This window comes from Chenopodium album, chromosome 15 (genome assembly GCF_948465745.1).
Source record: "Chenopodium album chromosome 15, dcCheAlbu1.1, whole genome shotgun sequence".
In the NCBI taxonomy this organism is placed as follows: Eukaryota; Viridiplantae; Streptophyta; class Magnoliopsida; order Caryophyllales; family Amaranthaceae; genus Chenopodium; species Chenopodium album.
In genome coordinates this window covers 37,707,560-37,779,648 of record NC_137848.1, presented here as the reverse complement: position 1 = coordinate 37,779,648, position 72,089 = coordinate 37,707,560, and the positions used below count along the sequence as shown (strand labels likewise).

General features: G+C 38.9%; 1 pseudogene across 3 annotated transcripts; it reads right to left on the bottom strand.

Annotated features, from left to right (window-relative positions):
• Positions 1 to 38,426: 38,426 nt before the first annotated feature.
• On the bottom strand, positions 38,427 to 48,060 carry LOC145583126 (histone-lysine N-methyltransferase family member SUVH2 pseudogene; annotated as a pseudogene). 3 transcript variants are annotated; one of them, XR_014100061.1, is made up of 3 exons: positions 45,713 to 48,060; positions 40,080 to 40,381; positions 38,427 to 38,838 (listed from the first exon to the last, which is right to left on the bottom strand). The product of XR_014100061.1 is annotated as a histone-lysine N-methyltransferase family member SUVH2 pseudogene, transcript variant X2 (transcript). The 3 variants fall into 3 exon arrangements; XR_014100060.1 differs by lacking the exon at positions 38,427 to 38,838 and having other exon boundaries at positions 39,595 to 40,381; XR_014100062.1 differs by lacking the exons at positions 38,427 to 38,838; positions 40,080 to 40,381 and adding an exon at positions 44,958 to 45,492.
• Between the last annotated feature and the right edge of the window lie 24,029 nt (positions 48,061 to 72,089).

Below are 72,089 nucleotides of genomic sequence, written 5' to 3'. Positions count from 1 at the left end.
GTCAAAAACATAGGATTTTTACACGTAGGAAACTTGAGAAATATCTTTCACAACTAGAATTGAAATAATACTGCGAAATCTGGAAAATTCTAAGAACGTAGATACCTGCTAAGTCATGTAGGAACTAGCGTCTAGAAAACAGGGCTTGTCGCCTGTAAAGTGCTTTTGTCGCCTGGCGACAGGGGTACTTTTGCGGCGACAGTCCCTGTAGTTTGGCGCCGAGTTCTTCCAATACCGAGCCAGAACTCTGCCTTCTTGTTTTGACCATTTCTAGCACTGTTGGCTCGATTCTACTTCCTGATTGAGTTTTTCTCTCTTTTCTGAAACCCATATGTGTTCTACATATGGACATAACCCTCTAGGGGTTCACGCTCCATCTACCCAATCAAACGCTCCTGGCAACGACGGGTACATCCGAGTTGGTGAATCCACCAAACCGTGGAAGCAAGTTTTTAACTTGCGGGGTCCCATCCATACGCGCCAACCCTTCCAAAGATAAGGCTTCCACGCGGTGCATCCAGACTCATAACCATGGACCCTCTTTGACTAACCCATATCCTTGAACTTTAGACAACTAGAGCCATGGTTAGGTTGCAAACTCATTGCATCATATAGTGACTATTTGAACTATTTGTGCATTCTTTGCTTGTGCATACCCTATATGTGCTAACCGTTTGTTTGACTTGTGTTTAAGTCTAAATAAACTAATTAATGACTAAAAAGGACTTTGTCTAACTAATTAATTAATTAATTTGACTAATTAAAGACTAATAAAGTAATCAATCTAACTTAGTAGGACTTTAGGCATGTCCCCTTAGAGTAAACTTACTGGAAACAGTCCAAGATTAATGTTCCTGCAATGGCGCAGAAGTTTGGGCTGTGGCGACTCAGTTTACTGTTTGTCGCCTGGCGACAAATTTGTCGTTTGGCGACAAGCTTCAAACTGTGGCGACAGTTCTGTTGTTCCGGCGACAGATCAGATTCTTACTCGAGTCATCACGACGAGTCTAATTAAACAGTTTGCTAATCAGTTCGATTATTTTATTAATAAACAGTACCTTTGTTAAGTCCTTAATTAAGTCTAGTCACATAGTCTAGCCGCATGGTCTTACACAAGAGCCTTAACATGTCACATACACTCACTAGTGTTAGCACACAATTTATATAGTCACCATGACCATGTCTTAGGTTCATGCATGAGTCGGTTTTTTTTCCGTCATTTGAGTTGGGGGTACATTATATTCCTAATTTTTTCATATCTCTCCATCTACATCATATTTCCATTCTCTACATGTTTTCCCCATGTCCCAATATTCATTCTTCCTACCTTCTTCCATCTATTGCATGTTGAATAGAGTTGAGTCAAATAATTAACAATGAATATCCCTTAATTTCCCTTTCCACAATACTTGGTCAAGGAGAGAAGGACGATTAATCAAGGACAACACTCTCGTTCAAGTCTCACTTTTTGATAAGCCATTCGGTCAAAAAAGGAAAGCTAAGAAGATAATGGCAAGTCAGGAAGAAGTCAACAAACTCAAGGGACAAGTGGCTAACATGGCTGAAATGTTGAAGAATCCGACTCTTCAAATCAATAACCCTGTGAGACAACAGCAAATGGAGCTCATCCAGGAAAGTTTGAGCAGATTATCCAATGACTATAGATTCAGGGGCATTATCTCACAAGGGGTCTCGGTGGACAAGGATCTTCATCCGCAGAAGTTCAATGCCAACGACATCCTGAAATTCAAGGCAATGGATAACCCTTATTTTCATTTAAGAGCCTTTGAAACTGTAATGAATATTAAGGGAATAGATAAGAAAGCTTTTCATTCTGTGTTTCCTCTATCTTTAGAAACTGTTTGTCAGCAATGGTACTTTTCTCTTAATAAAGAGAAAATCTCTAGTTGGGAGTCAATAACAAACGCTTTCATAGATAGATATAAGTGCAACGTTCAAGACGAAACAGACCACAGACAACTTGAAATGTTAAAACGAAAAGAAAACGAAGGGTTCACTTCTTTCTTCAACAAATGGAGGGAAACGTCTGCTAATATGGTCAAGGTTCCTACCGAGAAAGAATCTGTGAGGATGTTCATCAAGAATCTTCAAGAAAAATATGCAAAGCACTTAAAATATCAACACAACTTGAATACTTTCAAGGCTGTGTATAATATAGGCATTGACATTGAAGATGACCTTCTGAAAGATAATAGTGCGAGAGGAAAGAAGAACGACCATCCTTCTTCTTCCTCACCCATTAATTAAGTACATGCTACGATCACCTCCAAACCACGAATCCAAAGGTCGAAAAGAGTGTTCACTCCACTTGGTATGAGTTATGAAACAGCTTTCGAAAAACTACACCACAAAGGACTAGTCATGCCCATAGGGCCTATCAAAGATCTAGTTCCAGAAGCCAGGTTACCCAAGTGGGATCCTAATAAGCACTACAAATATCACCAAGGAAAGGGTTATGACACTGAGGAGTGTTGGAGACTCAAAGAAGCTATTCAAGATCTGATCGATGACAATAAAACCCAGTGATGAATACCTTTCATGTCGAATGATTATCGAACAAAGAGAAAGTGTGAAAGGTCAGGTGTTGCGGTTAGTTTTTATTAAAAATTCTTTCTTTCTGTTTTCGAAAAACAACTCTATTTTATGAAAATAGCCAATCTAGTTTAGTTTGGTTCACGACAAGGGTCTAATAATAGTGTAGTTGGATGGGGCTTGCAAAGAGCTTTCCAACGATATATTATAAGCCCAATTCCGATGAATAATGAGGAAGTTATGGCCAAAATACTAAACTGGGTCCGGTTTGATCTTTACATGCGGCCCGATGATATAGGGGAGGGCCCAACGTTAATTATTATTCCTAAAGTTATTGGAATTAATTATAGTCTTCTAGAATTTTCTAGAAGGTTCTTTTGAGTCCTAATAAAATTAGAATTAATAATTATATTTTGATAAGCTTTACTTGGAATAAAATATTATTTTATGAAAAAAACGATTTCAGTTTTCATACGGACTTACGAGTCAATTTTAATTGATAAGTGGACTCCGTGTTTGAAAGTGCGTAGGAATCCAGGCTGTCGACAATGAAAGGTCTGTCGCTACGCGACAGAGCTTGTTGCCAAGGGACAAAGTCGGTTTTGCGGCGACAGCGTGGAGTTTTATTCCTTATCAAATTCTACCTATTTCCGGATTGTTTTCTTATAAATAGGGTCCTGAATCCCCGTTTTTATTCATCAACAATCAATTCTCACAATATACAATCACCAACTCTCATTAAGAATTTCTTAATACTCTATCTCTCTTTCTAAACCTACCTTTTTCATAAACATTCCGCATACACGAGATCTAGAAACACCTAGCCAAGTTCGAAGTTGCCTTCGCCCTAGACGTGAAAGGTTATAATTTCCGAGGGTTTGGTCCCTAATCTCTATTTCAATTATTTAATTTGATTATTTGATTTATTACTTTTCCTTGAAATTACTAACGCTTGTATTTTGTTATTAGAAAGAGGTATGAGGCATCAAAGTATGTAGTCTTATTGCTCTATTCTTGTAGAAAGCATGTTTATTAATTATTAATTCCTAGCATCATGTTAGGATGTTATTATTTCTTTCTAGTATCATGTTTAGGGTGCTTCCTATGCTTTCTAATCTCATATCAATATCATGTTAGTACCATGTTAGGGCTAAAGTTTTGATTTTCATTGTTTAGTGACATGCTAGGGTTTGTTATTAATCTTGTTACTATCATGCCCAGGATCTTGCTATTATTATGCTTTAACATGATTATTTTAATTATGATTATTATTTTTATTATAAATATGTTGCTTGATATATTTTATTATTGTTATTGCTTGAGCACGCCATTTATGCATGGTTAAAGGGAATTTGTACTTGTAATCATGCTTAATAAGATAATTAATAATTTTGTTTAGGGTTAATTTGATTATAATTCAAGTCATCACCAATAATAGATTTGCTTGTGCATTAAATTCAACCAACATAGATAAACAGGTTTAGGGTTAACCTATTGATTGCATGTTAGTCAGAAAGCGCACATGAATACGAGAAGAATGAAGTAGAGGCCTATTTAGGGCAGGTTCAATCTCTTTTAGGTTGGATTTGTACCTTCATCCCTGAACCCTATTTTGTTCAAGACCTTTTGGAGTTGACGATTTCATGGATCGTTAAGGGGTGTAATCTTCACCTTGTGAACAGTTTACAAGTTCCTAAAACTTGTTGGCGACTCTTTTGCTCTGGCTTCCTTCCCTTTGGACACCACCATGCTTAAGTGTATGATCACAGTGGGGTTCAAGTTTTGGGTAATGCTTGAAATATTCCCTACAATTTTTGGCGACTCCGCTGGGGAGGATTTCTATTTTAATTCCTAAAATTTATTTTGGCAATGATTTAGAATGAGCGGATGAGACTCGAAAAGTTCTAAGTATTTCATGTGCGTAATTTTTATTAGCATTATTGTCATATGCATAAAAAATTTCCTCATTGGATAAACCATCCGAAATGAGTCAAAAACATAGGATTTTTACACGTAGGAAACTTGAGAAATATCTTTCACAACTAGAATTGAAATAATACTGCGAAATCTGGAAAATTCTAAGAACGTAGATACCTGCTAAGTCATGTAGGAACTAGCGTCTAGAAAACAGGGCTTGTCGCCTGTAAAGTGCTTTTGTCGCCTGGCGACAGGGGTACTTTTGCGGCGACAGTCCCTGTAGTTTGGCGCCGAGTTCTTCCAATACCGAGCCAGAACTCTGCCTTCTTGTTTTGACCATTTCTAGCACTGTTGGCTCGATTCTACTTCCTGATTGAGTTTTTCTCTCTTTTCTGAAACCCATATGTGTTCTACATATGGACATAACCCTCTAGGGGTTCACGCTCCATCTACCCAATCAAACGCTCCTGGCAACGACGGGTACATCCGAGTTGGTGAATCCACCAAACCGTGGAAGCAAGTTTTTAACTTGCGGGGTCCCATCCATACGCGCCAACCCTTCCAAAGATAAGGCTTCCACGCGGTGCATCCAGACTCATAACCATGGACCCTCTTTGACTAACCCATATCCTTGAACTTTAGACAACTAGAGCCATGGTTAGGTTGCAAACTCATTGCATCATATAGTGACTATTTGAACTATTTGTGCATTCTTTGCTTGTGCATACCCTATATGTGCTAACCGTTTGTTTGACTTGTGTTTAAGTCTAAATAAACTAATTAATGACTAAAAAGGACTTTGTCTAACTAATTAATTAATTAATTTGACTAATTAAAGACTAATAAAGTAATCAATCTAACTTAGTAGGACTTTAGGCATGTCCCCTTAGAGTAAACTTACTGGAAACAGTCCAAGATTAATGTTCCTGCAATGGCGCAGAAGTTTGGGCTGTGGCGACTCAGTTTACTGTTTGTCGCCTGGCGACAAATTTGTCGTTTGGCGACAAGCTTCAAACTGTGGCGACAGTTCTGTTGTTCCGGCGACAGATCAGATTCTTACTCGAGTCATCACGACGAGTCTAATTAAACAGTTTGCTAATCAGTTCGATTATTTTATTAATAAACAGTACCTTTGTTAAGTCCTTAATTAAGTCTAGTCACATAGTCTAGCCGCATGGTCTTACACAAGAGCCTTAACATGTCACATACACTCACTAGTGTTAGCACACAATTTATATAGTCACCATGACCATGTCTTAGGTTCATGCATGAGTCGGTTTTTTTTCCGTCATTTGAGTTGGGGGTACATTATATTCCTAATTTTTTCATATCTCTCCATCTACATCATATTTCCATTCTCTACATGTTTTCCCCATGTCCCAATATTCATTCTTCCTACCTTCTTCCATCTATTGCATGTTGAATAGAGTTGAGTCAAATAATTAACAATGAATATCCCTTAATTTCCCTTTCCACAATACTTGGTCAAGGAGAGAAGGACGATTAATCAAGGACAACACTCTCGTTCAAGTCTCACTTTTTGATAAGCCATTCGGTCAAAAAAGGAAAGCTAAGAAGATAATGGCAAGTCAGGAAGAAGTCAACAAACTCAAGGGACAAGTGGCTAACATGGCTGAAATGTTGAAGAATCCGACTCTTCAAATCAATAACCCTGTGAGACAACAGCAAATGGAGCTCATCCAGGAAAGTTTGAGCAGATTATCCAATGACTATAGATTCAGGGGCATTATCTCACAAGGGGTCTCGGTGGACAAGGATCTTCATCCGCAGAAGTTCAATGCCAACGACATCCTGAAATTCAAGGCAATGGATAACCCTTATTTTCATTTAAGAGCCTTTGAAACTGTAATGAATATTAAGGGAATAGATAAGAAAGCTTTTCATTCTGTGTTTCCTCTATCTTTAGAAACTGTTTGTCAGCAATGGTACTTTTCTCTTAATAAAGAGAAAATCTCTAGTTGGGAGTCAATAACAAACGCTTTCATAGATAGATATAAGTGCAACGTTCAAGACGAAACAGACCACAGACAACTTGAAATGTTAAAACGAAAAGAAAACGAAGGGTTCACTTCTTTCTTCAACAAATGGAGGGAAACGTCTGCTAATATGGTCAAGGTTCCTACCGAGAAAGAATCTGTGAGGATGTTCATCAAGAATCTTCAAGAAAAATATGCAAAGCACTTAAAATATCAACACAACTTGAATACTTTCAAGGCTGTGTATAATATAGGCATTGACATTGAAGATGACCTTCTGAAAGATAATAGTGCGAGAGGAAAGAAGAACGACCATCCTTCTTCTTCCTCACCCATTAATTAAGTACATGCTACGATCACCTCCAAACCACGAATCCAAAGGTCGAAAAGAGTGTTCACTCCACTTGGTATGAGTTATGAAACAGCTTTCGAAAAACTACACCACAAAGGACTAGTCATGCCCATAGGGCCTATCAAAGATCTAGTTCCAGAAGCCAGGTTACCCAAGTGGGATCCTAATAAGCACTACAAATATCACCAAGGAAAGGGTTATGACACTGAGGAGTGTTGGAGACTCAAAGAAGCTATTCAAGATCTGATCGATGACAATAAAACTTCCGAGATTCTAACCATCGCAGAAGATCAAACATCCTTTGATCCTTCACTCCTTATCACACCTGTAGGTAAGCCCATGATCGAGACAGCTTATATAACCTCTCTTGATGAAGTGGCCATGATTGAGGAGGATGAAAGTATTTTCTTAGATAACATCAGGGAAGACTCGTCAAGTCTAAAAGAAGACGTTCGAAAACTGCAAGATGTCATTGCCATGCTCTTGAATGTGGTAGAAGGATTAGCAAATCGGATGATGGTTGTTGAACAAAATTTTCACCAAGGATCTAATGAAGAACTCAATGCTCTTAAGCCACGGGCAAAACGAACCATTGAAGAATACACACCAATAGAAATGACTTACAATGAAGCTTTTGACTGTCTCCACGATCAAGGTCTCATTCGCCCCATTGGTCCCAGTCAAGACCCTCCGCCTGAAAAACGGTATTCCAATTGGGACCCAAAATCTTATTGTCGATACCATAGAGGTCGTGGTCACACCACCGAAGTTTGTCTCGCTCTCAAAGATCGCGTTCAAGACCTCATTGATTCAAGTCTCCTTCATGTTCCTCCGCGCGACAAGAAGGCCCGGATTAGTAACAATAACAACAGTGGCTGTAAAGAAAAGAAGAACGACTATCCTTCTTCTTCAGAAAATTGCTACTCTAGCAACAGTGTTGGTACTTTCGACCTTAATGAAATCTTAGCCATGGATAATCGAGGATTTAGAAAGCAACTAAGAAAGGATTTCACCCCGATTGGAATTAGCTACGATGATGCTTTCGATCGACTCCATGCAAAGAAACTCATTACTCCTATTGGACCCATTCAAGATCCCCCACTTGAGAAGAGATTGCCTAGTTGGAACCCAAATGTACGCTGCAAGTACCATCAAGGTAGGGGTCATACTATCGAGAGCTGTTGGAAGCTAAAGGAAGCAATCCAATATTTGATCAACAATAACAAGCTTCCTATACCTTCAGTCGGCAAGAAGACCGGGTGATGATAAGGCACAAGATAAGAGGCGAGCTTCAACGACAATATTTCATGACCTCTTTTTCTATTTCTTTTTTATTCCTTTCCCCAATAAGTCTAGCATACGCACCGTTTTATTCTCCTTAGATTTATTTTGTAGGATCATTATTTCTTCCCCTTTTAATAAAATGAGCATTTATTTCCTTACATATGATCATCGCATTGCATTGCATTTAAAAAAAAAAAATCCATGTCAAACTAAGCACAAGATATACCAATGATTTAAGGCACCCCTTGTAGCCACATCATATCACCTTTCACCCTTCAAATATGCAATCCTTTCTTGATAAACCACTTTGAGCCTCATCTAACGATTGACCTTTCTTTCTTCAACCCACATCTACCTAACCTTGGGATGGGATGGTGTGTAACTTATGCAAATTCAAAAGCTTGAGTGAATCAAAAAATTAAAAATACAAGTGGCGAAAGGGCAAGTGTTCCAATGTCTTTGATATGAAAATGTCTTTGATATGAACACATCTCAGATTGCGTCTCTTATCGAGTGCTCGGTACCGTGCCTGAGAAACATGAATGCCAACTGAGTGATAGACCGCATGATCGGGATTGCCCACACTTATCAAAAAAGGTTCAAAATAAAAAAAATGCAAAAGCTAAAAAGAGAGCAAAATAAAAAAAAGAAAGAGCTCAAAAATGAAAAACCTCAAGCATACAAATACAAAGATTCAAAAGCAAGGTTGCACACCTTGGGGGCTTATGTAGGGTCTTGAGCCTTTATCCCTTTCTTCTTCAACCTTTAGCCTAACCACGTTACAACCCTTAAAAGACCTCTTTGAGGTATACCCATACTTGTACGAGGTTCGGCTAGAGCTACGTTTGGCCTGATTCCTAACGGATACGTAGGCAACCTCACATCGAGGTGCGGCCATAATAAACATGCATTCATATTCACATTCACATACTCACACCATAATTGATCATATTAAGGGATCTCCTATGCTCATCCCTATTCATTTAGAGCTAGACTTGGGGGCTTTTTCCCCACATTATTAGCTTACCTAGCCTAAGAGTCATCATCATTTGACCCTTCTCAAAATACTTTTTCCAAACACTTAGCCTTTGCAACCTAACTTTAGTGTTACTTTCACACACATCACAGATACATGACCAAATATACTTCCCTTAGGAACCATTTGTCATGAAATCTTAACACAACGCTGAAGCATACCTTGTCATGTCAAAATCAAGATCAATCATCATTGCATCACAAAGTATGAAGTACTTAGCTTCCGCGCCTAAGCTACCTAAATACTTTCATTATCAAGTCAACTAGGATAGTCTAAGATGTTACAATCCTTGTACTCTGAGAGACAACATTAACGGATTAAGCTCATTAACCATGCACCCTAAAAAACTTCACTTCGATTCTTTTTCGCGTCGTTCTTTTTGGGAGAAAGTCAGTACCCTCCACAAAAAAATGACGGAAAAGTTTGTCTTTTCACAATACAATGCACACATGGGTCATGAGTCACACGTGTCATTTCACTTCGAGTCGAGTCAACCTCGAGTCAATCACAGTGAGTCAAGTTTATACCTTGAGTCATGTCAAGTCAATGAGTCAAGCGACATTAAACCTTAGGTCAACCCTAAAATAATTAAAGAAATTAGCAAAGTCCTATAGTCACAGATAAATACAGGTGCGTCCCAGCGGCAGCAAGAGCAGAATAAGAAAGACCCTAATCTAGCCCCAGACGACAACATCTAGCGTCTGGCAACAGATTTCAGCGTCTGGCGCTAGATCACAGTGTCTGGCGACAGAGCCAAATCGCGGCGCCAGAGGCATTGGAGCGGCGACAGAACGCTCAACCACTCAGAGCAATTATTTCAACTTCTTTCGGCAATTTCGGGTTCCTTGGTACGCTAGTTAGCCCCTATAAGCAATTTGACATGATTAAGTAGTCGGCTTGATTACAATCGCAATGAGTGATCGACCTAACGAAAGATCGTCTCACTTAGCTTAAAGCGCCTAAACATTGGCTCATAAATAATAGAGGCACCGACATAATGGTTCACAAGCAGCAAAAGCGCCGACGTACTGGCATAGCGGAAGCAAAGTTCAAGCGAACTTTAAAAGATCGACAAGCGTTGGTCTTCGGTAATTTTCTTTGAAATATTATCACAACAAACATTCAAGTATCATCAAAGCTCTTTTGCTCAGAGACGCGTGGACATTTCTTTTCAAGCTCTTTTGCTCAGAGACGCGTGGACATTTCTTTTCAAAGCTCTTTTGTTCAGAGACGCGTGGATATTTCTTTCAAGCTCTTTTGTTCAGAGACGCGTGGACATTTCCTTTCAAGATTTTTTGTTCAGAGACGCGTGGACATTTCTTTTCAAGCACTTTTGCTCAGAGACGCGTGGACATTTCTTTTCAAAGCTCTTTTGTTTAGAGATGCGTGGACATTTCTTTCGAGCTCTTTTGTTCAGAGACGCGTGGACATTTCTTTTCAAGCTCTTTTGTTCAGAGACGCGTGGACATTTCTTTTCAAGCTCTTTTGATTAGAGACACGTGGGCATCCTATTCAAAGCTCTTTTGCCCAAAGGCGCATGGACATACCAAAAAAGCTTTTTGTTCAGAGACGAGTGAACATCAACAACAGCAAGATGGCGTTCCCTAGCTTGTAGAAGGTCATCACAACAACAATGCAACAAACCGGTTACTCTAGAGACGTGTGCTCGACGGTGCAAGATACGCGTTTCTTAACTCTTTTATCTGTTTTAACTAACGCTAGTTTGCAGGTATCGGCGTTACAAGAATGATTTGGGATCGCAAAACGTTCTGAATCATTCTCCTTCCCTATCGATACTTTGACTTTCGTTTTCGAAACTTGCATTTCTCCAAACTCAGTCAAAGTGGGGGCTTCTGTAGATACCCATTTGTGTCTCCCCAAAACCAAACCCAGTGATGAATACCTTTCATGTCGAATGATTATCGAAAAAAGCGAAAGTGTGAAAGGTCAGGTGTTCCGGTTAGTTTTTATTAAAAATTCTTTCTTTCTGTTTTCGAAAAACAACTCTATTTTATGAAAATATTCAATCTAGTTTATTTTGGTTCACTAAAAAGGTCCAATAATAGTGTAGTTGGATGGGGTTTGCAAAGAGCTTTCCAACAATATATTATAAGCCCAATTCCGATGAATAATGAGGAAGTTATGGCCAAAATACTAAACTGGGCCCGGTTTGATCTTTACATGCGGCCCGATGATCTAGGGGAGGGCCCAACATTAATTATTATTCCTAAATTTATTAGAATTAATTATAGTCTTTTAGAATTTTCTAGAAGGTTCTTTTGAGTCCTAATAAAATTAGAATTAATAATTATATTTTGATAAGTTTTACTTGGAATAAAATATTATTTTATGAAAAATACGATTTCAGTTTTCATACGGACTTTACGAGTCAATTTTAATTGATAAGTGGACTCCGTGTTTGAAAGCGCGTAGGAATCCAGGCTTAGTAAGCATTCCAGCAAAGCACTAGCAAACTAAGGATCAACAAGCAGTGATCTTCGATAACTTTCCTAGGAAGGTTATCACGCAAAAATAGAAGATTGCTACAAGTAGAGTTATCTTCGACAGTTTTTCATAGGATGAGAGAAATTGTCAAAAAAATAAGGAGATGGCTACAAGCAGAGTTATCTTCGATCGTGTTCCCTAAGATGTGGAAGATGGTCACAAAATGGCAGAGGGTTGTTACAAGCGGAGTAATCTTCGATGGTGTTCCCTAAGATGTGGACAACTGTCACAGCGGAAATTGAAGGCAGCTACAAGCGGAGCAGTCTTCAAGCGATGCCCCCTAGCTTGTTGAGGTCATCAAACAAAAATGGTTACCCCAGAGACGTGTGCTCGACGGTGCAAGATACGCGTTTCTTAACTCTCTTATCTGTTTTAAACTAACGCTTGTTAGCAGGTATCGACGTTACAAGAATGATTTAGGATTGTAGAACGTTCTGAATCATTCTCCGTCCCTATTGCTACTTTGACTTTTGTTTTCGAAACATACGTTTCTCCAAACTCAATCAATTGATTGTGTCTCATCAAAAACCAAACCCAATGATGAATACCTTTTGCGTCATTAATTATCGAACGAAGTGAAAGTGTGAAAAGTCTTGTGATGCGGTTGTTTTAATTAAAATATCTTTCTTTCTATTTTCGAAATGTACTCTATTTATGAAAATTTCCAGTCAAATTTAGTTTGGTCCATGATAAGGGTTCAATAATAGTGTAGTTAGATTGGGCTCGAAAAGAGATTTCCAACGATATATTATAAGCCCAATTCTGATGAATAATGAGAAAGTTATGGCTAAAATACTAAATTGGGCCTGAAATGGTTTTATATGGCCCAATGAATCTAGTGGAGGATCTATTAATTAGTATTCCTAAAATTAATCCTAATACCATTAGAACTCAAACTAATTATGTTTTTATGAAAATAAAGAATTTTATTTGGATTAAAACAAGTGTTTTAAAGAGTTTAAATCAGATTTATTAAAGATAAGTACGGACGTTAATAAATCGAATTTAATTAGATTAAGGATTCCGTACAGATTTTAGAAAATGCGTGAACCATCGCGAAGCGTTAGAACTAGCGCGCCGCGACAAAGCTGTCGCACCGCGTTGGACCTTGTCACGCCGCGACAGAGGTAGTTTTATTCCAGATGGGATTCGGTCTCTTTTCTATCGTTTTTGGACTATTTTCTCTATAAATAGGGTCGTATTTCCCCGTTTTTATTCATTCACAATCATCAACAATCATCTAATTTTCTCTTTTCTCTTCAAGCTAATAGCTTATTCATTCTCCCTCTTTCTAAGCCTTCACTTTTAAAATAAAAATAATGCATTCACAAGTTCTGGACACACCTAGCCAAGCTCGAAGTTGCCTTCGCCCTAGACGTGAAAGGCTGATAATTTCTGAGGGTTTGGTTCCAAATCCCTATTTCAATTATTTAAATTAATTGTTTGATTTAATATTTTTCCTTGAAGTTACTAACGTGTGTATTTTTTTGATAGAAATAGATACGAGGGCAACAAAGTAAGTTGTTTTAATTACTCTATTTCTTTAGAAAGCATGTTTATATTATATTAATTTCTAGTATCATGTTATGATGCTTTTATTGCTTTCTAATATCATGTTTTGGTTGTTTTCTATTTCTTCTATCATGTTAGTATCATGTTAAGGATAAATCTTTGATCTTTAATGTTTAGTAACATGCTAGGATTTGTTATTATCTTGTTAGTATCATGCCTATGATCTTGCTAATATTATTGCTTTGATGAGATTGAATATTATCTTTATGATGATGATTATTGCTCAACATTATTATATTCCTTGATATATTATTGTTATTGCTTGATCACGCCCTCTCTTGCAGGATTAAAGGGAATTTGTACTTGTAATCACGCTTAATAAGATAATTAATAATCTTGTTTAGGCTAATGTGGTTATAATTCAAGTGATCGCCAATAATAGTTTTGTTTGTGCATAAATATTCAACCAACATAGATTAAACAGGTTTAGGATTAATATATTGATTGTACGTTAGTCAGAAAGCGCACATGAAGATGAGAAGAATAAAGTAGAGGCCTATTTTTAGGGCAGGTTCAATCTCTTTTAGGATGGATTTGTACCTTCATCCTCGAATATCCAGTCATGGTTCCAAACCACTATGGAGTTAGCGATCTCATGAATCGTGAAGGGGTGTAACCTTCACCCTGTAAACGGTTTACATGTTCCTAAAACTTGTTGGCGACTCTTTTACTCTAGCTTCCTTCCCTTTGGACACCAACATACATATGTGTATGATCACAGTGGGGCTCAATTTTTGGTTGCTTGAAATATTCCCTACATTAGGGTTCCTATATTGGTTGATTTAAGTGAACTTAATTAATCATCGCAACATCTTGAAATCCTAAACATGCACCTAACATATCATTTATGTATATGAGCATAAATATATCGAAAAGGTAAGTAAATGATGCATTTGGCAACTAGCATGACCCCTTGAGTCTTCAAGTCTTCAAGGGTCTTCTCTTGCAACTTTATGGCTTCGTCTTCCAAGAAACTCCATCTTCAAGACATAACCAAAATTATGCAACTACTAGTATCTACGATTAGGACTAATCTAAATATTAAGATACAAAAAATATGCAACGGTTCGCAAACCGTATTTAGATTTACAAAAATACATGACAGAACACAGTCTGTATTTTCTATCCTAATCGGGCCCCACTAGATGCCATTTCATAAAACTTGTGAGAGAATATACATTCCATTCATCCATTCACTATGTGTGAATGGCCCATGCATTTTACAACAAAAACAAGTAACAATGCATCAACACGCGTAAACTAGTAACTAACTTAGGTGGTTAATCCGATTAATGCCCCTAATTAAAACCATTCAAAGTTGTTAACCGATTATGTGATTAAGCGCAATTAAAATATCTCAAATAAATAATGAAGCTCCCACTAAATTCCGCATCCAACTTAATTAATCCGATTAATTAAGCCGATAAACCAAATATTTTGCCAAATTAAAATTTGCAAGTGCCTCTCAAAACTGAGGCCTAGCTTCCAAAAATTAATTAAATTAAATAAACATAAATAAAATATTTAAATCGGCAATAAACGCAAAATTACATCGCCCATTCATGATCGTGTGCCTAGCACCAACCACCAAGGCTTGGTTTGCTAGGCACCAAGTCTCGGCATGGTGCAAGGCTGCTACTCGCACTGGCCTTGCTGCTATGCTGGGCTCGTGCTGGCTAGCAGCCTCAACCCGCACAGCCCTCGCACGTGTCTTCCTGTGTGCATCAAGCACCGCACAGCTCGCTGGCACACAGCGCACACATGCACGCACGAGGCAGCACCTAGCAGCCTCGGTAGCCACATGCAGGCCGAGCAAGCAGCCTAGCTGGCCGAGAGCATGCTGGGCTATTGTGCCTCGATTTACTTCCTCATGCTTTCGTGTTTATCTCCCGATTTTTTGTGTGGCATAAAATTAATTCTAAATTTATTTTAGAACCAACATTTGAGCAAAAATAAAATAAAATAAGTCCAACTAAATAAAATTTATTTTAGTGCACAAACCAAATTAATCCAAGAACTATTCTTTAAATAAAATTTGGTTCAACTTGATGCTACAAAAATGAAGGGCTATTCTCACTATTAATTTAATCAACATAAATTAGTCATGAGATTTGACAAATTATAAAGGGAGTTGGAATAATGAATATAAATATTCAATGAAAAATTCCAACTTTAACTTGTAAATCCATGAAAAAATTACATCTTTCAATATGAAGATTAATTAAATTTTAACCACAAGTTTGAAACTTTATGACTTTAATCAACTTAATAAATGATTAAATCGAGAAAGTTTAATAAACAATCAAGGAATTTAGTAACATAAAGTTCCAACCAACTAAAATAATTAAACGTTAGATCTTTAATACTTAAGAGCCTCAAAAACACAAACTTTTCACACTAAAAGCAATTGATTTGCAATTTTGTGAAAAATTGAGCCAACCATTAAGCACCAATTACTAAATAGTAATCATGCTCAAAAGTGGTCTAAAATTGCAGAATCTTAAAGGGAAGAACCAAACACATAATCACAATTAATATGCCATTAAGATTCAAGGTTTAAAAGATTTAAAATTTTTCGTCAAAACAAAAAATCCCTCGAAACAAGCATTTCTGGGCAGAATTTGGCTTTTTCACAATTCTGAAAGGGTTGAATATTTTCCAGAACGTCGTTTCCACCCAAAATTCACCAGTTATGGGTGAAAATCTGGGTTTGGGAGCCAAAATTCTAATTAAAACAAGATTAAAACTAATAAAATCGAGCTACTAATTTAATTAACAACCACAACCAGAAATTAAATCCATTTCAACATCTTGAAGATATTAGTTACAAAAATAAATGAGCAAGGATCCGATGTCGCTGTTGGGTTTCGGAAAGTCCGACTTTCCGCGGAAACAAAACCCAACCCCAAGTCCCGCTCACAATTAGTATAACTAATAAGCATAATTAACAAGACAAGGAGAAAGACAATATTACCCTTGGTGTGTGCTTCGCTCCCTTTAATGAGCTCTTACTTCGAAAGCTACGAGTCCCGTAATCACGTGAACCTCCCTTGGAAATCCACCCGCAACAACGACCCGTCCGGCAATTACTCGGAGTTTAGCCAAGCTAGACCAAAAATAAGACTACTCGAGTTTTTATGAACTTAAAGGTTTTCTCACTTTTGGAAATGCATTATTGAGTTCAACTCAAGTGGGTTTCTCAAAACCCAATATTTTGGTATTTATAGAGAAATCCCATGAACATTCCTCTCTCCCATCAATGTGGGAGAGTTGGTAAAAATTCCTTTTTCCATTTTATTTTTAAATCAAAAATCAAAAGAAAAAGCAATGCAATTATTAATCAACAAGTGTCGAGCAAAGAGGAAGAGAGTAGGTGAGGATCACAAGGGGGGAACCAATCCCTTGCTCCCCAAGTATCCCACAAGCCGCCTCACTCTCATGCTTCCAGGCGGCACCCAGCCTTGGGCACCAAGGCACACCATGCTAGCAGCCTGGTGCTTGGCTGGGCCTGCTAGTGTGTGCGTGTGCGGGAACAGCAGCCGCGCGCCAACACTCACAGTACGCGGCCCTCACGCATTGCGTGCTTGCGGTGCTGTTGTTGTGCTCGTGCTTGGCTTGGCCCAGCACATGCATCTACGCGCACAAGGCCCAGCACGCAATGCGGCTGGCCTTGTTGCGATGATGTGGGTTGGATGCTAGCTACACCTAGCCTGTGCGCTTGGCTGCGGTAGCCTAGCCTTGCATGCAAGGCTAGCTTGGCCATGCTAGGCATGCTGAGCTTGCGGCCGAGCCTTACCTTACGGCAATGGCTTCGGCTATCCATGTTAGTCACCCTAGGCATCGATTGGCTAGGCCAATACGATGTTAGGATTTTCCCGAGCAGTGACTTGTTCATTAATTAATTTTTACCGTCTCGTCGTTTTATTAATTCGACTCGACTTGTGACACTCGGTCTCGACGCTCCTAGCTCGATTTTCGACGTCTTTGTTCATAGTACTCGAGTGACTCATTAATTCCTTTCGGATTAATTCGTCGCGACGGATCATTAGTTTGCTTGGGTGTGACCTGAAGGGTCAGTCAAGATTAAGCTTGTTTTAGGTGTTTTTGTCCCTCGGGAGAGTTACGTCACAAAGATTGGTCCGCCTGGAGTTGTACTCGCAAAAACACGGAGACTCCAGGTGGTGGAGCTCCGCCTCCGAAGATCAAGTTAGTAACTTGAAAGAGAATAAAGAGTACAGAAATTTAGGTGGGGATCTGCTTGGATTCCAAGCTCAGGTGTTTCTCTGATGAGAGAGAAAGTAGGTGTAATAAATGATTGAATGTGTCCCTAAAATGGGGAAATATCTCCCTATTTATAGGGTCATTGGTAGGTGTGCCCCTATCTAGGTCACTTGACCTAGATTTTAGTGGGCTGCGCCGAATTACGGCGGTTTCTTGGGATTTGGGCCCTTGAAGGCCGCCATTTCAGAATCTATCTGAAGGAGCTACGTGTCAGATGGCTAGGGGACCACTTGGGTCAGCCTGGTCTTGACACGTGGCCTTCTATTATTGGGACACCTGTCTAGGGTAATTTTTACCCTAAACATTTGCCCCTCACAGGGGTCATGTGGATGTCACGTGGGACCTGTGACACATGTCCACCTATCATAGGTGAATAGTAACAACGGCTAGTAAAATTTAAAACTCAAACGGGATGCCCCCGTTTTCACCTTCTATAAATAGAAGTTTACCCCCCCCCCCCCTCTCACTTCATTTTCATTTGACTTTCTAGAGAGAGAAAGAGAGATTTCTTAGAGAGATTCTCTGACTCCGTCTGCATCAAATTCTTAAGATTTCCGTGTGCTAACCTTGCAACACCCGGTCACCTCTGTAGAAATTTTCAGAGTTTCCAGAGTTAAACGCAAGGTAACCGCCTGTACCATTTTTAGCTTTTCTTTTCCAACTTGTATACATTCTTTTTTCCGTCTGTATACATAGTTTTTTTTTAAAAAAAAAAAAATGAGCTCTCAATCCACACACTCGGCACTGCCTAGGACACTCAGCCGGTCTCCCGGAACGGCTGAGTCTAGAATAGGGGGTGCCTTTTCTGGACTGTCGGAACTGATGTGCTCATCCCTGAATTCCTCCCTCTTTGTGTCTGTGCAGGACGCAATGGCCAGGGTCAAACAGACGGCCAGAAGGTCTAGGAGCCGGCGCACTATGGAAGTGCCTGCCGACGAGGTTGTTCCGGATGGGGAACATGAGGGTTTGGAGGAGAGTAGCAATTCTGATGAGGAGGCTCCCTCTTCTTCTGGGAGCTCAAGCGTACGAGAGGTCGACGGTGAAGAGGCCGCCTCCTCTAATGGATCCGGGGAAGGATCAGGCGGTACTGAGGCCGCTGAAAGATCGGGAGCCGAGGCTTCTGGCTCCGATCAAGATAATTTCGCGGCTGACTATCCACAGCCGGCGAAAGTTGCTGACAACCCTGACCCGAAGAAAATTAGGATGCTTCCGGGTGACATAGCCCTGCTGAAGAGTGGCTTCAGGGCTTTCAAAGAAAAGCACCCCTTTGGAAAGGGGTGGGATATTATTGTACCGCCTGGGGACGCAGTGATGGCTTGGGACGACAAAATAGAAAACGCAGACAACTATTTTGTCTGCTATGAGGCGGTAATAGAAGCCGGCCTCCGGTTCCCCCTCCATACTAGGATTAGGAAAATCCTAAAGGGGTATGATCTGGGAGTCTGGCAACTCACCCTAAACTCGTGGGTGAACATTTTAAGCTATATTGCCGCTTGCGAGCTCCAGAACCTTGCTCCCATTTTCTCTGCCTTTGCTCATATGCACTACTTGAGCAAGGCCCCAAGCGGTCATGGGGCATGGTATACTCTTACCACCTTGCCACAGTATTTGATGACCTTGGACAATGTGTCCAAGTGGTCCAGGTTGAAGGACAAATTTTATTTAATCTCCTCACTAACCCTGAGACACAACCGGACACTACGCCGGTATAATCAGGAACCGGTTCTCCTTGGCAGGAAATGCCCTCTCCCAACACTCTCTACTAGGGCCTGGGAGCAAATAATGGAGCCGGGTTTCTTCGAAACCACTACTGAGCCCTTGGGGGATGGGACTCACATTATCGTTCCAAAAAACTGGATCCCCCACCCGGACTATTTCAAAGATGAATGCTTTATGTCCGCTTGTGGGTTAAAACCCATGTTTCCCAAGGGTAGATCCACTTGCATCCAGTTTTTCTGTAGTTTTTATTTTGTACTTCCAACTTTTTATGATTTTCTCTAACTTTTTGTTTTTTCTTGCAGCCGACGCCTTGAGAATGGTTTACCCAGCTAAGACTCCGGCTAAGTCAGCAGCGCAGCTGCGCAAGGAAAGTGCGCTCTCCAAGAGAGCGGCTGTTAAGGCCAAGGAGGCCAAGAAAGGCGAGGTAAGACCCCCTGACTTCAGTTTTTCTTTAAATTTCTTGCAAAAGTTTTTTGCCGGCTGATAACATTTGGCTCTTGATTTGCAAGATGCCGCTCAACGTGTTCCACGCTCCGTCTCCAAGCTTTTCAAAAGGCAAGGGGAGAAGCTGGACAAAACTCCGGCTGTCAAGGTCGCCAAAAAGAATCCTTCCCAGACATCTCCTGCTGCCAATCCGGATCGTCCTACGACCGGTGGCAAGTCCCCTTCTGCCCTGAAAATTCAGAGCGAAATCTTAGAACGCTCGCAGAAGAAAGCGTCGGATGCCTCTACGGCATCGAAGGGTGGCCAGCCACCCAATGTTGCAACCGGTGCTGCAACCACTGGGGAGGAGGATACCTTTAAGCCCCATCCTGAGACCCAAGGTAAGAACAAGACTGAAATACCTTGGCCACTTGACTTTATGAGAGTCAAGACTAAGGTTGACCCTTCAGGGGGTTCAGTCAGCAGCCGGCAACGAATGAATGCCAACTACGCTGCATCCCTCTCACCAAGTACTTCTTTTGGTGCAGATCTGACATCCGACGAGCCGGATCTTCTTGGGTTTGCCAAGCGGATGGTGAGGACCCTTACCCGGTCGGAGAAGAATTCCATACCTGATCTGCAGGTGGTGGACTTTGACCGGATAATGGGCCAACTGGATGAGGTAAAAGATTCTTCAACTCAATTCTGATATTTTTTCTTCATTTTTTCACCAAGTGTTTCATAATCTGGCTGCCTTTTTCTCAGGTAATGCTGAGGGTGGATGGGCTCCGAGGCCCCTTTAGGCGGAAACCAGAAGAGGTAAATGACGCAAAAAGGAGGGCCCTTGAAAACCTAAACTCTGCTGAATATGCTCATTATATGTGTGATTTAAAGATTAAAGCAATAGAGTTGGAATAGGAGGAGCTGATCCGGAGTTTGACGGCTGCAAACGATGAAGCTACTAGCCGGGCTAATGACCTTAATCAAAAACTGAAGGCTGGTAAGGCTGAACTCAAGGCATTAGAAGACGCTGACAAAGAGAACACGAGGCTCCGGGCAGACGTCACACGGCTGGGGCTGGAAATTGTCAACATGCGGAGTCAGCATGCAGATGAAATTTCCAAGGAGCAGATGCGGCTGATGGAAGAGAATGAGCGGGACAATGCAGCCCGCCTGAAGATCACTTGGGATGTCCTCTATCTAGATATAGACTTTGAAGTCTATAAACTTAGGTATGATTACGCACTGCGGTGTATGATGCCCAAGTGTTGGGAGAGGCAGCTCCGCCTCGCTTCAAGGAATGGGCTATAGAGCTGGGATATGATGTCTCAGATAATGAGGAGGAGCCGGCGGAGGATGAGCAGAATGACGGCGGCCAGCCTGATAACCAATCGGAAACCCTCCCAACCGGTCAGAACCAGCCGGATCAGCAGCCTCCACCTCAGCCTTAGGCCAGCCTCCCCAAATTCAGCAGCAGTATGCCAAGTTTCTTTCTTTTCCGGCTTGTAAGCCGAGTATATTGTATTTTTACTAACTGTGGAGTTGGGTTAACAATCATTTCCTTTCTTCCTCATCGGATGTGATTCCGGTTAACAGTTATTATGGCCTTAGTGCCATTTTTATTATTTATATGAAGTATTCCGACTCAGTCGGTTGTTTATACATGTTTGTGTTTGAATTTTTGCTTTTTTGAATTTTGCGTATATACTGCAATTCTTTGATATTTTGCCTAACTTAAGAAAGCATGCGGCAATTTGTATTCCGGCTGTTCTTACCCCTGGACGGCTGTGTGGTTGGTTTCATTTCAATATTGATTGATTGGCTTGAAAACACTTGATACTTGGAAAAGTATGAGGTGTTTTAAGGCCAATCAATCACAATGGTGATTGCCCCAAACCAAGTGCACAGCCGGCCATTAAAACGAGTGCTTCGAGCCTCTTTCCCAGGCGGTAATATTTCGTCTGGAATTATTTCATAGCCATTACACAAAACTCTTTTGCCCCGACTGGGAGAGAGTGTGCAATTTTGGAATAAATAATCTAAGTAAGAACTTCAGCCGGTAACCGACTGATGCCTCAGGGCATCCGGTATTCGGAAACATAATCGTTCTTGTAGACTATTCTGGTCAGATGGTTATGACTTGACCAATTTGGTCGTTCAATCTTTGTCGTCTGCATAAGTACGTAGAGCTGACAAAGAGTCTGCTCTCTGCGACGATTGCACCCGGAGGGGTGTCGCCGGACACCATTGTCCATGTCGGGACAGGCGATTTTGTAAATTAAGCAACCATCCGGTCATTTGCCTTTGGTCTTGTTTGAGACCGGTTGTATAGCTACTAAGCATTTTTGTGCTTAGTTTTTTCAATCTGGCCATTGGCCGCGTGTTATTTGATCATTGAATTTAACACTAAGTATCAAACTTAGTTGGTTAAGAAAATAAGCCGTCTGGGTATTACCCAGACGGATAAGTAATTATAAAGATAAAAAAAACAATTTTGAAAACAAAGCCTGATTTCTCATTAATAGACTCTTTGTTTACAAAAATTTACAATTCTCAGAAGTAGTACTTTTTTAAGTTATCTACATTCCAAGTTCTAGGTAGGCGTCTGCCGTCTGGGGTTTCCAGACGGTAGGTGCCATCCCTGACTTCTTCATAGATCTGGTAGGAGCCTTCTCAATTGGGGGTTAGCTTTCCAAGCTCATTGGCCCTACCGATTGCCTCTATTTTCCATAACACAAAGTCGCCAGCTTTCAAAAGGTGCTTGCATACCTTCTTGTTGTAGGCTCTTGTCATTCTCAGACGGTATATCTCATGACGCAGGGCAGCATTGCCCCTGCGTTCCGGGAGGGAGTCCAATGATATCCGCATGGCCTCCCAATTTTCCTCTTCATCATAAAGCATGTAACTAAGAGTCGGCTCGTAATGCTCAATGGGCAAGACAGCTTCAGCACCGTACACCATGAGAAATGGGGTTTCACCGGTTGCCCCTTTGGCAGTTGTCCGGATGGCCCATAGGACGTGAATCAGCTCTTCTGCCCATAAGCCACTGGCTCTTTCAATTTTCTTTTTTATGTCGTCTAAGATAAGCTTGTTGAAGGCTTCAACTTGGCCGTTTGCTTGGGGTCGGCCGATTGATGCAAAACAATGTGAGATTCCCTGATCTCCCAACCAAGTCTTGAGGTGAGGCGTTTCAAACTAAGGGCCATTGTCGAACACCATTGACATAGGTACCCCAAACCGGGTGATGATGTTCTTCCAAATGAAAGAGATGACATCCTTTGTCTTGATGTTCTTGACGGGCTCAGCCTCTACCCATTTGGTGAAGTAATCCACAGCCACCAAAATATAACGCTTTCCGCCTGGTGTAGGCGTATAAGGACCCAAGATATCCATGCCCCACTTAGCAAACGGGACTGGGTTGTGGATTGCCGTTAGATCAATAGCCAGACGGTGTATAAGCTTGACAAACCTCTGGCATTTGTCACACCTCTTCACCAACTCCTTAGCATCTGCTTCAAGAGTAGGCAAAAAATAGTGCCGTCTGGCTCTGACGGCTAGGGACCTGCCGCCTATATGAGAGGCGCAGTATCACGCATGCAATTCTTCGAGAACTTCTTTACCCTTTTCTGGGGTAACACACTTCAATAGAGGTTTAAGGAAACCCGCCTTGAAGAGCTCTCCATTTCTCATCTCGAAATTTGCTGCTCGTTTTTTCATGACAGCTGCCTCCTGTGGTGAACCAGGAAGCGTTCCGTCTGTTAAGTATGCCCGGATGCCATCCATCCAGGTAGAGCTTCGGTCCAGAATTCCAATGGGCTCTTCATATATACTTCTTTTTTCCAGAACTTCCCAAAAGACTGACCGAGGCTTACCACAGCAGGCGGAGGATGTCAGTTTGGACAATGCATCCGCCTGGTTGTTATCTGACCTGGGCACTTGACTCAGACAGAATTCTTCAAGTGCTCCAGCCTCTTCTTTGACTGGCTGAAGATACTTGATCATAGCCGGATGAGTTTCTTCATATTATCCCTCATACTGGCTTACGACCAACTGTGAATCAGAGTAGGCGTCAATTTTTGTTGCCCCTGCTGCCTTACACATGCGGATTCCGGCTAGCAGGGCTTCGTATTCCCCCTCTTTATTCGAGGCCTGGAACTTAAACCGTAGTGCATATTCAAATTTGTCCCCCTCAGGGGACTCATATATAATTTCTGCACCGCGGCCGTTCTTCGTCGAGCTCTCGTCTACATACACTTTTCAAACCTGATCAATGTTATCCGGTGGTACCGGTCGTGTCATTTCAACAATGAAGTCGGCAAACGCTTGACCCTTCACTGCCTTTTTGGGTTCAAAAGTGATTTCAAGACTCTGCATTTCAATAGCACATTTCAACATTCTGCCGGATGACTCCAAGGTAGAAATTGGCCGCTTGAGGGGCTGATCGATGTAAATTACAACCGGATGTGCCAGAAATTACGGCTTCAATTTCTTGAATGCCATATATAGAGCAAGGCCAAAATTTTCAACCATGGGGTCCCGGAGTTCAGCATTTTTTAGCACATGGCTAATGAAATAGACCGGGAGCTGGATGCCGTCTCTCTCAGCAAGGAGAATAGCACTGAGGGCATGGTCTGAGACGGCTAGGTACATGTATAACGTCTCTTTGGGAAGGGGGCTAACAAGCCTTGGCAAAGAGTGTAGGTGTTCTTTCAGCTTTTGAAAGGCCGCCTCAACATCATCCCCCCATTCAAATCTGGTCTTCTTCCTGATTGCTCGGAAGAAGTAAAGGCATTTGTCACCTGACCGGCTGAGGAACCTCCCTAGTGCCGCCAGGCAACCGTTTAGTCTCTGTACTTCCTTAACAGTGCGGGGTGACTTCATGTCAATTACCGCCTATATCTTCTCACGGTTAGCCTCTATCCCCGTTTGATCAATCAGGAATCCGAGAAACTTCCCAGACTCAACACCAAAGACGCATTTCTTAGGATTTAACATGACCTTATGCCGCCTGAGTGTGATGAAGGTTTCTCGGAGATCAGCAAGGTGATCCGCCTGCTGCTTGGATTTGACTATCATGTCATCTATGTACGCCTCCACATTCCTCCCAATTTGATTAATAAAGACCGTATTAATCATCCGTTGGAATATAGCCGGCGCATTTTTCAAGCCAAACAGCATCACAGTGTAACAGAATAACCCCTGATCAGTGACGAAGGCCGTCTTCTCTTAATCTTTTTTCCACAGGGGTATCTGATGGAAGCCGGAATATGCATCCATAAAGCTCATCAAGGCATGCCCGGCTATAGAATCGACCAGATTGTCGATCTTTGGAAGCGGATAACTGTCCTTTAGACATGCCTTGTTGAGGTCTGTGTAATCAACACACATACGCCAGGTACCATTCGTCTTCTTTACAAGCACAACATTCGCCACCCAGTCAGGGAAATTACATGACCGAATGAACCCAGCATCCAGCAGCTTTTTTACTTCGGCAGCTGCCGCCTGACTTCTTTCCTCGCCGTGATTTCTTTTCTTTTGCCGGATGGGCTTCTTTTTTGGATCCACGGCGAGTATGTGGACAGCAAGATCTGGGCTGACGCCTGGCATCTCTTCCACTTCAAAGGCAAAAATGTCTTTGAATTATTTCAACAATAGGTGCAGGTCTACACCCAGCTTAGCATAAGCAGCCGTCCCAACCTTAACAGTACGCTCTAGACGGCTGTCGTTCAGAGGTATATAATATGTTCTCCAGCCGGTTGGGGACGGAGCTCATCTGACCGTTCCCCGGTCAGTGATTGCTATTTTTTCTCTTTCTTCACCTCCACCAGCTGAGGAGCCGGTGCTTTTCTTTTCTTCCCGGCTGCTGGTGGGGTTGGGCTGGCGTCCTTGACATTGTCAAGGTTTATTGGTTCTTGCCCTTGGCCGTCTAGGGCCACAGTATCCTTGACGGCTGAGAGGTAGCACTCCCGGGCTGTCTTTTGGTCCCCATTCAAGGAACCAACAGAGCCATCATCCCTCTCATACTTAATGTGTAACACCCCGACCCCAAACAAATTAGGGAGGGGCCTATTGTCACGAAATGCGCATCGAAGGCCAACAACTATCCCCACAGACCAACACGAATCCTTCCGGCGCATTTTGTCCTCACTCATGCGCACCCTAGGAAAACATCCCAGGAGGTCACCCATCCCAAGACTACTCCCAGCCAAGCACGCTTAACTATGGAGTATTCTTAGCATATGAGCTCCCTAAAAGGAAGATGCATCTTGTTGATAAGAGTAGTATATCAAACTCCTTTAAAGCAATCATGAGGGGTATTACAAAATGAGAATGAGAGAAGGGATGATTACAGCCTTGGCTTCGTTGAGGGTTGGACGGCCTAGAATGATGTTATAGGCGGTCAGTTCCTCAACGACCAAGAATTTGACGACCAGGTGTCGTCCTTTTCCTTTTTCGCCCAGCCGGATAGGTAAGTCGATCCTACCGACTGGGTAAACCATCCCACCTGCAAAACCAACCAAGGGGTGGGTAACCGGATGCATGCTGCTGAGGTTGTATTTCAACTTTTGCAGGCATCGGAGACTGATAATGTCCGACGAGCTGCCGGTGTCTATAAGGATTCGACCAACCAGCTGGTTGGCGACCTTACATTCAATGACGACCGGATCGTCATGCGGACGGCGTACAGTGCCCCTGTCCTTCTCAGTGATCAGTACGTCTGGGAAGGAGGAACTACCTGCCGTCTGATCGTGCTCTACTTAATTGAACAAACTCTTCATCTTCCTCATCGTCGGATGAAATATCAATTATAATTGGAGTTGAAGGTGGATTTGGATTTAGAATCTCCATAATGGAACTATCAATAGTATGGTTACTCTCATCCATCATCTCTCCTTCTTTCTGCCCTTCATCTGTCCTTGCTTGATCACCCTAAGTGGGAAAAGAACTTCCTGATTGATGACTAGTGGAAGGGGTATTATTCCCTGCTAGATTATCATAGTAGTAGTTTGGATATGGAATATGTAAGCGCTCACAGTGATATTTCTCAACTCTAATGAGGTAAGAAATTAAGTATCTATCACCTAGATACCACTAGCCATAATAATCTCTGTATTTAGAGTAATTTGGGATGTCCCCTGGTAAGTAGAAATCAGAAAACTTTGTTTTAACATTAAGATATGGGGGTTCATCCAGAAGACAGTGAATAGTCATGGCAGAAACACGATCAGGAAGATCATAGTGCTTGTCTCCTAAGACATCGCTCATACGGGAATAGTAGAATTGGATTTTCTTGACATAGTCAAATGAATGTTCATTGTTTTTCTTAATTAGATTACCAATTTGGGAACATTTGCTAGGAAAAATTGGCATCCTGTAAAGGAAAAGACTTAGAAAAGAATTCTCTTCCCAAAGAAAAATAAAATAACACAGTTTTTGCATGAATTAGGTTCAATGTTCAATCAAACAATTTCACTTATTTCTAATCACATAATCACATGCTTCCAATTAATCAATCCACATGATCAAACATCACAACCTAAATATTAATGCATACTATTAATTATTTCTAACTTATATGCCCACATTCTCCCTTACCCAAGCTCACCAACATGCTTTTAAAAGCTTTTAAGACATAATTCTTACCATAATTCTTACCTCAATCCTCGCTTTCCTGCAAAATGAACAAATTAAACTAAAAATATCTTTGACTCCTCTTTTAAAAATGATTTTCGAAAATTAGCTCCGAAAAAGGCCAAAATATTCGGCCAACATAAAAAATAAGAAAAGAAAAAAAATATATCGAATGTCCTTAAAAAAATTCGGAATTCCCAAAATTTAAAAAATAAATAAATAAATAAATAATAAATAAATAAATAAAATAAAATTCGGTCCCCTTAAAAAAAATCCAGTCCTCTTAAATAAAATTAATTAAAATAACTCACTTTCAAAATACTTGATTAAATAAGCACTTGGCCAAGTTTAAAACAAAACACTTTAAAACACGTTTTTGGCTTTAGTAATAATATAAAATCTCAACCAAAGCACCTAGATACCACTTTGTAACACCCTAGAAATTCCTTTCCTTTAAAATACCTGTTTTTCCCTTTTTAAAATACGAAATAGGTAAATATAAGATATTACTGCCACCGTGAAAACGGCTAAGACAATTATCAAAGACACACAGCGGAAGACTATCTTTAAAACCATTCAAAACAAGTCAACTTAAAAGTCAAACCAAACAAAAGTAAAGTCAAACGAAGTCAACCTACAAATTGGTACCATTGTAGGACCTTATCAAAACCGGCATAAAACTTAAAACCTTTGCGTTAGTCTCAAAAATAAAATAAATAATATTCAAAGCATTAAACCACATCATATTCCCATGAAAACTAAGCATGATTCGCTATTCACTCATGGTCATCATTAATATGCTTCATCACCTGAAAATCTCCTCTTTACTTGTCCCCATTACTCGCCATTAGAAATGGGTCATTGTAGGGAAAAGATAAAGACAAGGCCAAACAAACATACAAACACACAATCAGCAAAGCTGAGTACATAAGCTTAAACAAAACACACTGTCATGCTTTCATCCTATTATAACACAACTTACCTTGTTACACCATACACAATGACCAACTATTATACCACTAGAATATTTACTCAGCATGATTATGCATCAAACGGGTTTCCCCCCCCCCCAACCTGCCTCAATAAAGGGGTATTAACACGGGAGCTAATCGTGCCAGTATAAAGAACCACTCGTAAGTGTCGGAATTCCTATGCATAATAAAAAGGAATGTACAGCGTCTTGTACTCCAATAGAAGTTATGGTTAAATATAAAACCCCATAACTCCCCCATATGTTCATACTCAAGGTATATAGGTTCAAAGAGTTTTGGTGTGTAATCTTTTTCACTTTACGTTGTTTACTTATTTTTAGACTTAATGATAACACTCAAACCATAGCACAATGAATCATTATAAGCATTCAAGCAATCAAACCTACCAAATTAATTCTTGAATAATTAGTGACCACATAATCTTTAATGTTGAACCCTTTTTAATCTACCTCGGTGTCAAAGACACCTTAAACGCATAACGCGCTACAAATCCTATCCCTCGGTGTTGCAAACACCTTAAGTGCACTAAGGCACCAAAAATATAATTTAATCCTCGTGTAAATAGACACTTAAATAGCTCCTTACTCATGCTTATAGAATCAATAAAATTTATATGAACCATAATAAAATTCCCTTTAAATATTCCAAACTCCATTAAACATTTTATTTAATTAAACATGCCTTCAATCATTCCAATAATAAAAGTGTGGTTCATATCCAACATGCCAATATAATTAATTCCAATCATCAATTCACCACAAATAATCCATACTTCACAAATCAATCACCAACATCAATCCAATCAACAATTCCTATCAATAAATATCATGATACTACCTTGGAGTTAGTTAAAGGAAAAATGGAAACTAATAATCTCACCTTTGCCTTTTCTGTTCAAAACAATCCCACCTTTTCGAAATCTGGAAACAATCCCACCTTATACCCCCCCCCCATCTTCTTATAACAAGCCCTTTTATAAGTTACCTATACAACAGGTTAACCATTTCATTTCCCTCCATCTTTCTCACTTACCCTTTCTTCTTTAACAAACATTATTCAATTTCCATGGCTTCTTGTTGAACTCAAAAGAAAAAAATTTGAAAAATCTTAGTGAAATCAACCATTACGTCCTAAATTCAGTGGAGAGGTGGAAGCTTTTTCAAAGGAATTGCGTTTTAGAGAGGGAATTGAAGGCGTCTATTTTCTAAGGTAAATTCGTGAACCCTAACTTGCTTAAATTCGTGTAATTAAGCTAATTGTTGTTTGTTGTTGAATAATTGAGTGTGTATGAGTAAATGAAGTAAATTAAGTGATGAATTTTACATATTGATTGTGCTAATTATTTCATGAACCCTAATTTGCGAAAAAAAACCCCCCTTTTTTTATTTCAGATTGAAATGGATTGTGTTAGTTTGAAAATTTATCATGGTGGTGCATTTAAGAAAGACAATAATGGATTTTGGGTATATTTGGGAGGACTGTATAGGACATTTTTTGTTGACCCTGATGAACTGTGTTGGTTTTACTTGAAAGAGTTCATTGATAAATGTGGTGCGTACAGTGTTGATTATAAGCTGTATTATATAATTCCTAACCTTGAATTTCAATCTTGATTGAGGAGTGTTTATAATGATAATGAGGTGACAATAATGGGGGAGTTACTTTTGGAATGTAGATTCCTTGACCTTTATGTTCTGCATGGGGAGAAAGAGCTTGACTTTTTGACCTCACAATCTAGATCCACAACCCAGGCCATGAACAGCCTAGTTGATGCCTCTAGGCCAAAAAAACTAACTCCAAGAAGGTCAGCAAGGTTAACCAAGGAATCTATTGAGGTGTCAGGCAGCATGCTTCAACTATCCCAAAGCAACAAAAAATTAAACCCTATGTGGTCCCCATAGAGAAGAAAAAAGATAAAACCAACCTCAAAAGCAACCAACACTTGCTCTAAGGCTTTAAATCTTGGCCCTTCCATCCCTTTTATCCCAGAGAACCCTACTGCAACTAAAACACCATAAATTACTGGAGCAACCACTTCATACCCTCAAGATAATTTTGTCAGATACAATCCCTGAAGATTATGATTGGGAAGATCCTAGACCTGAGAGCCCTATTCCTTTGGATCAGTTACTGTATGATGCCGTGGGGATAAGTGGGATAGTGAGGATTATGAGATGCACAATTTGAGTGGTGAACAAAGTGACCCTGATTATGTGGCTGCTCATGATATAGACTACAATGAATATGAAATAGAAGAGGATGATTGGCTAGCTGATAATCAGATTTATGCATCTAGTTTTGGGCCTGATGGTGAACCTCTTGAGGAAGAAGATCTAGATGAATTGAGAGAGCCTGAGGTGTTAGATGGTGACACAACTGATGATGAACAGAGAGTAGCTGGAGATTTAACTCAAGAATTATAGAACTAGCACATAAACTACAAGTAGAGGCTGTTGAGGGTAAGATTAGTGCACAGATGGATAAGGGGTCAGTTGTGAGGCCAAAAGTTAGGAAGGATGGGAATGTTGTTTCAGGATATGAAGATTCAGAGGAAGATATACACTTACCCACTCCAAGTGACCAAGATGACACTTTGGAACAGCAGAGACAAAAAAGGGTTACTAGTTTGGAGGGACACAGACTATTTTAAGTTTCAGTGGACAATGGGACAGAGATTTACCTCTAGGAATGATTTTAAACAAGTTGTGGCAATGTTTGCAATATTCTAAAGTAGGAACTTATGTTTTGTGGCTGCAAATAAAATAAGACAGCAGAGAATTGGTGTGAAGTGTAGTAAGGGCTGTCTTTTTTGGTTGTATGCATCTTGAGATTCAAGAAGAGGGTCATTTATAGTGAAAAAAGTGGTAGGAGAGCACACTTGCCTTAGGAATATGGAGAAGAACATCTAACGTAAATCCACTTGGTTAGCTAATCAGCTGTTAGATGTTTTCAAGGCCAGACCTCATTGGCTTGCTAAGGAAATAATATAAACTGCCAGGAGAGCATATAGGGTAATAGTCAAGAAAGATTTTGCATATAAGGTGAAGTTTTATACTCACAGGAAGCTCCATGGTTTTATGAGAGATCATTATGGGAAGTTAGGGAGATGCCTTCAAGCATTAAAGAAGGCTTCTCCTAATACTGATGTTGATTTAGTGACTTACAAGCATAATAACAAAGGCCCCTTAGTTTTTCAAAGGCTCTATGTCTGCTTTCATGGCATAAAAAGGGATGGAAGGAAGGTTGTAGGAAGATTATATGTGTTGATGCCTGCTTTTTAAAGACTTTTCTTGGGGGCCAATTGATGTCAGCAGTGGGGAGATATGGCAATGACCAGATGTACCCCATTGCTTGGGCTGTGGTGGAAGGTGAAATTAATGCTTCCTGGGAGTGGTTTTTGAAAAATTTGCAAATAAGCTTGAATTTAGCTGATGGTGTTGGATGTGTTATTGTATCAGATGAGCATCAGGTATGAATCACTTATTAACTTGCATTATCTGTTCCTTTAAATGTTGTATGCCTGCTTTGTTCCACTTTGTAATATTTTTTGCTATCTTTTGTTGCATACAGTCCATTATTAAGGGAGTTGAAGGTGTACTCCCTAAAGCTGAACATAGGCATTGGGCTAGGCACATATTTGCACTATGGCATAAGAATTTAAAGGAAAATGACTATAAATTGATGTTCTGGATTTGTGCAAAGGCATATAATGAGGCAGACTACAATGAAAACTTAGAGAAGTTAAAAAAAGCTAACCCCCTTGCAGCTGAAGCTTTCAAATCATACAACCCTTCACTATTCTATAGAGCATTTCTGAAGACAGAAGTGAAGGCTAATGTGATTACTAGCAATATGGCAGAGACATTCAATGGGTATATAATCAATGCTAGGGCAAAGCATTTGATTTACATGTTGGAAGACATTAGGTCATCCGTAATGAAGAGATTGATTACAAAGAGAAATGAAATGATGAAATGGACAACTGATGTATTCTCTAGGGTAGTGTAGACACCCAAATGTGTCTCCCCAAAACCAAACCCAATGATGAATATCTTTCACGTCGCTTGATTATCGAACGAGGTGAAAGTGTGAAAAGTCTAGTGATGAGGATGTTTTTATTAAAATATTTCTCTTTCTGTTTTCAAAAATATTTCTTCTCTTACTCTATTTATGAAAAATAGCCAATCCAATTTGGTTTGGTCCATGATAAGGGTCCAATAATAGTGTAGTTGTATTGGGCTCGAAAAGAGCTTTCCAATGATATATTATAAGCCCAATTCCGATGAATAATGAGGAAGTTATGGATTATATTAATTTGGGCTCGAAATGATTTTTATATGCGGCCCAATGATCTAGAGGAGGGCCTATTAATTATTATTCCTAAGGTTATTAGGATTGATTTTAATCTTCTAGATTATTTAGAAGGTTCCTTTTAATTCTAATGAGATTAGGATTGATAGTTATATTTTAAAGAGTTTTATTTGGAATAAAATAAGTGTTTTATGACAAACCTGATTTTAATTTGATAAACACGGAATTTTCTGCTTAATCATATTAAAAAGAGGATTCCGTACAAAAGCGCGTTTTATCTTTTAATTAGCGCCAAACGACAAGTCTGTCGCCTAGAGTTTACATCTGTCGCCTGACGCCGATGTCTGTCGCCTGGCGACAGATGCTAGTTTTATTCCGAAATAGGACTTGATTTGATTCCGTGCTATTTTTCTATAAATAGGGGTCGTATCTCCTCCGTTTTCATTTATCAACAATCAATCATCAACAATCAATAATCATCAATTCAACAATCATCTCTCTATTCTTTTTCTAAACCTTCACTCTCACAAAATTCCACATTCACAAGTTCTAGACACACCTAGCCAAGTTCGAAGTTGCCTTCACCCTAGACGTGAAAGGTTTAATATTTCTGAGGGTTTGGTTCCAAATCCCTATTTCAATTATTTAATTGCTTGGTTTTAATATTTTTCCTTGAAGTTACTAACGCGTGTATTTTGTTATTAGAAAGAGGGTTGAGGCGTCGAAGTAAGTAATTTAATTACTTTATTGATCTTTTGATATAGAAATCATGCTTAGATTATTTTGTTAATTCCTAGGATGTTTTATTGCTTCCTAGTATCATGTTTAGGGTTAACTAATATTTCTGATATTATGTATGTTTATGATGCTTCCTATTTCTTTTTAATATCATGTTAGTATCATGTTAGGGCTAACTGATCTTTAATGTTTAGTGACATGCTAGGGTTTGTTATTAATCTTGTTAGTATCATGCCTAGGATCTTGCTAATATTATTATGCTTTGAGATTGAGAATATTATTATTATGATGATTGTTATTATGTTGCTTGATATTATATTTATTATTATTTTTATTGCTTGATCACACCTTTTATGCATGTTTAAAGGGAATTTGTACTTGTAATCACGCTTAATAAGATGATTAATAATCTTGTTTAGGCTAATATGATTATAATTCAAGTGATCACCAATAATAGTTTTGTTTGTGCATTAAATTCAACCAACATAGATTAAACACGTTTAGGATTAATCTATTGATTGTATGTTAGTCAGAAAGCGCACGAGTACGAGAAGAATAAAGTAAGTTCGATCTCTTTTAGGTTGGATTTGTACCTTCATCCTCGAACTTCCAGTCATGGTTCCAAAACTATTGGAGTTAACGATCTCCTGGATCGTTAAGGGGTGTAACCTTCACCCTATGAATGGTTTACAAGTTCCTAAAACTTGTTGGCGACTCTTTTGCTCTAACTTCCTTCCCTTTGGACGCCACCATGCTTAAGTGTATGATCACAGTGGGGCTCAAGTGTGGGATGCTTGAAATATTCCCTACAGTTTTTTAGCGACTCCGTTGGGGAGGATTTCTATTTTAATTCCTAAAATTTATTTTGGCAATGATTTAGAATGAGTGGATGAGACTCGAAAAGTTCTAAGTATTTCATGTGCGTAATTTTGATTAACATTGTGGCATATGCAAAAAAAGGTCCGCATTGGAAAGACCATCTGTAATGCGTCAAAAACATAGGATTTTTACACGTAGGAAATCAGGGAAATATCTTTCACAACTAAAATTGAAAAAACGCTACGAAAAAGCTAGAAAATTCAAGAATAGAAAGCTGCCGAGGTATGTAGGAATTAGCGCTGAGAAAACAGCGTCAGCGCCAAACGATGGCGTTGTCGACTGGCTACAGTGCCAGCGTCTGGTGACAGACGCTATTTTCTTGCGCCGAATTCTTCCAATACCGAGCCAGAAATCTACCTTCTTATTTCGACTAGTTTTCTAGTATTGTTTGCTCGGTTTTACTTCCTAATTGAGTTTTTTCCCTTTTTTCTGAAACCCATATGTGTTCTACATATGGCCATAACCCTCTGGGGATTCACGCTCCATCTACCCAATCGAACGCTCCTGGCAACGAAGGGTACATCCGAGTTTGTTGAATTCATCAAACCGTAGAAGCGAGTTTAACTCGCGGAGTCCCATCCACTCGCGCCAACCCTTCTAAAGGTAAGGCTTCCACGAGGTGCATCCGGACTCATAACCATGGACCCTTTTTTACTAACCCATATCCTGAACTTTAGAGAACTAGAGCCATGGTTAGGTTGCAAACTCATTACATCCTATCGTGACTATATGACTACTTGTGCATTATTTGTTGTGCATATCTTATATGTGTTTTCCCCTAACCGTTTGTTTAACTTGTGAATGAGTTAAATAAATTAATTAATGACTAAAGGACTTTGCTAATTTAATTAATTAATTAACAAATGATTAAAGTCTAATTAAATTGATCAAACTCGACTTAGTACGGCTTTTAGGCTTGTCCCTTTAGAGTAAAATACTGGAAACAGTCTTAGATCGATGTTCCAGTAATGGCGCAGAGATCTGGAATGTGGCGCCATGCACTAGCGATTAGCGCCAGGCGACAATATTGTCGTCTGGTGCTGACCCTTAGCGTCTAGCGACAGTTCTGTCATATGACGACGTCCCGTATTTTTGCTCGAGTCTTCGCGACGAGTCTGACTAATCAATTTGCTTAATCGATTTAATCAATTTATTAATGACAGTAATCATGTTTAGTCCTTAATTAAGTCTAGTCACATAGTCTAGTCACATGGTCATGAAACGAGTCAAACATGTCACCTACACTCACTAGTCGATCTTAGCACACACTTTGTGAATATGTCACCATGACCATGTCTTAGGTTCATGCATGAGTCGTTCTTTCCGTCATTTGAATTGGGGGTATATTCTATCTCTCCATCTACATCATCTTTCCATTCTTTACATGCTTTCTCCATATCACAATCTTCATTCTTCCAACCTCCTTCCATCTATTGCATGTTGAATAGAGTTTGAGTCAAATAATTAACAAAAAGTATCCATAACTTCCTTTTTCACAGCACTTGATCAAGGAGAGAAGGGAGATTAATCAAGGACAACACCTTTGTTCAAATACTACCTTTTGACAAACCCATAAGTCGGAAAAGAAAATCTAAGAAGATAATGGCGTCTCAGGAAGAAGTCAATGAACTCAAGAAGGACGTGGCCAACCTAACTGAATTGATGAAGAGTATAGCTCCTTAAGTCAATGACCCTGTGAAGCAACAACAAATGGAGCTCATGCAAGAAAGCTTGAGCAAAATATCCAATGATTATAGATTCCAAGGCATTAGCTCACAAGGGGTCTCAAGGGATAAGGAACTTCTTCCGCAGAAGTTCAGTGCCAATGACATCCCTAAGTTCAAGCCAACAGACAATCCTTATTTTCACTTAAGGGCTTTTGAAACCATAATGAACATTAAGGGGACTGATAGGAAGGTTTTTCATTCTTTGTTCTCACTCTAGTAACAATGTTAGTACCTTTGACCTAAATGATGTCTATACATTCCAAGAGTTTTGGTGCGTAATCTCTTTCACTTTACGTTGTTTACATATTTTTAGACTTGGTGATAACTCTCAAACCATAGCACAATGAATCATTATAATCATTCAAGTAATCAAACATACCAATTTAATTCTTGAATAATAAGTGACCACATAATCTTTAATGTTGATCCCTTTTTAATCTTCCTCGGTGCCAAAGACCTTAAACGCATAACGCGCCAAAAATCATATCCCTCGGTGTTGGAAACACCTTAAGTGCACTAAGGCTCCAAAAATATAATTTAATTCTCGTGTACATAGACACTTAAATAGTTCTTTCCTCATGCTTATAGCATCAATAAAAATTATATGAACCATAATAAAATTCCCTTTTGATATTCCAAACTCCATTAATCATTTTGTTTAATTAAACATGCCTTCAATCATGCCAATAATAAAAGTGTGGTTCATATCCAACATGCCAATATAATCAATTCCAATCATCAATTCACTACAAATAATCCATACTTCACAAATCAATCACCAACATCAATCCAATCAACAATTCCACTCAATACCTATCATGATAATATCTTGGAATAAATTAAATCAAGCCTAGAATGCTTTTACATACTCAAATAATTACCAAGTACGCGAACGTACCTTGAATATGATCTCAAAATCGCCATGACTAAATAAGTCACTCATTTGGAATTCTCCTACAACCCAAAATTGCAAAGAGACAATAATATCTATTCAATATAATTTTCCAGTAATATATACACCCCTTAAATCACCTATAAACCCTCTAAAACAAACTAAAAATTAATTTAAAACTCTTACTTTTATTCCCAATTAATGGGTAATTAAAATCTTTTCAAGAAACTTAATTATATCTTTTATATAAAAATTCCAGCTTTATGAAAGCACATTATATTGTTGTAATTATGTTTTAAAACATCAAATTTAATAGTTTCAATCACCTACAATCAATTTCCATCAGTAATCATAAATTTAGAAACCTAGGGTTTTTAATTTAGGGCTTTTTAAACTTTAATCTGAAAATTATATACATAATACTTATAATCAAACATTATAAAAATCCCCAAAAATCAATAATTAAATCATGGCTAGATTAGGATTAAAACAAAAAGAAATATTTTTTTAATATGTGCGCACGACCACCATGGTTGGGCTGTGTGCCCGCCTGGTGGCCGCAGCTGCTGGCGTGTGCTAGTGGTGGTGGCCGGCCGGTGGGCGACTGTGGTGGTGGTCGATCACTATGGTGGTGCGTGTGTGGTGGTGTGTAAAAATAAAGGGGAGGGGGGAAATTAAAGGAGAGAGAAAATAAGAGGAGAGATAGAGAAAGTTTATATTTGGATATTCTCCACTTTAGGCAAGGTTCAATTTGCCCATGTCATGGGTATTTATACCCCCTCTCTAAACCCTCCTAACTTGAATTCTCATTTCTACACTTAATGATCCATTCTCCTATTCAAACTAGTATTTTGACTTTCTTTAAACACTCCTTTGACTTTAAAATTTCCTTTTATAAAATATATGCCCCAAAGTTTCCAAATCATGAAATTAAATATTTTCAAAGGTATTAAATGAATAAAAGTGAACCTTTTAATTAAAATAAACCTTTTTAAATAAATAAAATATTATAAATATTCATTTCGAATTATTTAATACTTTATGAAATAACAATTTAAATTAAAATACGTATAAAAATACTGGGTATTACAATATATTTCTTTACTTGGCTAATATCTTTATTTTGTTGGCTAATATGTATATTTTAATTGTTGGCTTATATGTTTCATTTTGTAGGTTGATATGTTTATTTTGTTAGCTTACCTGTTGATTTTGTTTGCTGATTTCATCTTTTTGTTGGCTGATATGCATCATTTGTTGGTTGTTGGCTGTTGGCTGATTTGTACCTTTTGTTGGCTGATATATTCCTCTTGTTGGCTGATATGTATCTTTTATTGGTTGATAGGTTTCTTTTGTTGGCTGATACATTTTTACTCATGTATGATATGTCGATAATGTTGATTGATATCAGACATCAATTGGCTGATATGTTACTTTTATTGGATGATATGCGTTATTATGATTAACAACATACTCCTACTCTTTCCCCCTCTTCCTCGAGAATGGGTTTCTCATTAACAACAAACACATAAAATCACGCAACAAACAAACATATAAAGCCACCATCCACAAATCCTTACCATATCATATCATCATCATCATACTGTCATCATCAGCACCACTTAATAAAATTAGAGAACCAAACAATGCGCTAAATATGTACTGTATCATTAGAGAACCAAACAATACCGCCATCTCCTCTGTTTTTCTTTTCTCTTGCTGCGAAAATAATCAACAACTAGAACCACTAACTTCATCTCGCCATTTTCAAAATCTTACCCAGAAATTGTAGAGCCTGCATGTTCGAAGCTCCACCACCGGCCGCCGCAAATCGCCAACCACCGCATCACCAACCGCAAATCACCAACCACCGCATCCACCAACCGCAAATCGCACCACACCACCAACCACGACCACAAAGTCATTGTCATCTTCGCGGTGACATCAGAGATGTTGCCGGAGCTCCGGTGTGAGCTTGAGCTATGGTGTAGACCACGAAGAGAGAAAAGATTGTTGCGATGATTACTCCTGCCATTGTTGATTTGACGAAGAAGATGGTGAAATTGAAGATGAAGTTGAAGATTCTAGAGATTGTTCATTTAATGAAGTTGAAATGGGCTACTGCAATTGTTGATTTGATGAAGTTGAAATAGGCTGCCGCACAAACTATTGGGTGCAGACTGCTGCACCCAAGTCTGCACCCAAGTCTGCACCCAATAGTTTGTGTAACATATAATTTCCCTTTTTACACCCTCATAAAGAGATTGTGTTTTAATTTTGATGAATTTGCTCATTTACATCCTCAAATCTCTTCCTTAAAATGTGTACAAAATTACTAAAACTATTATGCTGCAAGTAATATGAAATGTAGAATTATTTTATTTTTTTTTATACTTTTTTTTTAAAACATCACCAATAATCTAATTTTCATAACAGAACATGAAATGAAAAGTACTACGGAGTACTTAAGAATCAGTTTTTACAAAAATTCTAGAAATTTATTATTTATTTCGTCGTCAAATTTGAGTAGCCTAATTGATTGTATATTTCATGCTTTCGTAATCAATCAAATGCATCAATGTTAATGATTGGCACACATTGCAAAAATGCCACGATTGCTACCACTTTAAAGAGATGCTCTTGAGGTTCTGACAAAAAATTAACCATCACAATTCTCTAAACATTAGATACATGTTCCTAGATTTCCTAACATATTATCACTCCATAATACTAACCATACAATTATTACAAGGGACATCTGACGAAATATTAATACTACGGAAATCTAATTTTTAAGAGGTTTAAACAATGTGAATTATTTCCAAATCATGGAAATAAAGCCATTGTTCTGAAATAAAACTTGTAACATCAAACAAGTTCGATATATTTTTGGATCATTTAGCCTAAGATCACAATAAACATTTTTTTTTGTACAAATATATACAGCAACTCATCAAGACAAAGGAATGTCTAAAATCTAGAAGGATTATATTTTTTTTTTAACAAAGTACTACATGACATCCTCCCCGGAATTACAAGGACCTGCGCCTACACATCTGATGACAAAATAAATGGAGCACCCCTTTAAGCAGAGGAACTAATCGAACCACCTAACCCCAAGCATAAACACAATCACTAACTGTACACGCACTTGTGCAATCTTAACATCATATATACAGCCGACACACTGAATTACAATCCTGCTTATCAGCCTACAAACATTTCTGCTTAGGTTGAAACAAGCTGTTAAAAGGGGTAAGTATGACTACCTCGAGAATTGTAGTGCAGCAAAGGCAACAATCTCCAGTGAGAAACTAAGTTGCACTGCAATTTTAATTGCTGAAGCTCCATTTCCGTCAACTCTCCGAAATTCCATCACTGGTTTTGGCATCTCCACAACATCCAAATCAATAAAAATTGGTAGGTATACCTATTGTGGCAGAACCAAATTCCAAACAACATCTTGGTGAACCAATGGCATGTCAAGTCTTCCATCTTACATTGCAAAAGACGACTGCCGGAAATTTGAACAAAATTGTGTGATGTAAAGGACCAATAAACCCAGGTAGATCTGCAAATAAATGACACAGATATTAGCTATCATTTATTATGACAACATACTAAAGATAAACAATCCAAAATGCCCGTTTAGTACATACTATGATGACATGCATGGATTCACAACTGTCCAAAAAATGTTGTTTATCATGAACACAAATCATGTCATAGAACTAACAAACTGCATTCAAAGTCTACTAATACATGTAGCTGGCCAAAAATTTAATCCCACTGTAACCCATTCACTAAAGTAATACCAGAACAATTGTTAATGCTAATAGTCACTGATTATATGATTCTATCACTCAAGAGCAACCTAGGATGACATGACAACAGAAGACACCCAACCACCTCCAACAATGAAACATACACATCTTTTGCATGATATCAAATTCATTGTCATTAGATTCATGTGATCACAAGCAATAACACCCAACTACTTAGTATTCACACACCGGTAACAGTCCTCAACAAAATAAGAAAGAAAATATTGCAGACGAACGTTATTCTTTATATAGCAAAGAAAGAAAAGCCAAAAAGCCTCAAGCCACAAATAAGAAGCTTCTCTTACCATATCATTGACCTCAAGCCACAAATAAGAAGCTTTTCTTAGCACATTATTGACACACACACACACAGAGATCTAGTGTATTAAAAGTTACGATACTTCTCAGGTTAGGTCTAGTCTCCAAGTTAGAAAAGAAATGCTTAATCAATCTCACTCACTGGATGCATGTACATCTTTGTGGAACAAAATAAGCAATAACCAAATACATTCTTGTTGAATAATTATGCTCTATAGCTTCTGCTCCATAAGTAGAAAAAGCTGAAACAGTATCTCTGCATCAATAGGAGACTTAATGAAGAAACAAAAGGTTTAAGTTGCAAATATCACAGATCTACAAAAGCAGAGTTATCTATAGGTTCCTGATAATAGCTTAATCAAATCTCACAGATTTCAAACTTCCAACATATAGCTGCATAAATCCAACGGCTGAGAATATACGAGCTTTCACTTTAACACCACCCTAGGACAACACCTAGTCGCCTGCTTCATGTAGACTAAGCATGCACGTGATTAAGATAATTGAGAAACAACTTACAGAAAATTCTACATGCATTCATATGTGAAACAACTTACAGCACTACAATCGCTAACCTAAAATAAATAAGATAAGCAATGTTACTCATACAGCCTACGGCACGTCAGGTGTCACATGTCGGATCCTCAAACACCTGGACACGACATGACACCCAAATATATAGTGGCCTTATATGAAAAATTTATAAAATCTTGAGTCACGGACACAACACTCAAATCCGAGTCTAGGAAACATTGAATATAAACCTACATGTTGATAAAGGACTCACAAGAAAAAAAAAAAAAAAAAAAAAAAGAAAAGAAAAGAAATAGAGCATTAAACACATAGAATGCATATTAAATTATAACATACTCCTATGTCCATCTTTGTCACTGAAATTCAAGAATATTTCTCCCAAAAGAAAAAGCAAATTTGAACTTATCATTTGATACAAAATACTGGTGCCACAGGAATCTATAAAATTTAGACAAGGATTCCACACGATTGTATATTGTTTCAGGTTAGGGAAAAAAAAAAAGGAAAGAGTAAGTTGCTGATGTGGCAAAGACGGAAGCACAATAATGCAGCTCCGAGTCTAGAATATATTACAACCTACAGTAAACTTCATAAGTTGTAATCAAGAGGTCCTTGAAGATTACTCGACATAGAATACCGACTCATTAGCTCTCTGATCATTATACCCCTTAAATCTTTATATCCTCTTATGCAGCAGACTGCAAATGTGAGCTTGTTTCTTCTACAACCATCAAATTTGTATGATCACTGATGGTAAGCTATCAGCATGTGAACTTGGAATCAATGTTATGCTTTAAAACCTTTGTTTACTGTGAGAACACAATTGACAGAGCAAGAGATTTGATACTCAATTCTAGTATTTAGCTTCGTTGTTTTAAAGGTGCACAAAATTGATTTTTCTGTATTTTCTTTACAGGTGGAACACTGAGGCTAATTAAATAAACATCAATGAAACATAATCATTAATTAATATAATAAGCTCCAAGTATGATTATCCTTGTGCATATCAGTCAAATTAAAATGAAGAAGTTTTTAACATGACATATCTTATTTAATGCTTTCTAGGACTTTTCCTCAAGTATTTTAAGGCTCTAGGTAGAATTATTATGTTTTATTCAATCCAGCATTCATTAGAGAAACATTGTAATTCCATAATAAAGCTCTTTAGGGGGCAAGAGATTAACAAAATCTAAGCTTCCTACCATTGTTGCATATTGCTTTAAAACTTTTGTGTTGTTGTAGGCCATTATTTATATATATTATTCTGTCACATGTTTAAAGCACCAAAACGGATACAATCACAAGAGACCCTCAAAACAGATAAACTCTGTTGACTGTTCCGCTAGTGCCCACCTGGACTTGCTCAGCCGTCACAAGCCCCAATCTACCCTTGACTTGCTAAACCATCACAAGCCCCGATCAACCCTTGACTCCAATATTGTCGCTAAGACCAAGAGTATCCATCTCCTTATTTCCCTGCTTGTGTTGCTATGTGCTCACAAGCTTTGTCCGCCAAGAGTACAAGACCAGTGCCCTTGCCCCACTAGATGAGAGCCCACGACATGGGTCTGGTGTCAAAACACTGGAAAACATGATTGTTTCTATATAGAGGTTTTTTGTCTTCTAAAATGACCAATAAGGCCGACATCAGAGTCCTACACAATCAAAACAGACTAAAAACATCCTAGCATGTGCCCACATTATGATTTCCGATATTTCATCTCAAACTCCTATTCTTGTAACAAATATCTAAGATCTTTTCAACAGTGATTTCAATCCAAATTCTTTTCATTCTTTATTGAAGAAATCTCAAATGTTTCCATGCCCACTTCATATGCGCCCAAAAATGTGAAATCCTTACCCAAAAAGACAACAATCATCACTTCAAAAAGATGCATAGAAAGGATCGTTCATTCCATAAAATTAAACCCCAACAGTATTACATCCCCACTTCCCAGATTCTAAATCTGTGTTGTATTGTGTAAGGAGGTTGACCTTACCTTACTCACTCAACAACAATATTCTTAATAACCAAGAATCTCTATGCAATTATCAATTTTGAAGTTAGAAGGCGAAATTCTGATCTGGCACTGAATTACCATGTCCAAGTTTGAGTTTCTGCCTTGTACATATACTTGTTTCACAGCCAGTTGATAGCAGAATTTCCGGTGTTTGTGCCATTGTTCAATAATAAAAGTTCAAAAGTATATTACTTAATTTCATATATCTTATGCCAGAATCGATTACTGATTATTTAGAGTGTTTTTGTTTCAGATTTGTCCAGGTGTGGCTGTGTCGCATTCCAAATACTTTTTTCCATTCAAGAGTTACTAGTAAGAAGAGCAGCTCAGTCGAGAACAAATCTAGAGAGCTTTCTAGTATTAAAATTATGGCTGTAAGCTTTTATTTATACATTTTAGACATTTTTAAGGGAATGTTTGTCATGATGCATCTTGTAAAGTCAGCATATTTACATAGAGCAAAATGCAACAAACCAACTACATTCCCCCAAATAAATCCTGTTTCTCCCTTGAAATTTATCCCAAATAAACATCTCATACAAATTATGTTGGGTACAGTGGTTCGCCAAATAATATACTCTGTAAAGCTTTAATCTATCGTAAAACTTCTTCATTATTTATTCATCTTTACTCAAAGGCCCAATATTTTCTCGCATTTCAATAAAAATATAGCAAACAATACACTCCAATTTTTTTTTATCCACCATTACTCAAAAAGGCCCACCAACAATTCTCTCCTAAATCAACGTGCCCACCGCCCAAGAAAGATGGGAACAGGGGATAAATCTAAATATATAGCTCAGAACCTACATTTTCTCAAGCAAAGGGATCAACAAAACCAGATAGCCATCTTGAGACCAAAATTCACATCAAAAACAAACTGGAAGACAATTTCTCCAAAATCATTTTCTTCAAACAGATTATTCAGCGTATTTCAATCTGAAAGCTCATAAGCTTAGCAACTAGAACCCAAGGGCTTGAACTTCACTTTTGGCCGGTGGAAAAGGAGTGTAAAAGGAGAGTGAATGAAAAAAGGCAGTTTCCAATCTAACAGCCACGTAAAACCATCTTAGACATGTGGATGAAAAGTGAATTTGACATTGATTTGACATACCCAATTGGACTTTAAAGTTCAAAATACTACTCTGAATAATTACACACTGCTAAAATTTTGATAATTGAGGCCTACCAATCATATTATTTGTGCTTCATAATATGGCTGAATGATAGCACAAAAAGGTGGAGGAAGTAAACTTACTGGATATGACAACATTTACATGCCATTTCCTCACACGACTCTCTATACATCGCAGAAAAAAAAAAAATTGAATTATGATGGTCATCATCCGAGATACATTATGAGTTATGACCATAGCATATATAGGAGACTCAAACAAACAAAGGTCTTAAAAAAATTATTTGAGTAGGATCTGAAGATCTTATAACATTTCAATTCTGACAGGACACTTGCATTTTTTGGATTTAGAGTCAGGTGATTCTAAAGTTCACACTGAAATTTTAACAGCACAGGGGGCAAATTGATAAGTGTAGCTCATCATCCGTCATAACTCATAAGCTTCTAATTGCGGTTCTTGCACAATGGAAATTACTGCTAGTCATGAGTGAGTCAGAAGTAAGATAATAATAACATTCCCCACTTAGTCAATGTGGTATCAATGTGTCATGTTAAGCAGCACCAAAAAGGAACGAATGAGAAAAAAAAAAAATTTAAGATGCAAGAAAAGATAAAATTATAAGAAATTGGCCTTAAAGATACACAAATGTAATATCAATTAGCCATATGGCCTTTCTCCTTTTTTGTACACGACAGGAGATAGAGAAGTAAGCATAAAAATAAGAAGATTAAATTATGGCTATAATCATAAGCAAGCTTGTGACTGCTTAAGCAAATATACAGCAATTAACCAGCATGTTGGGCGTTCCACGAAGTCCAAATCAAGATGAAATTCACAACATAAACAAACCTGAAATTTATTTGTGCAATTAATTTAGATATTCTATAATTCCAGACAAAGTTCCATCAGATATGAGAAAATGCTTGAACACAACTCGACAGAATACACATCCCAAAACTACAGGAATTAAAACTGTAAAACAATGAAAAAGGATTGATAGTACACGCATGTGAACTATAACTATTGCCAATTAGAGACAGGAAAAGAAAATAGAAAATAGAAAAATTACCTTACTGCATCATATTCTCAACGCACTTCACTGCAACACATCCAAAGATAGGACAGTTGAGAAAAAAACTAATCTAGTTGCAGATTGAGAGCTTTCCAGTATATTCATCAGCAACACCATAATCAAGGCTAAGTTCCCGCATCGGTGGGATGTTCTCCATTGCAAATAGCATAAGATGAGGAAACAAAATGTTGTTATGATCATAAAGCACCAACTGCACCATCACATTGGGGCATGTGCTATGGCTTATGTAGCAAGCAACATTTCGCATTTTGGAAACATCCATGGCAATATCCAATGGAGGGATAGAGGGATATGTTGGCGTCACATAACCAGGATATATTTGGGTTAGATCCCCCCATTCAGCCCACTTTTCTGCAAATCGGCCAGGATATATAAGAGTGTCTCCATTCATGGAGAAAACTTGAGCCTGCTCCCTTGTAAGAATAAGCCCGGCATATTCACAGATAAATGAACCAGCATGTATCAAGTCTAAAGTCCGAACTCCCCAACCTGTTTCCCTCGACCTAAACACTTCCAATCTATGCTTCAGCCCCTTTTGGCTCACACGATTTCGGCAACTAGGAGGACAACCACAATTGCTGTTACATTCAAATACTAAAGGTTTCCCTCTCAGCAAAAAACCATTATTATCATAAGCAATCTCCCCTCCATTCTTCATTGCACACAAACACCCATCATGACAACTAGTGATACAACTGCACCCCATAGTTCCCCCTGAATACACAAAAGCAGGGAAAATCGCCGTGGGGCAATAATCATAGTACAACGGATCATTATCTGCATCAATATCATTAAAAACAAAGATGGGCACATTCTCCTTCTTCATCGAAAGATCGAGACTAAGATACCCCACAGGCCTAACCTGTAGTGCCCTAGTCCTCAAGCTTTGAGCCAATTTCAATAGGGTACTACCCATTTCAGGTTGACCCTCAATTCTTATAAGCTTGAACTTATACACACCATAACCAGATCTACCAACATCAAACCAAGACTCAACAACTTTATATAAACCATCATAAACATAAATTTTAGTAGTAAGACTACCCTCATATTTAAGACCCCTAATCACTCTAATTTCAATACCATAATGCATACTTCTTTCCAAAGCCAAATTACCTCCTTCAAGCTTCTGGTGATTGACCATCCTGTGAAGCTTATCGAGCCCGCCATGCCCTGTATAAATCAACACATCCCCAGCATCTACATCATCTTCATACCCACCAGATACAATGATACTCGTTGCAATCGGTTCACCATTCGAACTCTGGCTCGAAGGCAAGTAATCAATTCCAGCTTGTGACTGCCCATGTAACCCAACCACACAAAGCTCCATTCTAAAATAGAACAAGTCCCCAATGAACACTCCAGGAATCGACCCAACAATCCTCTTATCCCTATTAAGCCATAGCCCACGATCCCTCATCAACGTAGCTGCCCGTAAATCGCCACGAGCTCTTCTTCCGGCCCCTGGACCGCTCCTCCTCTCTTCCTCCGTCATTGTATAGATCCTCAACGCGTCGTAAATCATTCGAGTTCGCCTCACAATATCCCTGAAGTACCTCTGATCCTCCACACTCAGGTTAGTAACTCTAACAAGCTCATTAGACCGCTTCTGCTGACGCCTGAGCTGATTTGGGGCAGCAACAGCCAATGCCGAAAACTGATTCTCCTCACTTGGGACAGCAACAATTGCCCCCGAATTCGAGTCCAACGGCTGCTGCTGCGCCTGATGCAGCTCCCCTTGCCCTGGCATTCGATGCCCAAAAGCCGAATGAAACATCTCCGAAATGCGGTAGAATTCCGAGTACACATTCGACTCCTCGTTGGTCGAAGACGGAGACGGCTCTAGAGCAAAGTCATTTGCCGGAGGCGAGCTGGGGATCAAATCCGGCGTTTCAATCTCCGGAATGGGCTCATCGATAGGTTCAGATTTGACCCGGATTTCCAACTTCGGACGACGGAAGGCTGTCACTGTCGCACCAGGTTGCGCGACAACAGCGGCTGAAGTTGAAGGGAGAGTGGACGGAGCGACACGTGGGTCAGGTACGAGATTGACGTCTGGAAATGGGGCAACAGATCCCATTTCAGGAAGCATGGAAGTTTCGGAGGAGACAGAAAAAATGGAAGGTCTGGTTATGGCGGCGAAGTCAGAGCATTTTTGGCGGTGGTCAGAGGAGTGAGAGAAGGTGGTTGTTGTGGTGGTTAGGGTTTAGGTTAAGGTGGCAGAATGAGGAGAGATTTTAGGTGGCAGTTGATTTGACGACAATGGTGCCAGTACTTTTTGAACCCAATTTCATTCAAATAGATGATGCAATGAAATGAAATAACCAAACCAAAAAAAAAAAAAGAAAAAAAAAAAGGGAAAAGTATAGTACTCTTTTTTTATGAGATGAGGAGAATAATTCTTTTGTTGAGCTGAATGAAAAAATTAAGAGAGACAATAACGATGATGTAACAAAAAGAAATGTAATGAGGAATTGAGGATAAACTATTACTACTATTGAGAGGAAGAGGAAGTAGCACCGCTATTTGTATTACTTGTGCAAGTGAAAGAAAGAATCACAAGAATAACCTTTGAGCGGCGTTATCTGGATTGGTTTCACAAATGGATTGACTAGGGTTGCATAATTGTGATTTTATTTCTGGAAATCTTTCTTTTATCGAAAGAAATTATATCAGGGTTGCAATATTGTGATTTTATTTCTGAAAATCTTTCTTTTATCGAAAGAAATTATATCGAATAAAATTGTTCATTCCCCCCAAAGATTCGCACCAGCTGCATTCTTATAATCATATTGATTATATATATCAAATCACTTTTATTTCATATGAATTATGATTTACTTCCATTAGTATCTCCAATTATGTAATGTGTCACATACATTATTGTCATCCAATTATTTTTAAAATTTAATTTTATTAATTAAAACAAATCATATATGATAAAACAATTCATGCACCCAAAAGAATTGAACCAGCCATATTCATGTAATCATATTGAATATTAACCTGTCGTTTTATTTCACATAAATCATGATTTATTTCATTTGATATCTCTAATTATGTAATGTGACACCAATTTTAAAATTATTGTTTTTTTAAAATTTTATCTTTATTAAAATAAATCATATTTGATAAAAATTCACACAAAAAAAGATTCACAAAAGCCATACACATATTAGGTCAGAGCAAATCATTAATCATATCATATCATATAATATCATATCATATAAATATATGATACAAGTATAATATATCACTAATAAATAAAGCTGAGTCACAGCCAGGTCATGAGACGGAAACACTTGGTGTTAAGTCCCTCACCAAGTATCGCGTCACATAGGCGAAACTATGCATAAACATGTCACGTTAGATGTCATGAAAGCGATATAAGATAAATAGTTAGGATTAAAAAAAAAAAGTTATTTTTATTAGAGTTTTCTATTAAATCTTTCACATATATAAAATAATTTACACAAATTTTTATATGCGGCTGGCCACATGGTGTGGCAGGGGTTACTTGTAGGGTGTTAGTTGTATTCTGAGGTTACTTGTAGGGTGTTACTGGTTTTGGTCAGGGTGTTACTTGTAGGTGTTACTTGTATTTTGGGTTACTTGTAGGGTGTTACTGGTTTTGGTCAAGGTTACTTGTAGGGTGTTACTGGTTTGGTATGAGGTTAGTTGTAGGGGTTACTCAGAATACAAGTAACCCATATAAGTAACCCTAAAATACAAGTAACTCCTGACAAAACTAGTAACACCCTACAAGTAATCCCTGCCGTACCATGTGCCTGCCACACTGAAAAACCTCTGAATAATTTATAATTTCACCACAATTTTTATATAAAAAAAATGAAATTGTAATTTTTGCATCATAAGATTCATTTTTAAAAATGCTTTAAAACAAGATCCATTCATAATATATTTTATCCAATCATGAATTATTTTTTTAATTTAACAGATACAAAAAAAAATTATGAGAAAATATGATGTCCCTCTAAATGAGGAAAGGCAAAAAGTACTCGTCAAGATACCGAGTGACAAGGACTCCTTTCACGCTTATTGGCCTTGACATTCTCCTTTTTACCATCCTTTTTGTCTTTACTCCACATCCTACGTTTATTGTGTAACCCTTTAAGTGTTGGCTCATCAACAACAAAAGTTACTATCCGTCTAGCTATCAACTATTTCACTAGTTCTAGCGACGACGGGTGGAGTTGGTTTCTTTCAAGCAACAAAGACCCTTCGAACAAGAATTTTTCAAATTTATGTATTTGTTTCCGTTGGTTTGTAAGAGCTAGTTTATCTCATTTATATGTTCTGTTGAACTATTTCTAGTTTGTAATAGTTTAATTAAGCTTATGTCAAAAAAAAAAAAAAAAAAAAAGAAAGAAAGAAAGATATCAGAACCATCACAATGAACACTAACATCATCGCTACACATTGAAGTATAAGTTTCATATTCTGATTGATCTCTTAGTTTAAAATTACTATCACTTCCAAATAGTGATTTATTAGTTTCATCCAAGTTTTCCTCGGCACGAGCTATTAATTTACCATACCCTTACCTTTTGCAACCGTTCCTTGCCCCTTCTTCTCACTCCTTCTCTCCCCTTACTTGCACCAGCAAATCATCAGATCTCCAAAGTTTGATAAAAAAAAATTAAAAAAATAACAAACAAAAACAAAACAAAAAAACAAAAAAACAAAAAACATCACCACTTAACAATTTCACAAGTCATTTACAGCAACAATCCATATGAAAAAAACCCCAAAAAAACCCTTTTACATACTATAACTTAGTTCAGATTTAAACACATTAACTCTGTTCAACCACATTAACTTAGTTCAAATTCAAACACTTTAACTCCGCTAATGTGTTTATATAACTATTTCAATCAACAACACTGAACTCAACTCAAATTCAACAACAATACATTCATACATCAAAACATGAACCAAAATTTAAGTATGTCACTAAAACATTACAAGTTAAAATCAATCAAACAACATATCAAATTAACACACTAATCCAATTCAACTGCAGTAATTCGTTTTGTAATTCAATTCTCAATTTATCGATTTCAACTACATATATGCATTCAAATATCTTTGGTTATTCATTTACAATTATGAAAATGAATGATTTAATTAGGTTAATAAAACAACAACGAATAACCTAAATACCTAACAGGAACAATGAAAGTGAAATATTTAAATTCAACCTACATCATATTTATTTAAGATAAAAATACCCAAGACCACGTGACCCAAGCGAAGTGGTCTAGTTATATTGTGACACGTGTCCGCCGGGTAGGCCTTAAAAGCCAAACGATGCTTGACACGAGACAATAGAGAGTTCACCTGATGATAAAACCATGAAAGCCATAAATGACCAAATCCTAAAAGAAACATCATAAAACGACATTGTCCATGATACCTTGTACACACGTTTTGTGCAGCCAATAACCATTTTAGGGCACGAAACCCTAGTGCATACAAAATAAGGTCACTATAATACCCCAATAATTAATTGATATGACAAGTTTATTCAATAACATATTCAAGGCTCTAGCCGAAAAACACTCTATCTTCTCTACTTTCGCTCTCTACCTTTTATGTTTTCAGCCACTTACTTGATCATCAAAAGAGAATATTTCGGCAAACCAGATATTTGTGATTTGGTAGGTTCTCATACGGGACTTTTTCACCATTTAAGTCTATCTCTCGAAGGACATCCAAAAATCCCCAAAATAAATATTCATTTTATTTACGTGCTGAACATATTCCCTAATCTGAAATAAAAGAAAAATAAAACAACAAAAACCCTGTTTTGAAAATTAAAATACTAAAACAATAATCTTCATTTTATTCACTGCTCAATTCCCCTAAATGACACATAAATCACATCAACCTAATTTCCCCCAAATATTACAATAAACTCTTATAACATATACATATTGTCGCTTCAAAAAAAATGAACTAGAAAAACACTTAACTCTATGCTTCATTGTAAGAGAAGAACATTTAAATTGAGAACCAACAAGGAACGGGATGGGGAGCAAAATCAGATGGCACTTTGCTATTGACAATGGACAGTAATGCTGCTAGCTAAGAGAAGAAAAGGAGAAGGGAGTTAAAAAATAAAAACAATTGAGGAATATAAGGAACGAAAAACTACAAGACAATTAGACAAACGGGTAAATGTTTCTTATAAAGCAGTTTCAATGGAGGATGACGATAACCTTTTCCGTTTGGGGTTAACCATGCCCTAATTTCTTTATCTTTTCTTAGGGTTTTCATTTAACTCGGAGCGTAAAGCTGCGAAAATTTAGAGGTGGAGATATGATGGTTCTTGTGCAGCTTCCATGGAGGAGGAAAGCATGAGTAGAGAAACAAAGATATAAAAGTATAGCAAAAAAGTATAACATATTAAAATTATTGATCTTATTAACCAATTAAACATACTTTTATTTCTACATCTGTTTAGGGTAAAAATTACCCCAAAAGCGTGGACCAATCCCATAGAGACACGTGGCCCAATCGAAGGGCAACATATGTCCCAATCGAAAGGCGAGACGTGTCCCTTTAGGAAAATGACACGTATGCAAGCCCTACAAAGAGCACCTGAAAAAGAGAAAAAAGGGCCTCCTTACATCAAGAGGCCCAAATCCCGAGAAAGTCGCAAAACGGCGCCTGCATCAGGACACGTGCCCAAACATGATTATGCCGACAATCAAGCATGTCATTCTAGGTTAACAACCCTAAGAATGCACAATTCCCCACCCCTATAAATACCCCAATCATTTATGATGGGAGGGGTGGATTGTGACATAACATTCAATAGAGCATTAAAGCAGCTCCAACTTCTCTATACTTTCTCTCTCTAGCTTTTGAGATTTCCAGTTACTAACTTGACCATCGGAGGTGAATATTCCGGTAACGGGATATTCGTGTTTTGCAGGTGTCCAGGCCGTCTATCCGAAGAGCGTGACCAGTGTCCTAGGGGAAAATCACAAAAACACCCGAAACATTTGGCGCCGTCTGTGGGGATACTTGTCCGTTATGGCAATAGATGGTCAGACACCTAATACTGATTCGGGTCCTGGTGAGGAAGGACATGTAGAGAATCTGATTGCAACAATCAACTCTAACGATCCTCTAACTGCCTCATTTCATGAGGCCGAGGATCCTCCAGTGATTGTTGGTTCTCTCCAGCTCGCCTTGAGCAAGCTCCGAAAAGAGCTTGAGAGCAAGATACCTTCTTCTTCTAAGCCGCCACCCAGAAAAGGAGGAGAGGGCACTCAGAAGAAAACTCAAAGTAAGGCGATCGATGCTGAGGATGCCCGGAATACTCCTTTCCATCGACACGAACGTTCGCCGAGGGTGCCACATACGAACATACGCAGACCAGGCAGCCTCATAAGGAGGCAGCTGAGCCGTCTTGACGTTGGAAGGATGCAAGGGAGTACATTTGACACGAGGAAAATGTAGGTCGTTCTCTACCCTTTCCTAGAGCCAAAGAAAATTTATAAACACTCGACCAACCTAATACGAGTATATGATAAGTCAAGGGTCGAATCCAAGGGAATGAGTAGGTACAAGCTATAGCCTAGGTCAAGCTACTTCGAAGATTGCGAGAAGATGTGGTTGGTAACTAAGGTATCGAGAAAACTAGATAAATCGAGAAATTCAATATACCTAACACTAGGGATATAGGTTCCAAATGCAAGCTCAATGATTATGCTAATTGAAGGATCACTCAATTAATTCAAACATCGCAAAGGACAAACAATAGTTGCAATCAAAGGAATTCAAGGGCTATCTCCTATAAGCCAAGCTATGGTTCACTATGAGTGGCTAACTAGGAAAATCACAATCAAATTCAATCAATTAAAGCAATTCTCAAATCAAGGGTTCATGTCATTGAAATTTGCAATGCAATCTAGATTAATCTTATAGGTTGATCACTCCTAGTCTAATTAATCACATGCACAACTATGTCAACCAATTTAATTGCACCATTCAAATCAATTTAGCATCATCAACTAGCAAAAATCATCAATCAAGCATGTTTCCCCTTCTCCCTAGCAACTAATCTACTCACTAAACATGGTGAAATTAAGAAACAAAACAAATTCAATCAAATTCATATTCATTTAAAGCTTAATCAAAAGAAAATCAATCAATCAACAAATTCTAAAGCAAGGAATGTAATCTCAATCAAAATCCAAGAAACTAGAAGGAATTGCATTAAAAGTAAATCAAAGGAAAGAAATCTTACAAACATTCATTGAATTGAAGAAGGAATTTCAAGATCAAATTGAAATCTAAGATCAAATTCAAGTACAAACAAGTAAATCTTAAGCTTCTCTCTCTACTATTTATGGAAAAATTCTCTCTCTAGTACAAAATTAAGCCGTCCTCAAAAAGAAAGTCAAAAACTATAAATAAGAAAAATCGAGCCAAGGGGGCCGCATAGGCCGTGCGCACGCACAGACCCGCCGCGCGCGCGCACAGCTGGGTCTGCGCGCACGCAGCCCTGTGCCCCGCGCGCACCCTTGTGCGATGCACTAGGCTTTGGCTCCTTCGCTTGCTTGATCAAACTCCGCGCTCCCGAGCATCCCCATCATCAGTGCACTTAAGATGATGCCCGCGAACATGGCAGTCCCAAAATGTGCAAATTGACTTGATTATTCACCTACAAAACACAAATAAAACAAAGAGAAAAAGCATAGCAAGGTAAAACTAAAACTAAAATTATGAATTATGAACTAAAAATATGAAAAACTGGTAAAAACCAATTGAGAACTAAAGTGATTTAAAAAAATGGAAAATCAAATAGAACTAAGAGAATTATATGAAAATGATGAAAGAAATAAAGAAAATGAACCTAAATCTTATTCTTTTGAGCGCCATAAACGACGCTCATCAAATTCCCCCAAGCTAAACTTTTGCTCGTCCTTGAGCAAAACAAAATCAAACCCAAGGGAAAATGATGACACTACTCAAGCAAAGCAAGAAACAAGAAAATTAGAGAAGATGAGAATATACACTAACTCACTTTCATAGGAATCACGGTCAATTTTAGCAACTAAAGACAAGCCATTTAAACCCCTAGATCGCTCTAGAGGACGAGTGATGCTCTCGTAAAGGTTTCCAAAGAGGTTAACCTATAACTCTTTTTATTAAAAAGGAGGCAAAGTAAAAAGAAAAGGAAAGAAAAAGTTTAAAACCTTGAAAAGAAAAGAAATGCTTATACAAAGGCCTTTTGCACATGATCAAGGCACGAAGGATATCAAGCTTTCTAAAACAACAATGGTAAGCACGTTCTAAGATATCGAGGGTTGATTGAAACATAGGGTATGCTAAGCGTAGAGAACTAATGAGGCGCAATCCACTTTCATCCCAACCAATCTAACCGCGTTCTCCCTAATGGCTTCAAATCTTCCCTTAGTAAGCGTCTCTATGGTTCCACGAAGGAACCGGAAAAGAATAGAATTTGAGGGTTCTCGACATCTCGACCTTGCATCCTTTTTCTTTAGGCTTTAACTCATAATGCCCTCCCTCGGTGTATGACTCAACCACTAGGTCGAAAGGACTTTCCTAAAGGTTGTAACGTAAGGGAAAAAGGTTAGGGGTAGGCTTAAAATTTAGAATTTGGTGGTACACCTAGATTATGAAGCAAAGGTTGGCCACACCTCGATACAAAAACCAAGAAGTCACCAAACAAAAACAAACTAATACCCCCAAGCTTATTCAAAGCTATATCCACAAGCATATATACAAAAAGCGTAAACGCTTCTCCCCCAAGCTAAAAGGAAGCATTGTCCTCAATGCGAGAAAAGGGAAAAGAATCACATCAAACTGTTTTTTGAATTTTTGGTTTTCTCTTTTTTTTTTATGTAATTTTCATTATATCAAAGCAATTGTCCTCGCCTCTTTTAACTTTGGACGGCTTTTTCGATATTGCATTTATTATGTCCTTTCCTTTTTTAACTTTGGACGGCTTTTTCGATTAAATTCATTTTCCATTATTCACACTATATACAAAAGACGAGTATGCTTACAAATAAAACCAATTCCAACTTTATAGATCATAAACTCCAAAAGCATGACCATTTGCGTCACAAAAACCAATAATGGAACAAAAAGAAACAAAAGGTTCAAAGTTCTAAAGATGTGGCTTGAAAAGAAGGGGAATGGCTCAAATGGTTAGCAAGATGGCAAATGTAAACCCAATGATTTAAAAAGAAAGAAGAAAATCTTAGGAATGAAAAATTACCACCCCGAAAAATGGCCTTTGTCCTTCCTAGTTGGTTTGGTTTCGTGTTTGAGAATTATGAGTCAAAATTCAAGATAAGGGATGCAAAGGTGGAGGATCCACGCCACACAATCAAAAATGATGAAGGCTTGAAAAAGAGAAATCCTCACATGGTTGTAGCAAAAACTTACTAAAGGTGTCAAATCCACCAAAGGAAGCAACTCCGTCTTACCACAAACCAAAAGAATCCGGCTTCAAGTCCCCAAAAGTTCTAAATCGCTACCTTAGCATACTCTATCCTAGAATCAACCAAAGATACTCTCAAATCGTGCAAACCATTGTATTTAGGAAGAAAAATAACCAATGTGCAAGTTCAAGTGGTACTAAGTCCAAAGTAAAAGCAAAAAGATGAAGAAAGAAAAGCAATGCCTCAAAAACATTTTATTCATATTCACAAAAACAAGTTATGTTTTTATTATTATTATTATTATTATTATTATTATTATTATTATTATTATTATTTTTATTTTTATTTTTTTTTCAAAGGGATAACAAGAAAAGAAAAGAATAAGAAAAAGAGAAAAGGAAAACATGAAGGAAGATGAAAACAAAAGAAAAAGAAAAAGAAAAAGAAGAAAAGGAAAATGAAATGAAAAATAGAAAAGTATAGGAGAAGTAGAAAGCAATAAGGAAGTAATGCTAACACACATAAATCCCAATCAACAAACAAGTGAACATTCGGCCACAACGCCAATGTTCCCAAACACACTAGGGTGTTAAAAAGCAAACAACCTTGAACCATTCAACTTCTCCTAGAACTAATCCTAGACTAAGCAATCAAGAAAAGAAAAAGAAAAGAAATAGAAAGATCTCACCGGGTGCCAAAGCTATTGCACATCAAACAAGGCGAAAGATCACCTTTATGAATCGTCGAAATCCAAAGCATAAGCAATAGAGCAAGGTGAGAAATAAAAAAAAAAACTATTGTAGACACCCATTTGTGTCTCCCCAAAACCAAACTCAGTGATGAATACCTTTTGCGTCGAATGATAATCAAATGAGGTGAAGGTGTGAAAGGTCCGGTGTTGCGGTTAGTTTTTATTTAAAAATTCTTTCTTTCTGTTTTCGAAAAACAACTCTATTTTATGAAAACAGCCAATCTAGTTTAGTTTGGTCCACTACAAGGGTCCAATAATAGTGTAGTTGGATGGAGCTTGCAAAGAGATTTCCAACGATATATTATAAGCCCAATTCCGATGAATAATGAGGTAGTTATGGCCAAAATACTAAACTGGGCCCGGTTTGATCTTTACATGCGGCCCGATGATCTAGGGGAGGGCCCAATGTTAATTATTATTCCTAAATTTATTAGAATTAGTTATAGTCTTCTAGAATTCTCTGGAAGGTTCTCTTTAAGTCCTAATAGCATTAGAATTAATAATTATATTTTGATATGTTTTACTTGGAATAAAATATTATTTTATGAAAAATACGATTTCAATTTTCATACGGACTTTACGAGTCAATTTTGATTGATAAGTGGACTCCGTATTTGAAAGCGCGTAGGAATCCAGGCTGTCGCCTTGTCGCCACGCGATAGACCCTGTCGCCAAGCGACAAGGTCGGTTTTGCGGCGACAGGGTGGAGTTTTATTCCTTATCAAATTCTACCTATTTCTGGACTATTTTCTTATAAATAGGGTCTTGAACCTCCGTTTTTAATCATTCACAATCAATTATCTATTCTCATTCTACAATCAATCTATTTTCTCTATGCTCTCATCTCTTTAGCTTTTCATAAAAAAAAATTTCGCATACACGAGATCTAGAAACACCTAGCCAAGTTCGAAGTTGCCTTCGCCCTAGACGTGAAAGGTTTGATATTTCTGAGGGTTTGGTCCCTAATCACTCTTTCAATTATTTAATTTGATTGTTTGATTTTATATTTTCCTTGAGGTTACTAACGCGTGTATTTTGTTATTAGAAAAAGGCACGAGGCATCAAAGTATGTAGTCTTATTGCTCTATTCTTGTAGAAAGCATGTTTAAATTTGTTTAACTCCTAGTACCATGTTAGGATGTTATTATTGCTTTCTAGTATCATGTTTAGGATGCCTTTTACTCTTTTCTAATATCATGTTAGTATCATGTTAGGGCTAAAGCTTTGATCTTTAATGTTTAGTGACATGCTAGGACTTGTTATTAATCATGTTAGTATCATGCGTAGGATCTTGCTAATAATATTATGCTTTAACATGATTATTATTGTTATAATTATTATTATGATTATGATGATTGTTATTATGTTGCTTGATATATATTTATTTGTTATTGCTTGATCACGCCTTTTATGCATGTTTAAAGGGAATTTGTACTTGTAATCACGCTTAATAAGATAATTAATAATCTTATTTAGGGCTAATATGATTATAATTCAAGTGATTGCCAATAATAGTTTTCTTGTGCATTAAATTCAACCAACATAGATAAACAGGTTTAGGGTTAATCTGTTGTTTGCATGCTAGTCAAAAAGCGCACATGAATACGATAAGAATGAAGTAGAGGCCTATTTAGGGCAGGTTCAATCTCTTTTAGGTTGGATTTGTACCTTCATCCCCGAACCCTATTTGGTTCAAGACCTTTTGGAGTTGACGATCTCATGGATCGTTAAGGGGTGTAATCTTCACCTTGTGAACGGTTTACAAGTTCCTAAAACTTGTTGGCGACTCTTTTGCTCTAGCTTCCTTCCCTTTGGATGCCACCATGCTTAAGTGTATGATCACAGTGGGGTTCAAGCTTGGGGTTAATGCTTGAAATATTCCCTACAGTTTTTGGCGACTCCATTGGGGAGGATTTCTATTTTAATTCCTAAAATTTATTTTGGCAATGATTTAGAATGAGTGGATGAGACTCGAAAAGTTCTAAGTATTTCATGTGCGTAATTTTGATTGGCATTATTGTCATATGCATAAAAAAGGTCCTCATTGGATAGACCATCCAAAATGAGTAAAAAACATAGGATTTTTACACGTAGGAAATTTGAGAAATATCTTTCACAACTAGAATTGAAATAACGCTGCGAAATCTGGAAAATTCTAAGAACGTAGACACCTGATGAGGCATGTAGGAACTGGCGTCTAGAAAACAGGGCTTGTCACCTGTAAAGTGCTTTTGTCGCCTGGCGACAGTTCTGTCGCTTGGCGACAGGGGTACTTTTGCGGCGACAGTCCCTGTAGTCTGGCGCCAAGTTCTTCCAATACCGAGCCAGAACTCTGCCTTTTTGTTTTGACCATTTCTAGCACTGTTGGCTCGATTCTACTTCCTGATTGAGTTTTTCTCACTTTTTTGAAACCCATATGTGTTCTACATATGGACATAACCCTTTGGGGGTTCACGCTCCATCTACCCAATTGAACGCTCCTGGCAACGACGGGTACATCCGAGTTTGTGAATCCACCAAACCGTGGAAGCAAGTTTTTAACTTGCGGGGTCCCATCCATACGCGCCAACCCTTCCAAAGGTAAGGCTTCCGTGCGATGCATCCGGACTCATAACCATGGACCCTCTTTGACTAACCCATATCCTTGAACTTTAGAGAACTAGAGCCATGGTTAGGTTGCAAACTCATTGCATCATATTGTGACTATTTGAACTATTTGTGCATTCTTTGCTTGTGCATACCCTATATGTGCTAACCGTTTGTTTGACTTGTGTTTAAGTCTAAATAAACTAATTAATGACTAAAAAGGACTTTGTCTAACTAATTAATTAATTAATTTGACTAATTAAAGACTAATAAAATAATTAATCTGACTTAGTACGACTGTAGGCATGTCCCCTTAGAGTAAAATTACTGGAAATAGTCCTTGATTAATGTTCCAGAAATGGCGCAGGAGTTTGGGCTGTGGCGCCGCAGTTTACTGCTTGTCGCCTGACAACAAATTTGTCGTCTGGCAACAAGCTTCAAAATGTGGCGACAGTTTTGTTGTTCCAGCGACAGTCCTGATTCTTACTCGAGTCATCACGACGAGTCTAATTAACCAGTCTGCTAATCAGTTTAACCAATTTGTTAATGGCTTTAGCCATGTTTAAGTCCTTAATTGAGTCTAGGCACTTAGTCCCATGGTCATACATAAGAGTCAAAGCATGTCACTTGCACTCACTTATAAAGCACACACTTAACATGTATGTCACACCTTGACCATGTCTAGAGAGTATTGAATGCGTATTTTCCGTCATTTTTTTAGGGGGGTAAGTCGGATATTAATCCTCCAATTAAACCACTTGTTTGAATCCATTCCCAAAAATATGCACCCTATTTTTTCTTTTTTTAAAACCATAAAATCAAAGTCAACTTGAGTCAAGTCATTAAAACAAATATGGTTTAATCTACAGCGCGTGGTTAAGAAAGGAAGGGCGTTTAATCAAGGATAACACTTTCGTTCAAATCTCACTTTTTGATAAGCCAATCGGTCGAAAAAGGAAAGCTAAGAAGATAATGACAAGTCAGGAAGAAGTCAACGAGCTCAAGGGAAAGGTGGCTAACATGGCTGAAATGTTGAAGAATCTGACTCTTCAAATCAATGACCCTATAAGACAACAACAAATGGAGCTCATCTAGGAAAGTTTGAGCAGATCGACTATCCAATGACTATAGATTGCAGGGCATTAGCTCACAAGGGGTCTCGGTGGACAAGGATCTTCTTCCGCAGAAGTTCAATGCCAATGACATCCTGAAATTCAAGGCAATGGATAACCCTTATTTTCATTTAAGAGCCTTCGAAAATGTAATGAATATTAAGGGAATAGATAAGAAAGCTTTTCATTATGTGTTTTCTCTATCTTTAGAAACCGTTTGTCAGCAATGGTACTTTTCTCTTGATAAAGAGAAAACCTCTAGTTGGGAGTCAATTGTAAACGCTTTCATTGATAGATATAAATGCAATATTCAAGTTGAAACTGATCATAGGGAACTTGAAATACTCAAGCAGAAAGAGAATGAAGGCTTTACTTCTTTCTTTAATAAATGGAGGGAAACTTCTGCAAAGATGGTTGAGGTGCCTAGTGAGAAAGAATCGGTGAGAATGTTCATCAAAAACCTCCAAGAAAAATATTCTAAGCATCTCAAATACCAAAATAACTTGCACACTTTCAAGGCTGTCTATGACAATGGTATCAATATTGAAGACGACCTAGCTTAACAAAAAGCTGCTAACAACAGTAACTCTAATAGTGGCTGGAAAGGCAAGAAGAACGACAATCCTTCTTCTTCCAAAACCACCCACTCAAATAATGTTAGTACCTTTAATTTGAATGAAGTCCTCGCCATGAATAATCAAGGACAAAAGAAACCATTTAGGAGGAACTTTACCCCTATTGGTATGAGTTATGACACCGCATTCGATCGCTTACATGCAAAAGGTTTTATAACTCCCATTGGATCGTTTGGGGACCCACCTGTCGAAAAGAGAACGGCTAGCTGGAACCCCAATGCACATTGCAAGTATCATCAGGGTAGGGGCCATCTCACAGAAAATTGTTGGAAGCTAAAGGAAGCGATCCAAGATTTAATTGATAACAACAAACTTCCATTGCCCCCTGCAAGCAAGAAGCCAAGTATCAATAATGCACCACAGTCGGATTCCTTGGCTATTTTCGATAAGGAAAATCAGGTTGACCCCTCGAACCTCATTAAACTTGTCGAAGCTATTGAAGAAGAGGAGGAAATCTTCAAAGATGCCGAAGATCATTTTCCTTGTGGACAAGAACCTGCGACTAAACAAGAAGTGTGTATCCTTATTTAGGTTGTGTTGGAAGCAAGAGAATTATTACGCGAGGCCATGGAGGTTGTAAAGGAACGAAACGAATTACTCAAAAGTAGACCTCTACCTAAAGAGAAGAAATCATTCTCCCTCCAAGTAATTGACACACCCTAAAGGAGCAATAGGCCATACACTCCAATTGGAACTTCTTATGCAAATATGTTCAAAATGCTCTCCGAGAATGGTAAAATTCAACCTCTCGAACCGAGACCATTTGAATCACTAAAAAGGACAGATAGGTAATACTGTCCATATCATTAATCGGGAGGACATACTATAGAAAATTGTTTCAAGTTCAAAGACTTGGTCCAAAGATTGATTGATAACAAGAAACTAGTTCAAATCCCACAAGAACAAGATGCTACCATTAATGGGGTTTGGGATAGTGATGACGAGGATGTCTACCTCAAGGACGTCGAAGAAACTCCACTTTCGACAATATATCCAGTAGGTGACATTTGGGATGAAGAGGATTCACTTATAGATGTCCTCACAAGATCCGGGAGAATGCAACCTCCCATTACTACACAACCTATTCCTACTACTCAGCAAGTTCTCATACCAATCATAGAAGACAACGATGTTGTCAAACAATTAAAAAAGACTAAGGTCGAAATGAACGTATGGAAACTTCTAGCTACATCCCGAGAACATAGAATTGCGGTCATGGATGCCTTAGCTAAAGTAGGGATAGAATCGGACACCACTCTTGAGGGTTTGGCTAACTTCCTCACGAGTGATCTCCCAAGTCCCACTAATTTGATCACTTTTTCCGACAAAGATCTACCGCCGGAAGGTGACAAACACAACAAAGCTCTCAACCTCACAGTAATTTGCAAGAGAATGAACGTCCCTATGAATCTTGTAGATAATGGATCAGCAATTAACGTGTGACCACTTAGAACTGCAAGGATTTTAGGGATAAGAGATGAAGATTTATCTCCATCAACACAAGGAATAAGAGCCTACGATAACTCACGTCGCCAATCATTACGCACAATTACCATGAACATAACGACGGGAGTAATTGAGCATGCCACCACATTCCAAGTAGTGGATATTAAGGCTTCGTTCAAATTACTGTCGGGAAGCCCTTGGCTTCATGACCTAAAGGCCATCCCTTCATCTCTTCACCAACAAGTGAAAGCCATAGTTGGAGGAGAACCAATTACAATCGATGCTTCACCCATGAGGATCAAAACAGTAGAAAATCCACTAATCAATGTGGAGCACGATGAGAATGACGAAGATTTGTGGGGCTTTAATGAAGAGGTCTCCTTAATTGAGGAAGATGAAAGGACCCCTCTTCGCTATGACCTCTACTCCAACATGATAACCAATGCTATCCTGAGAAAACAAGGACACTTCCCTGGAATGACTCTAGGAAAGAAGAAAGGGATAGCAAAACCGATGGGACTACCTGGCCTCCCTAAATTAGATACTTTCGGACTTGGTTTCGAACCGACTCTCGAAGATCTAAAGCGAGCCCAGGAAAAGTCAAAAGCACGTAGAAATGCTCGCGCACAAAAGAAAGCAATCCCAATGGATCAATACCCTCTTACTTTAAATGGACAGTTCATAAGAGAGGGAGAAGATTATCCATGTTATGAATTTCCAGAACCCTTTGTTGTAAACGGCATAAGACAACCTGGGTTCGAAATATTTCTGGATTGCTGCTTTCTAGATGAAATCCCAACTCCTATCCATAAAGAAAAAGCACCCCCATGCTTTGACTTTAATGTCATGCGACTTCTCTTTGGGCAAGAAAATGGTGAGCCAAGATATATAGAGGATAACTCTTCACTCATTCAAACAGTCCTACAAAGCGAGAACTTTGATCTTTCCAAGCTCATCACTCCAGCAGAGGATTTAGTGCGAGGATGGCGCAAGATAGTGAAAGTGACTACTGCAAGCGGAAAGAAGATCTCAATAACTACAGGACAAGGGCCAATGTTCGAATAATCGTCTGAGTCAGAGTTTGAGTCAAAGTCTTCCCCTATCGAGTCATCTAAGTCTCTAGCACCTCCCTCTAATTCTTCTATTTCATCATCTACTCCTAGGATAGTTAGCAATCAAGTCCCCACGGACATTTCTTTATTCGATGTAATGATTTCTGAGTTTAATAATATGTCTTCTTCCCCTTATTTCTCGTGTCTTTCTTTAACTCAAGATGACGAGTATTGCTTAACTAACGATGAAAATGACAAAGAAATTATTAAAGCAATGGAAACACTTGAAAATAAGACCTCAATAATTGAAGACACTGAAACGGTTGATATCTCAAACGATCCGACCATTAAAAGAGAAGTTAAAATCAGACTCACGCTAAACAAGGATGAAAGAACCGATTAAAGAATTCATCGATGTATTCGCATGGTCATATGAAGATATGCCAGGCATTAATAGAGAAATAGCTCAACACACTATACCACTAATCCCAGGAATGAAACCTGTAAAGCAAAAGTTGCGTCGAATGAAACCCGACGTAGCTCTTAAAATAAAAGAAGAAGTACAAAAACAAATAACTGCAGGTTTTATCAGGGTATCCAAATACCCCGAATGGGTTGCAAATGTAGTCCCAGTTCCAAAAAAGGATGGTAGGGTTCGAATGTGTGTCAACTATCGAGATCTAAATAAGGCAAGTCCAAAGGACGACTTCCCTTTACCACACATCGATATTTTGGTAGATAATACAGCAAATCACGCACTTCTCTCATTCATGGATGGATACGCAGGGCACAACCAGATTCTCATGGCCAAAGAAGACATTGAGAAAACAACATTCATAACACCTTGGGGTGCTTACTGTTACACGGTAATGCCATCCGGGTTGAAAAACGCGGGTGCCACTTATCAACGAGCAGCAACTGTCCTACTCCATGACATGATGCACAAAGAAGTCGAAGTATATGTGGACGACATGATTGTGAAATCTAAAGACCGTCCAGGACATCAAGTAGCCTTGAGAAAATTCTTCGAGAGGCTAAGAAAATACAACATGAGGTTGAATCCATCCAAATGTGCTTTTGGAGTAACCTCAGGCAAACTCTTGGGATATGTCATAAGCTCTAGAGGAATAGAGATAGACCCAACCAAGATCAAAGCAATCATGTCAATGCCACCGCCCAAAATCGAGAAGCAAATTCGAGGATTTATTGGCCGGTTGCAATATATAAGTAGGTTCATATCTAAGCTAACAACAATATGTGAACCGATATTCAAGAAGCTTAAGAAAAACGTGCCAGTAATATGGGACGACGAGTGTCAAAAAGCCTTTGAGAAGATCAAAGTCTATCTCGCCAATCCTCCCGTATTAGCCCCAGCGCTTCCAGGAATTCTTCTAAGGTTGTACTTAACAGTCACCAAAGAAACAATGGGAGCTATGCTCGCACAAGAGGTAGACGGAAAAGAAAACACTATCTACTATCTAAGCAAAAAATGCTCGAATATGAAGCACGCTATACACCACTTGAGAAATTGTGCCTCGCATTGGTGTGGGCCACAACCAAGTTAAGACATTACATGCTTGTTCACACAGTCTTCGTAGTGTCACGAATGGATCCTCTCAAGTACTTATTCGAGAAATCCACGCTTAACGGACGCATCTCAAGGTGGATAGTCAACCTAGCCCAGTTTGATGTAAGATTCATGCCTCAAAATGCTATCAAAGGATCGGTAGTCTCGGACTTCTTAGCGGACTTTCCAACAGAAGATTCGACACCAATACATGACAATGAATTTCTAGATGAAGACTTGATGGTCACGGAAGATGATACTTGGACTTTATACTTCGATGGAGCCTCGAACCAAAAGGGATGTGGTGTAGGAGTCCTATTAGTATCACTTAAAGAGGAGCATGTTCCAATTTCAATAAAATTAGATTTCGACGTTACCAACAACGCTGCAAAATATGAAGCATGCGTGGTAGGCCTCGAAACAGCTTTAGCATTGGGTGTAAAGAAACTTCGAATATTCGGAGATTCTTCTTTGATCATCAACCAAATCTCCAAAAGATGGAAAGTAAGGAGCGAAAGCTTAGCCCCTTACCAAACCTATCTCGAAACTCTCACCGATCAACTGGAAAAGGTAGAATACACATGCCTTGGCACGACTAGCCTCAATGGTTAGGATTCCTAAGGAAATTGAGCAAATGCCTCTAACTATAGAGAAAAGACACAAACCAGCATACATTCAAGCTATAGAGGATGATGAAACAATCCATGAAGAAGAAGAAGAAGAAGAACCATGATATACTGATATACTCAATTATGTCACCAAAGGAGAATACCCTCCTCATGCTGACAAAAGAGCAAAACGAGATTTAAGACTTTTGGCTTCCCAATACGTACTCATAAATGATGAGTTACACAAAAGGGTACCTAAAGGTCGAGCCCTATTATGTGTAGGCAAGACGGACGCTCAAAGAACTATGAGAATAGTCCACGAAGGAGTATGTGGAACACATGTTAATGGCAAAATGCTAGTCCAAAAGATAATGTGAGAAGGATATTATTGGACTACCATGAATAAAGACTGTCATCAATATGTAAAAAAATGCCCTAAGTGCCAGATTTATGCAAAAACTTGCAACATATTCCTCCATCTTTCCTCTACACCTACACCTCACCATGGCCATTCTCAACATGGGGAATCGATATAATCGGAAAAATCCCACCTCCTGGAACAGGAGGTCACGAGTACATCTTGGTAGCAATCGATTACTTCACAAAGTGGGTCGAAGCACAATCATATGCTAAACTCACTGCAAAACATGTAGCACTCTTTATCGAAAGGAACATAATTTGTCGATACGGAGTCCCACATGAGATGATAAGTGATAATGGAACTCACTTTCAAGCCGAATGCGAAGAATTGTTACAAAAGTATGGTATTCAACATCACCATTCTTCCCCTCATAGACCTCAAGCAAATGGAGCAGTTGAGGCATCTAACAAAAATTTAAGAACTATCATCGAGAAAATGACAGAAAATTACAAGGATTGGCCTGACAAACTCCATTTTGCACTTTGGGGTTATCGCACGTCAATTCGAACGTCAACAGGAAACACGTCATTCGCCCTAGTCTATGGAATGGATGCCGTGCACCCTGTAGAGCTAGAAATACCTTCTCTACGCATTGCGTTAGAAAGTAAACTCGATGAAGTTGAATGGAGTAGAGCACGGTATGAAGAGTTAATTCTACTTGACGAGAAACGACTAAAAGCTCTACATCATACCCAATGCTACCAAACTCGTATGGCTAGACACTTCAACAAGAAGGTCAAGACAAGAAACATCAAGGTTGGAGACTTGGTACTAAAAGCACTAAGGAAAAATGTTTTGGATCCAAGAGGCAAATTCAGGCCCAACTGGTCCGGACCATACATTGTCAAAACAATCTTGTCAGGAGGTGCAGTTCAATTAACTAACATGGACGGCAATGAATTCTCAAGCATGACCAATCTTGACCAACTTAAGAAGTACTACCCATAATTACTTGAGTAGGACATTCAAGAGAGCTACGTTTGGCCTGATTCCTTAAGAAAGGATACGTAGGCAACCCTTCAAAGGGTGCGGCCACTTTAATTATCAAGCATTTCGTGTCCCACCATTGACAAAAGCATTAAAAAAAAAGAGAGACCTTGTCGCCAGGCGACAAGTCGAAAAGTCTGGCGACAGACTCGTATGAGCAGCGCCAATTTTCTGCGAACTTCTGGACAACTTTGGTGCATTCTGGAATTTTTTTCGACTTCCGTACTTGAATAAATTTTTTCGGAACAAATATTTTAAGTTGTTTTCATTGCTTTAATGTAAAGTTAATTTAATTAAAAAGCTGAAATTTCATTAGTAAATAAAGAATTACATTATTGATGGAATTTAAATAAAGCTTAAAAAATTAAAATCAACTTAAAATTGTCTAATAAATTGAAGGAAAAGCAATACTCTCTAATCTTTCTTTTCTTTCTTAATCCTTTTCCAATTCTTGTCAGAAGATTCCTCTTCATCCATCACTTTTGCTAAGAGACATCCATTAGAGGCTCTACATTCGATTTTAGTATGGATAGTCTCTCCCACAGCTAAAACTCTATGCTTTTTCTCTACCCAAACCTTCTTTTCTGTAGAGTCCACCTTTCTTTTCCCTTTGTATTTTTTAGCACTCTTCTTCTTAGGCATCACAGGAGTCTTAAACTCAACTCTTTCACCTAGGCGTTCCTTAACAGGAAATTTCTTGTCACCAAGGGGAGTCTTCACATTGCTCTTCTCTACTTTGGCTCGGTCCTTTTGAGATCTACCAGTCAACCATTGCTTCACATCATTGGACAAAGAAGGTGGAACTTTTTGGGTAATCACTTCCCATAAAGGCCTAGCACACCAATACTTGTCAAATGTTTCAACTTCTTGTGAAACAGGGAATTCATAAGGGCGACGAAGATCTCCCGTAGGAATGGTTTGCGCAATCCCATATTGCCTCTTTACTCTATAGGGATAATAAAAAGGTCAATTTTGACAAACTAGGAAGATGGCAAAAGGGTTGGCTATTACAACCAATCATCTTTTCAAGCTTCCACCAGGGAACGACCCATTTAATGGAGAAGTCACAACAGGCAAAAACTTTGCCCCATTCACGGCGACCCATCTTCAAGGAGAAACGTTTCTTTCGCCAAACAAAGCAATTGGGGGTATATTTGTCAATATTATCAGGAGGACTAATTAATTCTAGTCTCTCCATGAGCCACATCTGTAAAAATCAATGCACATATCAGTATTGCTATACCAAATTATGTTTTTAATTTCCGTAATTAAGAATATTATTTTTCTACCTGTAATAAAATTGGAGAGCCTCGAAGAGGTGCTTCTGGATTCTTTTTCAATTCATCAAGACTAAGCATAGTCTCTCCAACGATTAATGGCATTGGATTTCTCCCAGATTCAAATTGTTCTAGCACAGATATTATAATTGCTTGACCATCATTATTTTTACCATTAGTAAGAAAATATTGGCTAAGCATGCAAAAGAGGAAAGCTCTTCTCCTATAAACATGAAAAGATTCAGAGCGTGGTCTATCAAAATAAAAACGTGCAAATTCTTTTAAATCAACATTATTACCATGCACTATGTTTTTTAGATCTTTACCCCTAAGGTCAAGAAAACGCTCATAATCTTTGAAATAATACTCACCCACCCTAGGCATTACGACAAGATTTAGTGAAGGAAAGCCTAGAATGGCACCAAACTCTTCCGGTAAAGGGCAAATTTCATCATAGCCTAATCTAAAACAATGAGTATTAGGATCCCAATATTCTAAGGCGGTATGAATGAAGTCTATATCAAGATCTACCCCCTTTATGCCATAAATACCCCCCATATGGAAAAAGTCAAGTTCTTTTCTCTCCTTAGAAGTTAAAGAACGACACCACTCACGAGTGAAATCACAAAAACTCTTCTTAATTAAAGCCATGATTAATTTTGAGTTAATCTGTTCGAATTATACAGAAATCGTCAGATTTGGGGGCTATTTATAAACAATTTTTTGGCAGATTTCGAATTCTGCAAGGATTTGGAAAAATAAGTCTGTCGCCAAACGACAAGCTTGTCGCGTGGCGACAAATCTTGTCGCCTGGTGACAAAAGGATACGCGTGGCGACAACGCGTCTGAGCCAACGACAATTACGCGTTATGCAAACCGCGTTTTTCTGACTTCGGTTCGACTTTGATTTTGCACATTACACCCCGTTATTCAACACCCTCATATACAAGTCCAATCCATATTGCTTTTTGATTAAATTGAGCTTAGGCTTATTTTAGTCGAAATCATTTTATTTTTCATTTTTTTTCTTTTGGGGGAGAAAAAAATAAACACAGGTACAAACTATGGTGCCGGAGGCTGTAGATGATGAGGTACGCCCATCATATCAAAGAATGCTGTAGTCCGGGGTGTATGCCCCTCACCATCCCCTAATCCACCAGTCGGCGGAAACCTCAGCTCAGGGCCAGTCCACCAAGGCTCACCAATCGACAACGGCTGAGGCTGTAAGGGCTGATGCGATGACGAGCCAACCTCGTACGTCCCACCACCCATCGAAGGAGTCGATGTCACGCCTCCTTGGCCCGTCGCCGCAGCAAAAACATCCTCAGGCGAAGAAACCGAGTCCTCGGTTGGAGCAGCCTCAGATCGGCCACCTCGGCCGCCATCAGAAGTGCGGCGACGCCTTGAGCCAGATCTACTCGGGAAGGAATAGGCTGTCCCTGTAAAGGTAAATCAAGTCAGACACCAAGGAAAGGTGATACAAAAGAAAGACAAGAGAGATACCTCCTCAACGTCGTTCCTCCGACAGGTAGCTCGGTTCCGTAACCTCACGAGCTGGCTGCGAAAGGCGTCTATACACCTCGACATAGCTGTCACCACCTCGCGAGAAAACTGTCAAAGGAATAAAGTCAGTGATAATACAGAACAATATAAAAGAAAGAAAATAGATAAGCTCACCCGAGTCTGGTGACGAGGAATGGAGCGCTCCAAAAAACGTTGATCCTCGGGGGCTGGAGGAAGCATCTCCTCGATCGGTCCGAACACACCCTGGTAATAGATAGACATCCTCGGAGGGACGAACTCCCTAGGCCCAGTCTGATAAAATAAACCTCAAATGATCAAAATTCACTTGGGGGCTACCTAAAGAAAAATAAAAAGTAAAGCATACCGCTACCTCCTCAGACAAAACAGGGGCCGGCGCTAGCAAAGGCAGTAAGTCATCCTCGTAACTCTACTCCAAATGGACATGAGACCTCTAGGGAGTGCCAGGAGACGACCGACTCGCAGAGTCACGCATCAACGCCTCATGAAATATATGTTGAGGCGGGCAAGTGGGGACGACGAAAACATCCGAGGAGTGCTGAATAGCTACTCTCTCACCAAGATACACTATAGCGTCATAGGTCCCCTGAAAATAACGACGCTCGGTAGTATACCGCGCGGCCTGCACATGTATAGCCAAATCATCCCATGGTCGGTACACCACGTTAGGCTCCTACAAAACAGGTATGTAAGATAAATGCACTCAAAAGAGTAATATCAAAAAAATAATTGTTCACGAGAATCTACCGAGAGGATCAGATCTCGAATACGTGCAGTCTCGACCTGGCCGATGCGACCTCCCCAACCAGCGCCAACAGGAAGCTCGCAAGGTGAAGGTCTCACCAGCGCAAGCGAAGGGAAGTACTCGTAGAACCAAATCTACATAGATAAGTGAAAGTCAGCAAATGCTTGCACAAGTCTAGAGCTAATTTCAAAAGGATAGAAATATTCCTCTACGACCCTCCAGAAACTGGAAAGTGCAACCTCTCCAGACAAAGCCCTGTGACGGCAGGAACGTCGCAGGCCCAGAAGAAAGTCAACATAGGCCAAGCTGGCCCAGTCATACGTCCCGACCAGGTGAAGGTCGCGAACAGCTCTCAGGTAGTAGAGGAGCACTCGACTACCCTTGTCAGGAGAAAAGGTCCCTGACAGCAAAATAAGAACAAAGATGTGCACCCGCTGCTCGCGAGTGGTCGCATCATCCTCAAAAGCCGCTACTAAGGTGGAACGTCGAATGCACCGGGAACTAAGCTGTCCCGGCTGAGCCTCAGCACGGGCCCGAATAACAATCGGACCCAATAACTCCAAAACCATCGGTGAGTAGACATTAATATCACTGTCAAATGGCAGTGGAGAAGAACGAAACTCCAAACCTGTGATGAGACTGAAGTCGGCAGGAGTGACTGTCATCTCACCCCAGGGAAAGTGAAAGGTGTTGGTGGTGTCCCAAAAGAACTCCACCAAAGCTCGAACGACGAGGTTACCCCCATCATAGGAGTACATAGCCTGAGTAGCCCGAAAGAGGGGAGTCAACCCACAGGACTCCCACAACTGTCGCAACGCCTCGTCTCTGCTGAAATACGCTTTGTATAGCGTACCGATGACTTTGTTGCCAGATTCATGACTGCGAGTCCTCCCACTGATGAGCCCGCGTCGCACCCGCTCAGAAATATGGTGCTCGGAAGAAAAGAAAAGAGTGTGCTCTTCCCACTCTGGAAGAGGTCCAAGTCTAGTAGAGGGGTCCTCACCCTCGTCGACAGGCTCGTCCTCTTGGCGTGTGTCCCTCGACTAAGAACCAGAGCCGCGTTGCCTAACCATGCTATATTATGCAAATAATAAAGATTAAGGTTCTATAGTATCTAAGGTTCGCCTAGCCGCATGATACTATGTTCGCAAAAAAATGGAGTATGTAGTACTA